At 40.4% G+C, this 53,927-nt stretch overlaps 3 protein-coding genes across 4 annotated transcripts; 2 read left to right on the top strand and 1 right to left on the bottom strand.

Moving 5' to 3' along the window:
• The first annotated feature begins 687 nt into the window (after positions 1-687).
• tmem168b (transmembrane protein 168b) lies at positions 688-5,166 on the top strand. Its single transcript, XM_081607821.1, has 4 exons — positions 688-2,188; positions 2,839-2,981; positions 3,069-3,343; positions 3,958-5,166. The coding sequence occupies exons 1-4, from the start codon at positions 1,052-1,054 to the stop codon at positions 4,503-4,505; spliced, it is 2,103 nt and encodes a 700-aa protein (XP_081463947.1). The 5' UTR covers positions 688-1,051; the 3' UTR covers positions 4,506-5,166.
• Positions 5,167-6,052: 886 nt separating this feature from the next.
• Positions 6,053-28,824, bottom strand: ptdss2 (phosphatidylserine synthase 2). 2 transcript variants are annotated; one of them, XM_081607825.1, is made up of 13 exons: positions 28,634-28,824; positions 27,745-28,155; positions 23,774-23,875; positions 20,732-20,814; positions 16,458-16,525; positions 15,380-15,514; positions 13,975-14,025; positions 12,678-12,791; positions 12,048-12,166; positions 11,676-11,790; positions 10,777-10,922; positions 10,513-10,698; positions 6,053-8,101 (listed from the first exon to the last, which is right to left on the bottom strand). In XM_081607825.1, exons 2-13 carry the CDS (start codon positions 27,963-27,965, stop codon positions 7,882-7,884), a joined length of 1,560 nt encoding a protein of 519 aa, XP_081463951.1. In that variant the 5' UTR covers positions 27,966-28,155; positions 28,634-28,824; the 3' UTR covers positions 6,053-7,881. The 2 variants fall into 2 exon arrangements, with proteins under 2 accessions (XP_081463951.1, XP_081463950.1); XM_081607824.1 differs by having other exon boundaries at positions 27,745-28,824.
• A 7,376-nt stretch (positions 28,825-36,200) lies between these two features.
• Positions 36,201-38,445, top strand: LOC103465931 (uncharacterized). The gene is made up of 3 exons (XM_008411162.3): positions 36,201-36,955; positions 37,067-37,157; positions 37,621-38,445. Exons 1-2 carry the CDS (start codon positions 36,391-36,393, stop codon positions 37,153-37,155), a joined length of 654 nt encoding a protein of 217 aa, XP_008409384.2. The 5' UTR covers positions 36,201-36,390; the 3' UTR covers positions 37,156-37,157; positions 37,621-38,445.
• The last annotated feature ends 15,482 nt before the right edge of the window (positions 38,446-53,927 follow it).

Genomic DNA, 53,927 nt, shown 5'->3' with positions numbered 1-53,927 from the left:
TAATGAGTTTAAGCTGTGCTGCAACAGAATGATGGGTAAAACACTTATTGTATTTGCAATGAAATGCCATAGTCACGTATTGAATCAAGTGACGTAATTATAAATTTACCTTTTTTTTTTTTAAACTTTGAACACATTTTAAAAACCAGGCATCATTTTGCTTGCACTACTAACTCATTCTGTACTTTGTGCAGGGTTGACATAGGTTCGTTTTTGTTATGTGACAAAAGTGTTAAAAACTATTTGGAGGAAACTGAATCTAATATGAAACTACTTAGTCAAAAATAATTTTAAGTCCAGTTAGTCAACCCAACTACATTTTTAATGTTTTTAAGGTTTTAATCGACATTTACCATCGTCAAATTACCGACAATAATGTTCAGCTAGAATTTTAACACTTGGATATCATCTTTTAAAATCAAACTCCAGTCATCAAGGGCCGCTGTCCTGCAGTTTTTAGATGTGCCACAGGTACAAAACACTGGAATGAAATGGCTTAATTACCTCCTTCTTGTGTAGATCAGTTCTCCAGAGCCTTGCTAATGACCTAATTATTCTATTCAGATGTGGTGCAGCAGAGGCAAATCTAAAAGTTGCAGGGCAGTGGCCCTCCAGGACTGGAGTTTGACACCTGTGTTTTAAATGAACTATTGGCGTATGCGCCTTTTTTTTACCCTCAGCGCTTGCCTTTTTTTTACCCTCAGCGCTTGCCGTACTGAGCAAACAATCATGGCGGTTGTCATCTGACTGAAGTTTAGATAGGACAAACTTTAAACTGCTATGCTTCTCGCACTTGTCTTGGCTTATTTTTCGGAGTTGTATCCGCTAGATCTTCTGACTTTACTGGATATCAGATGAAATGAAACATTAAGTTAGAAATGTAAACTCGTGAGCGTGACGGCTTTGCTTTAGCCGCTCTGCTACTGGTGTTTTACCTCAACAAGTCCTCCAGCTAATCTGGAGTCTGTGCTCTCGCGGGATTTTAGCAAAGTTTAAATCGTAAAATTTAAGGGGTTATTTTACGTTAAAAACGGGGGGAAATTATATCGAAATGCTTCGTTTCCTTCGGTACTGTTTAAGCCATTGCCTCCAAGCAGCCATGACCCGGCTGGAGGAGGTCAACGGGGAGGTGAGCATGTGGTCGTCGGTCCGGTGGCTCGGGTACCTGTCCGGTCTGAACCTGCTTCTGGGCCTGAGTTTGGGTCTCTACACGCGCTGGGTCGGAACAGCGGAGTACATCGTTCTTGTAGTACTTATCCTGGCCCTGCTGGTCCTCGTAGCAGCCTGCGTGCTGTACTATTTCTTCGACATGGAGCGGCTCAGCCTGAGTCTCCTGCACCTGTGGTTCGGCTTCCTGTTGGGTCTCCTGAGCTTCCACAACCCGCCCGGCCTGGAGGCCGACGTCAAGGAGCGCGCGGCCAACTACCTGCTGCTGGCCAGCGTGGTTCTGAGGACGTTGTGGTCGTTGCTGGAGCGGCTGCTGGGCTGCACCCGGTACCGACCCGCCTTCATCACCTCCGCGGAGCGCCTGGAGCTGACGGGCTTCGCGGCAGCCAGCACGGTGCTCCTCTTCAAGGAGTCCCTGAGCGTCATGGTGCTGGTCGTGGCTCTCGGTGCGGTCATGATCACCCTGCGGACCAAGGCTCTCCTGGCCTTCCCCAACTTCGCCTGCTTCACATGTATCACCGGGATTTTCTTCTTGAAGTGCCTGAGCATCGACGCCAACCCGTTCGCTCTCGCCTGCTTCTTCAGCCAGCTCATCTGCGACCCTCTGCTGGACTCCTACTTCAGCGGGCTTTCCGTCATAGAGCGCTGGCGGCCCATCCTGGTGTCCAGCGGTCTGAGGCGCCGTCTGACCCTCCTGCCTCTGCTGACGATCGAGGTGGCCTTCGTCGCCGTAGCGGCTCAGAAATTTCGGGACTCGGACCAGTGGTACCTGGTGATCCCGGGCTTTGTGGTGTGCGTGTTCTTCTGGGCCATCTGCCACATGGTGTTGGTGATCACTGTGTGGGGCTTTCACAACAAGCTCAGTGACTGCCAGAGACTGTGTTGGACGCAGGGCCCAGAGGACTCCAGCCTGGAGAAGATCATGGCCTCGAAGGGCATGAGGCACTTCTGCCTCATTTCCGCAGACCTGGTGTTCTTCGCGCTGGTGTCCACTGTTGCTGTGGCTGTTTTTAGCTGGCAGGTAGGAACAATAATTCATTAGACTATTAATAATAGTCGGTATCAGTATCAATCGATACTGTAAAGTATCGATGCGTGCTGATGCTCAGATCCATATTTTAGTTTCAGAATCCATCTTTAAATAAAATTTTCTGTATTGTAGATTCTCACCTCTACCTCAATTTTTTAAAATTGCTCTATAATGATAAATTGCATTCTTTAGTTAGAAAAAAATTGCATGATTAGGGATTCAAGTTTTATTGCGATATTTTGATACTATTATAACAAAAGTGACAATATTTATTGCTTCTTTTTAAGGTAACTGACGCATGACACAGCAGTGATGGGACCACAATCACAAATAATGCTATTGAAAAACATTCCCATTTCTAATACGCTTATTTAGGGTATCAGGCACAGAAAGAGTGACCTGTATCACTAAACTGCCCACATCAACTGCATTTCATCATATTTTCAAATTGAATTATTTAGCAATGCGCTCATTGAACGAACATTGGGGACAATAGTAAAAACATTCCAGTGGCATTACAATTTTTTTTCTAAACAAAAAACAAAACATTAATTGGAATTTATCGTGAGAATGATGAATCAAAATTCTTAACATAAGACCTTTGATAAGATTCACGTTTGCCTTGTGTGACCCGTCGGCAGGAGTCCAGCGGTATCTTCATGAGTACGTTTCTGCTCATCCTGCCCCTGGAGTGTCTGCTTCACGGACTCTTCTACGAGCTCGGGAACAGTCTGGGTGGGACCTGCGTGGGCTATGCTGTGGTCATCCCCACCAACTTCTGCAGGTAGGTGGGGCTGCAAAGAACCAAACCGCTTAGTTCTAACGGTAAGAGCCACTAAATTTATAATGCGTCTCCGTTTGGGTCCGTCAGTCCCGACGGCCAGCCCCTGCTGCTGCCGCCAGACCAGGTGCAGGAGCTGAACAAGCGCTCCACCGGCATGCTGAGCAGCGTGCAGCGCTTCTTCGCCTGCCACCTGATCGAAAACTACGGTTGCGACTACTCCACGAGCGGCATCACCCTGGAGACCCTGCAGGCGAAGATCAAGTCTTTCTTGGAGCTCCGCACAGCAGACGGGCCTCGCCACGACACATACGTGATCTTCTACAGCGGCCACACACATCGTAGCGGAGAGTGGGCCCTGGCAGGTGGGACGTCCGTCAAACTGAAACGGTCTCGATCTGCTTTTTGCCTTTTGTCTGCACATCCTTACAAAGTCATACACTCATTCATCTAAAATTAAGGCCTTAAAACGCCTTAAATTCAGACATCTTCACTGCGTTCTGACTTGAGGCAGTTGAGGCTACTGCTAACTAGCCTCAGCAGCTTGCTAATACACGCTTGCAAGCTAACTAGGTAGCTTTTTGTGCATCTATTATTTCAGTGTATTTTACAGAATGTTGGCTGGAATACTTTTGTGTCCATCACTGGCTCATTTCTGTTCCCAAAATGTACAATGCTAGTGAATTCTGGGCAAAAAGAAAAAAAAAAGCTTGACACTACTGAATAAAACACTTTTTCTTTTGTACATTTGTCATGATGCAGGTCTTAAACTTCATTCAAAATAGTCTTAAGATTTTAGGGGCTTAAATTTGAGTTGGTGAAACCAGCAGGATTGCCCAACCTATAGTTTTTTGGTCTTAAATTACATTCAAGGCGGCATTATTAAGGCCTTAAAAACTCTTCCGTTTGCCTTTCTGAAACCTGCAGATGCCCTGAGATGTCCGATGGATTTCTAATCTGGTTTTGTGCGTTTGCTCAGGTGGAGACGTCCTCCGCCTGGATCAGCTCTTGGAGTGGTGGAGGGAGAAGAACGGGGAGTTCTGCTCCCGCCTCATCGTCGTGCTGGACTGCGACCACTCGCTGCCCTGGGTGAAAGGGGTCCGGCGCGTGGAGGGGCTGCACGTGGCCGTGCAGGGTGCATTGCTCGAGTGGGCCGGCGACACGGAGCGGCGGGAACCCCCGCACCTCGGCGACTTTACCGCTCAGTGGGTGGACTACAACTGCAACCCCAACAGCGCCGTCCGCTGGTCCGAAAGGGGCCGGGCCATTTCAGCCGCCTACGGCGTCTCCAGGCACTGGAGCGACTACACGCTGCACCTGCCGACAGGAAGCGATGTCACCAACCACTGGAGCATGTACTTCCCCCGGGTGACCTACCCGGTGGTGCAGCTGGCGGTGTGGTGCGGCGGCCTCAACCTGATGGGGGTCTGCAGCTTCTGCCTGCGGTACCTGAGGAGAATCAAGCTGAACTGGTTCCCACCAGCTGTACTGGACACCCAGCAGGGCTTCAAACTGATCACATCATAGGGACCAATCAGCAGCTGCTGTTATTTATCTCACTAATGTGGCAGCTACTCAAACCAGCACCCTTTAGTTACTGAAAAATGAATGTTAGCCTTTTTTTTTATTCTTCTAAATGTCAGATGTGTGTATATATATATATTTTTTTTTTTTTTTGGGGGGAACAAAAGGTCGGTCAGTGAGATTGAACTCACCGTTTTGCACATTTTCTCCTGTTAAATCCGACTCCACCTTGGATTGTTCCGCTTCACATGTTGCCTTTTACCCCAAAAATGTAAAACATGCTCTTTTTTAATCTTGAACCAAAGTGACTTGGATACATGTTTTTAACCAAATGCTACGCTCAAAGAAATGATTCTTATTCTTTTTGTTTTCATACTTATAGCTTCTGAAATGCTCAGGTTGCTGCTTTGTGTCCTTAAGAATGTTTTCTACTATTTCTAAGAGGAATTTCCTAAACCCACTCCAGCTGCTTCAGGTAGCACTGTAAGGAGATGCAGTACTTCTAATAAACCAAAGGAATATGTGATATTCTTTCTGGATATTGCATAGCCTATTAAGGTTATGCAAGTTTTTTTTAGAATCAGTTAAATGTTTGAAAGTGATTAATGGTGAGGAAACGGTTGAAAGATCGTTTAAACTATGCAATAAAATAAGTGGAATTTAACTGCTTTAAAATTATTTCTTGCAGAAGAATTCATGGTTTTAATCACATTTTAATTGTAAACTTCAATGGATCTTATTTGGAACATATCAGCTGTTAAATGTTATTGTGGAAAGATGTACTTTATTAATCCTAATCAGTTCATTATACAGTGCATATTAACTACAGATATACATTAGTAAAAATTAATTGGGCCGAGCTCTAAACCCTGTGGCACTCCCCAAGTAACTGATGTGCTAAACAATGCAATGTTGCTCATTGCCTGGTACGCCCAATTTCCAAGATGAAACCTTTTCAGATCTTTTGACCTTTCATTTTTCAATTACATATTACCTTGTTAGTAAAAAAAAAAAAGTCCATTAAAGTTTTGGTTTTAACATGACAAAATGTGGAAGAGTAGTATTTAGCACATGTGACGACTCGATTTCCTGAGACAGACCCAAATGTTTCCTGGAACAAAAGAAGCTCAACAGGCTGCTCATCTAGTAGAGATCGTTCAGTTAAAATAAAAAAATTAAACCCTCAATATCTCACGTCATGCTGGGAGATGTAGCCATTTCATTGTAGTTCATAAAAGTATGATGAAACAATGATCTTAAAACGATTCATTCTTCTCCAAACTTAAGTGTTTGCTATAATCCGTTATTGGCAAACTTTTATGATGGCAACAAAAATGTTGCCATCATCATCACAATGAGGCCAACATTGTTGGCCTCATTGTGATGAAACCATGCATTGACCAAAACATACAGCATGATTGCAACAGGCTTGTCGCCTTGGCAACCGAATGACACAAGATGTACTTCTAATTTAAGTAAAAAAAAAAAAGTTCTTCCTTTTTGCAAAAAACCCCCAACTTCAATTATATTTAGAATATTAACCAGACACATTACAGTTCAGTTTTTATTGATTTTATAAAAAAACTTTATAAAATTACATTGAGCAGCAGCATAATCCTTTTAATAATCCCTAACATGTTCACATTTACTCAAAGTACATTGAAACATGGCTGCACGGAGCTCAAACGACAACATCTAGCGCCCCCGTGTGGCAAAAAGAGATGCTAACCAACCCGCAAACACCAACATGGAAAACAATCTTGTTTAGGCAAAGCTTATTCAATTTTCTGTTCCGATTTTTTTATTTTCACTTTTCAAGTGTAATTTGGAGACTTTCATTTAATATGGTAAAAATATTTAAATCAATTAAATGACAAAATACAATCTAAGGGGGGGAAACTTTAAAGGATGGGATGAAAAAATAAAGTAACGCATCAGATAAATAGAATATATGTTAAGAAATAACTGCACAGAAATCAGTATTCAGTAAAGACAAGAAATGGCATGTTTCTGTCTAGTGTTTGGCAAAAATGAAGTCAGTTTTCTAAATTCTCCTGCTTTTGAATCAATTACTTACACAAACTACTACAAGTGTCTCGACGCGCTAGATCCCACAGCAGGAAGGACAGAAGCCGTGATTCACAGGCACCGTCTACTTTTGTCAGCATCTTTGTCACAAAGGAGCACATAAAAAAAATAAAAAAACACTAAGTTTTGGTAACAGTTTCTTTCCTTTTAGCTTTTTTTCAGAGCGATCACAAATGACGTAAAGCCGTTTCCAAAAACAGTTTCTCTAAATGAACCCAGAGTCTACAGGTTTGGAACATGCACGTCTTAAATAATCCCAGCTTTAGATTCCTAGCTTTGGTTTTCGGTTCTAATCCTGAAATATTTTCGCTTGACCCCGAACGGAGACGCTCAAAAAGGCTTGGAGTTAGTTCTCTTACTGGACGACGAGGCGGCAAAGAAACCTTATTCAGGCTGAGAAAAATAAGCTTATATCAGGTTTGTGAATCTTGTAACAAAAAGACGGTGTTATTTTTGACAACTTGATTTTTTCTTCTATTTTTTTCCCCCTGCACCGACAACCTGATTTTCAACAATCGTTAACAAAACTCCAGCACAAGCCAGAGCTTAAAAATCAACCACCCAACCGCATATCCCTCCTCCCCAAACGATTACATCACCAGGCAAATAATTAGACAACATGAAGATTTTTCTTTAACTCAAAGTTAACGTTTTCAGGAGGTTCTTACTTTGTAGACCCATTTGAAAGTCTCATACATCCTGGAAACCAGCCTAAAATCTTATTAATAACTATAATAATAATAATAAAAGCCCTACCTAAACAGCACATAAACATCGTCTTGTGTACTTGGGACCAGCTTTAAACCGTCAAAAATGACTCGGACTTGCAGATCAAATTCCATTTTGTGATTGTTAAATGTATGAATAAATCCCAGACTCTCCGATTGCATAGCAGTGGCCGACAGGAAGTCGGCAACGTCTCTTACCTTCACAACGGAAAAGGGGAATATTTTCAGAGGAGGGAATGTTGCCGACGCTCGCGGCGTTTCGTCTGCAGTAAAAATGGAAACTGATCGGATTCAAAGAGTGCATTCAGTCCGTCAACCCTGAACATTCGAGACGGGAACAAAAACTTTTATAGAGCGTAGCTCCACGAATGTTTAAAAAAGAAAAAAAAGAAGCAGAATGAGGTAACTTCTTGTAGTGCGACTAACTACACCTTTCAGCAACTAAACCATCCGTTTCCATGGCAACCCCCATCCCCCCTTTGAGTTGTTGCTGTAGGCACAAGAGTAAGTCCACCTGGTTGCCTCTAAGTGTGTCTTTGCACAAACTTCCCCCTCAGTTCCTCTCAGGACTTCCTCTGTCGCAGCGAGTCGGAGCTGCCGTTCAGTTTGCTGCGGCCCGACGCCGCCGCCCCCGCTGCTCCTGCCGCCCCTGCTGCTCCTGCCGCCCCTGCTGCACTCGCCGCTCCCGCCGCTCCTGGGCTGCCGTTCCCCAGCTGGCGGTCCCAGTCCATGGGCGCTTCCTGTTTGCGCCGGCGCGTCTCTTTGTAACGGAGCGTGATGTCACTGTGAAGTTGGGAAAGACAGGAAACGAGGAGTTAGCCCTGCAGATTGTCTTAGGAGTGAATTTCCTTGACAAGAAGAAACAATGTGGTGGAGAAAATGTAAAAGCCTGGGGGGAAAAAAAGACATTATTTCTGTCAGATTTTACAATTTGAAACAAGAAAATGGCACCAAAAAAAAAAAGAACAAATTTGATGCATTCCTGAAAAGTAAAAGGCATTCTTATATCTGGCTCTCGTAAACGTTTCCCACAGGAAAGTCCAAGGACTTTTCAAACATTTTCAAGGCAAGTTTTCAAACTTTTTCAGCACCACACTTTGGAGATAAAACAAAAAGATACAAAGGAACTAAAAAGAAAATGGTTTCACTATTATGACAATTTATCATTACTATTAATTTCAACCACTTTTAAGTGGTCCAAGAACAAAACGGTTGATAAAATATAAGCTTTTATTCAATAACTCGTTGAGTCATGAGGAATAATAATAAATATTCATTACGTTGAAACTATCCAAGCAAATATGTAATGTGAGTAACATTCTGTCTCACACTGGTTGCTAAGACGCAATATGCAAATAAAGTTACAAAATAATCTCTAAAAAATGTTTTAGGTAGGTTTTCTGGTTTTTAGCAAACAGAAATAATTCTGGCATTTCTATCTGACAAACTAAGAAATGTTTGGTTTAACTTCAGACAGTGAGGGGAAAAATGTGTCTTTATATTATATGTATGAAAATACCTGGTTTCAACTGTAAATAATAGGCTTTTCTTATTTTTTAATCGAATGTTGAATTTCACTTTACTACAAACCGGTGCAGTTTGAACATAAAGCACTTTTTTTTCCCCCACAGAAATCAAACACTTTCCAAACCTTGAAAGCTTCATGTTCAAGGACATGAAGCTCCTGTACGGATAAGACCTGGTTCTTCAGTTGTTTAGTAATGGAGTTTGTGAAGAATGTTGTAGCTTTTGAACAAATCGCTCTGCAAAAACAGAAATAAACTGCTGAAGATGCGACAACATGATTTGGTTTCTCCCCACTGTCTATTCAAAAAACGCCATAGACTCCTAAATCCATCTAAATATGATCAATTCTATATTTATGATCTGTGAAGCAGCAATTACACCACTTGATGTAACCACTGCAGTGATGAATTGACTAAAAATGTAATTTGAGAGCTATGTGTGTTGGTGAGGCTCCATGTGTTCAGCTCGACTTGCAGACAGAATAAAATTTATAGTGTTGAATTCAGATGTACTTTTTTCCATCGCTTTTACAATCATGAGTACAAATCACACACAATATGATGAAGTCTTAAGTTCATGTCTCATCTAGCCCCGCCTTCCTCTGCTCTGGGTTCTTATTTATGTGAAGGAAAAGTAGAACTAGACTCAGACTGTTATTAATAACAGCAAATGTAGGCTAGTTATTTTAGACGCTGTTGGGACGAGCAGCTCGTTTTAAATTAGGAAGGTGGAAGCAGACAATATAAATAGGTGAAACAGTTTTTGCCATGTTGGATTTAAGATGCTTTGCTGCAAACTGTTTCAGTGGGAATCCATTTGGCTGCAAGTCATTAAAGTTTATCCATTTTATTTTCATTAAAACACACACACACACACACACACACACACACACACACACACACACACACACACACACACACACACACACACACACACACACACACACACACACACACACACACACACACACACACACACACGAATAGGCCTAGATCAGGAGTCTTCAATCTCTTGATATTCAATAACGGCTCTAATAAATGTCTAAAAATGATAAACTAATTTTGACATTTTAAATACATAAGAAAAAAAAAAGATTCCCATTTACAGCTTTTATTGGATTTGATTTCTACAACAAAATGACAGTAAACGTTTTAGGTTTAGCCTCAACATTTTTCATTTACAATTTCCACATTTATACAGAATTCTTAGTGCTGTAGAAATGTTAAGATATAATAGCTCACTAAGGAACATTGGCCGTGTTTCTTTTACTGAGGACAGAAGGATGGACGGATATATGGATGTGCATTTTATCTGAGTTTAAAGTGAAAAGACGTAAAGTTTTTCTGTTCTCCGTTCAGACTTTAAAAATATATAGACCAAGTTTCTCACTTTTCCAACACTCTCTAGGACCTTTTAAATAAAACTTTCAACTAAATAATTGATTGCCACTTCAACAGAAGTTTTCTAGAATATTTTTTAACAAAGAGTTAAAAATAATTTGCATAATTTTGAATTCAGATGCGTCATTTCATGTTGACGCGGTTTTATTCCTCTCAACATTTCTGGAAGTGCTTTGAGCATTCTTAAATGTATTTTTGGATAAAATGTCAAAACATATATTTTTCAAAAGTACTGCGAGACGAGAACAAACTCGACTCTCTTCTTACCGGATGAAGAACCTCCACAGGGTCCAGATGAGGATAAGGAAGATGCCCAAGAACCAGCACTGCATGATGGAGAAGGGGATGGGCAGCATGAGGGTGTGGGGGTCGTACTTGACCACGATGAGGAACTCCGTCACCGTTATGGCCGACACCAGCCACGCCTGCTGGCCCAGCTTCTTGTGGAACTTCCTGTTGGGAGAAGTCACACAATTAGCGCAAACCACTGCGACCTGGACGAACGTCTGCAGCGATAACTCCGGTACTGACGGGTCGTCCATGAAGTCGTAGATCTCCCTCATGGCCACGCCGCCCACGTTGACGAAGAAGACGAGGCGCAGCAGCACCAGGTAGTGTTCAGGAGGCATCCAGAGCACGAACTTCAGGTAGAAGGTGTTCAGCTCGGCCAGCAGGAACTATGAGGAGGTTCAAAAAAATAAACATATGAATCCAGGAGCAAACAAGTGAGAGAAAACTTAAAACCAAAGGAAAAATGTGCATGAAATTGATTTAAATATCTTCTAAAGCACAGGGTGTGTAACTTTTATAGTCCAAAGAGTTTTTTTTTTTTACTCTTAATGCTGCTTAAAATGAAATGCAAAGAAATGACAAAGATGATGACAGGAAGTGGCTGGAGGATGAAGATGCAACATGTTTTTTATCAAGTGAACAAACTTATTCACGTACGATTTTAATTGAGTTTCTTATTTAATGGAAACACTGCAATTTTTATTTATTTTTTATTTTTTTGACAGTGAAATATTAAAGTTCTGAACACATTTGCGATGGAGACGCAGCTCCAGTTACACAGCCCTGTTCTAAAGGTTCAGCTACTTTGCACAAATACTCGACCCTTAACCTTTTCACATTTGATCACACTACAACCAAAAGCTTCAGCGCTTTTTAACCAATCATGCGACTCCAAATGTGCGTAATCTAATCTAAGCATAAACACAGCTGCTCCTTGAGAGCCTCAGAAAGAAAAAAAAAAAAACACTAAGGGTATGAACTTTGGTTTGACAAAATCTTTAAAAAAGATCTAAAGGGTATAAATAGTTCTGTAAAACACTGTACACAAGCTGTTGTTGGAGCTTTGGAGTCGTTTCGCAATGTGGCGACTGCCCAAAATGACCCAAAGTCCTTCCAAATCGGCAGTGAGATCTCGTTACCATGAAGATAATCCCCAACACGGCGAGCCAGCGCCGAAGATCCGAAGCCGGCCTCCACTCGAACTTGGCCCAGCTGTACGGTGTGAACTGGAATGCTATGCGCTTTATCTTTCCCCTACGAGGAAAAGTGATTAGTAGATGGTTAGAAATGTGAATAAATACAAAAATACAACGGCTAAAAATAAGGATTTGATAAAATCCTGCCTTTTTTCCACAGTTTTATACGCATCTGATTTTTTCTTTCGTCATTTCAGCCGCTTTATTTAAAAAAAAACTCTCATACTAAAAGAAAGAACTACTTCTAGGTTATACTGGACTTGTGTCAGACTGAACTGAATCTCTTCAGAGGAAGCCGTCGTTTTGAAGCCTTACTTGTACGTAGGAATGTTCCAGAGGCCCTGCCACTGGTACGGCTTCATGGACAGCCAGGCCAGCGTCTTCATGCCGCAGTAGATCCCCAAACCGTTGCACACCAACACATCCATGATCCACTGGGGGGGGAGAGGACAGCTTTTGTTAAAAAGGTCAGTGAGGTCAAGCCGTATTCCACTCACACGTTGATGGATTACAACTTTTATTAGGACAAAGTGGGAAGCAAGAGACCAACATCCTGATGATTCCTCCGTTAGAGTCATTAAATAAAAGGGAAAATTGTCCTTTCAGAATTGTTTTATAGGAAAAACATTCCCTCATGTATTATTCATGTTTTTTCGAGGTTTCACCAACTCATAATGGACTTTTTAAGACCATTATGAGTTCCAAACAAACGCCCTTTGTTTGGAATCCATCACTTTTACTTGCATTTATTTTGCCAGACTGTGTAATTAAAACTAAGCAGCAAAATGACAGAGAGAAACAGGATTAAGATATTAAATTAGATAAAGAATGATGTTTTGCACTTTTACCAATCGTTATTTTACCGACATGTAGTCTGAATTAAAGCTCCGAGCGTCTCATCTCAAGTGTGTTGGGATAAAAAAAGTAAGCAGTGGCTGTACGCACATGGTCCCACCAGCACTCTGAGAAGTTCGGTAGTTGATGCTCCAGGCTGTATTCCAGGAACTCAAACATCACACTGATGATCATACACATCCACCAATCCCGAATCATCAGCGTCTGACAGGAAACACAAGACAAAAGACCTGTTAAAGGTGAGGCTGCTCAGAGCGACAGGGCGTCTTCATCTTCAAAATGTCAGGCTGGATCTTCACAGTAAGTAACTACAAAGAGGTTCTTTCATTAAAACAACATATCTAAGATTCTGATGTCATATACTCACATTATTTTATAAAGGAGGAACAACCCCGCCCCCAAAAAATCTTGCGAAGTATTTTTGGTCTAGTTTTTAGGGCAGGGGTGTCAAACTCATTTTCGTTTTGAGCCAAATCCAGATCATGAACGCTCTGGTTGTGCCAGAATGTGAACAGGTTTTATCAATATAAACTGTTAAAATATTAATTATTAAAGTTAATTATTGAACATCTTTTCAGTCCCTACAGGATTTTGTGATTCTTTTTGTGATTTTTTTTTTCAATAATAATCAAAGTGTTTGTGGTACTAATTTGGAAATATTTGTGCTTATTTTTGATGGTAAATGCCACTTTCTATTACTCGCTGTATAGATCAAGGACTACAATCTGACATCCTTTATGGTGGATGCAGCTGTTTAGTACAAGTAAAAGTTTTTGACAATTTGAGAAAAATCTGCAATAAACTCCAAATTATTAATGCAAAAAATGGGCAGGAATTTGTGAATTTTTTGGTGAATTTCCATGATAATCCTAAAAAAAACTGGAGGGACTGATTGATATAGTTTGGCAGTAAACAGATAAAAACTGCACTGATTTGATTAATAAGATAATACTTAAGCACATTTAGTGTTTAGTCTAGAATCTAGAGGGCCACATAAATAGCTGTGGCGGGCTGGATTTGGCCCACGGGCCTCGAGTTTGACACATGGCAAGTATCTGAGTACATTTGAAATAAAACAAAACTAAGTTACAAGTACATTTTCTGCAATAATTCCTTAATATTGCTTTTCTTAATTTACTAGTTCAATTGGTAGATTATTTCACTTATGGCAAAAAAAAAAAATTTAAGTAAAATAATCTGTCAAAGGAGGTAGTAATTAATTTTTTTAAAGGAATTATTGTCTTAAAACAAGAAGTTACTTGTCAGTTTTGTCTTATTTGAAGTGTGCCAAGATATTTGCACTAGAAACTAGATTAAAAATACTTGGCTGGACGTTGTGTTTCTGCAGTCTCTTAAGTTGATTGTTGGATAAAGTCTTGGTGTTTACCTTTATGTACCACCCCAGGAAGTGAGCTGGAACGAAGCCATCCATCTTATCCTGCAGAAACAAACAGGCCGATTTCCACCTTGTGCACAACCAGGATTAGAAGTCTGTGAATCTACAGCTGCTTTGGTAACAAATACAATCTTTGCACTTAATGATAACTTCTTAAAAAGCAAGAGACACATAAAGCAGCGCTGACAGACGAGTCAGTGGATATCCGTGTTTCCTTCAGCTTCTCCTCTGGGTCATCATCTCTCTGGAGGATCTGGAGCAGAAACTGCTGATGAACTACCTTTGACCCGATAGGTGCCACACCGCTGAACAGCGACGTAGTGCACCGGGTTCATCTCCAAGAAAAATCAACCACGAGGCTGCCAAAGCTAGCCTATTTATAAAAACAGGAGAAAATGCAGCAGCTGAGTGGATCATGAATGCTCAGTGCTACTTTCCCGTTCTTTCATTTTGTCTTGTAATTAGCAGTTGTTGGATTTTTCTGCCCAATTCAAGCAGGCAGAAGCTATATACGACGCTTCTCTTAAACATCTGATCCCATTCGACATGTTGGAAGTTGTGGACTGACCCACTCGGAGGCTGCAATAAATAGAGAAGGTTCTGGGTCACTGCAACAGATGCTGAGAGCAATCCCAAAGGAAAAACAGTCCCGGTTCTGGAGGTCCGGAAAAAACCCGGGCTTTTAGAGTCGGTCACATGAACGCAGTTGGAGGCGCCGTCTGTGATCCGTTTTAATATTAGTCATGCTACAAGTGGCTCTTTGGACCTTTCAGAATGGCTCTAAACAACAAACTCAAGTCGTTTTGTCCAGTTTTTCCTTTTTATTCTTGCAAAATTGTATTTCCACAAAAATAGACACTAAGAGTATGCATAGTATGCTTTTAGATCCGTTTGTCCTCTGTTGGGATCCATGTGCTTTATTATCATTAGTATTTTTTTTTTTACATAATTTGCCATTCAGTAGGAAGAAAAAAGATCCATCCTCTTTTCTCAATTGTATGTTTAGCTTTATTGTCAATCCTAAAAATAAAAATAAAATAGTGGATCTTTATATACAACACATTTCATTCAATAGATATTTTGTCTAAAATTATAAGTCATCCTTTTTTCAAAAGACGAGTTTCATTTTGCTGGCCTCAGAGTTAAGATCTCTTCTGGTTGTAAAAGCTTCAGACCCTTACTGCAGAAGCAGTCACATACTTCAGATTACCATCTCTCAGATCAAAACCAGTCTTAGAAAGGCCCAGTCAAAGTACAACTCTAAATCCAGTTGAGATTTTGTGCTTAGATTTGAAAATTACATTGAAGTTTAAGATTGGAAACATGACAAAAGCTTTCATGATTTATTTTAAAGGCATTCGAGCGCGAGATCGACTGAAACACATCAGACTCTCACCCAGAGGTTGTGAAAAGGATCCGTGGCGTTGCCCGGGTCGTAGATGAGGCAGTTTCCTCCATAGTCGCGCTCAGGCAGAGCGACCCCTAGTTTAGGGTCGATGTACTTCATGAACTGCCGCCCATCGTGCACCGTCTGTTTCATGACATTGTAATGAAGAAAAACACTGAGGTTATTTGAAAAGAAGCTCTTTTGCAGATCTATGGAGGACTGATACTGCCAAAATTGTCAACATAAAAAAAAAAGAAAAAGAATGGCTTGGTAAAGTTATTGTGCCAAATATTGTCAATTATTTAACATGTTTTATTTTTTTAATTTGTCACCTTATATCCATCAGATTTTTTATTTACTTGACTGTTTATAAAAAATTACACTTCTAGGTTCTTCTAGATTCACTTTCTAGAAGTTCTAGAAGTGAAGTTTTGCTACATTGGTATTAGCAAAACTATATCAACGTAGGATGAATAAGTGGCAGTAGATTTAATGATACAGAATATGAGAAACAAAAAAATGAGATTGGAAATAAAATTAAAAATTAAATAGTAATATTTAAAATGATAATGTCACACTGCATAATGCAATAATCTGGAGAAGTAATCCTTTTTGGCACATTAATTATTTTACTAAGCTATTTATATATGTATTCAAAATTTCGATAGGATCAGTCTTCCATACAGAGCATGATAATCTTATTAGGGCATCAAACATACATAAAACTTTCATCAAGTTTTAGGTTTACTGGAGCTGCTGGCCAGCTGGCTGACCTCTCTAAACTACAGATCAGGGTTGGCGTCTTGACATTTTAATTAAACTGGGAGAGAGAAAAGAGGCTTCCAGTGACCACTACATAGAAACACCAGGAACTTAAGCAAAAATCAGTTTAAAAAAATTAAAAAATCTGACATTTTGGCTGGTGTTTAGGATGTCTTAACGGCTTCCATCCAAGACATCGGTAAGCAGTCAAATTTAAAGGGAATGAAATCAAGTGTTTCAGTGGAGAAGTTCTGCTGCTTCACGGTCAGAAACAGCCAACAAAGAAGAGCCATTTGTGAAACACTTTACATGATTGGATACGCACCTGAAAGAGGATGAAGATGAGGAAGAGTTCATAGACGACACTAACGCAGAGCCAGAACCGCCAGTAAGCTGAAGAGAGAGAACAAACATGAGTCATTTAAAAATATTTGGTACCGTGTTTGTAGATTCAGCTCATTAAAGTCATCAATGGTGCGTTCACACCGGCCCCGTTTGATCCAACTCCAAAAAGTCTGGAAAGTCCGGTTTGTTTGGCGAGGTGTGGACGCGCAAACGAACTCTGATCATTCACACAGTGCAGTGTGAAAATTTAACAAATGCTGCAATATATAGATATTTATATATCACTTCTGCTACTTTTATGGAGCTGTCCAGACAAATCTAGACATCACTAAGCAGGTGTTGCTGCAACCTCAGCAAAGAAAAACTTCAATCTGTTGGTTCTCGAGCATCAACCTGCGTGCGGCTGAACGAGTTTCTCCGGCTGCTGATGACAGAGTCGATGATTGATGGGTGATTCTGCTCAAAGTTTTCTTCTCCGACAGTTTCCCTGAAGACTCCAGGTTCAAACCCAGTTCCCAGAACCGGCCCGGCAGCCTTCTTATCAGCTCCTCCGGTGGCTAAACCCGCTTCCTGTGCGACTGCATGTCTGTTACCGGTTGTACATGCAAATAAACGGGGAGCCACAGCACTCAGCGGGTTGTTGTTGAGGTTATTTTGTTGTGGGCGAAGTGTTTGAAGTGCTTTCACATCTGGACACGACGAGATCGCCCAGTCAGGTGTTGGGTTTCTTATGTGCTGCTGTTTTGTGGAGCTACTATTACATTTGACTAGACTCGTTTTCTAGACTGTGCAGTCTTAAAAAAAAAAAAAAAAGAAAAACTGGCGTACAAGTGGTGCTTCCATTAAACCAGCTCCTAAAGTCGTCTACCTGGCAGACTGTTCATGCAGAAGTCACCTCGTCTCACACAACAACTGAGTCCAGAGGGACGTGAAGGCAGGAAGGTACAGAAAAAAAACAGGCTTCAGAGGACGGATGTAGCTGTCGTCGGTTGTTGCCAGGCGTGTTGTTAGGTTACGATTGTTGCACGACTTCTTTGTGCTGCGCTGATGTTCAGGTGTGTTCAAGATCACGCCATGTTAAGCACACTCCCCGACCTGTTGAGCGAGTCCAGCCATTCCTGCTGCTAATCCTAATGTTGCATTTCTATTGTTACTCTGTATGATTTGTTTCCCCAAGGAAAAATGTTTTTAAGGATTTTCAGATTTGCAACCTGAAGCTCCTAATGGATCACCGTCTCAGGGAGTGGCAGAGTGACTGAGCTTCTAGTAACAGCAACAGCTGAACAAATGCAAAGAAATCTTTCACTGAAATTTGATTTTCTGTGGCATCTTAACGGATTTGCTTTTTGTGTTCTGCTTCCGACAGAATGCACGACAAGAGACGTCTGGACATGTTGTAAAGAAAAAAAATCCTAATCGTGTTTATACTGCGGTATATTTTATCGTTTCAAGTTTGAATGAATGACTTCAGAAAAAATAAGGAAACACTGAATATCAAATATCAGTTTTTGATCCGTTTTGTCGAAAGCGTTGACCTGCCGACAAATTTTAGCTCATTCCAAATTCTCTGCCAGAGCTGGAAAAAAAATAACTTAAGAATAATTATCTTTCACAGCTGATCTGATTCCCAACTACATTTAAAGCAGAGGTGACATCACAGCTGCTGTAAAACAGGTTTTACTATTATAAACAAAAGTCTTTGGCATATTATAACAGATTAGCACTGATAGGCACTCTAAAGGAGAAGTTTGTTTCCTGTAGAGCTCACTCTAACTCCTAAGAGTCAAACGTTTTCAAATTCAGGATGAAAACTCAAGAAAGCAACTTGAATGATAATGTTGTAAATAAAATAACCATTCCTCGACTTTTGCATCTTCACACTTCACTGACAATGAAAGTAGTTTGTATTTAGGCTTCAGGGTAACACTTTACTTGACGGCATGTGCATAAAACTGACATGACGCTGTCATGAACATGACATAACACCTGTTATGAACATGAATAAGTCTTTATGAATGTTTGACTGCTGTCATGAAGTGTCATTCGGTAAATTATGACACTTTTTTTTAAAAGGTTTTGTTGGCTCTAGTGTCCTTTATTTGAAAGTAGTTCAACAGGAAAGAGAATTATGAGAGAGGGGGACGACATGCGGCAAATGTCACCAGGCCGAGAATCGAACCTGTGACCACCAGCACGAGGACTAAAACCTCCAATATGTGGGTTGTGCTTTGTCCCTGCGCCACCACAGCACCCCAAAGTTGACCATTTTAATGGACTTTTAATACAGGTTTTAGTGCAAACTATGCATTAAAAGTGTCGTTATTTACTGAATGACACTTCATGTCAGCAGTCATAAACTCCTTCACATTTATGACAGTGTCATGTCACGTTTATGTGCACCCCGTCAAAAGGTGTTACCAACTTCAGTAACGACGTCCAAACTGAAGAGTGGTGTTGCTACAGTAACAGTGTTTCAATATGTTGAGTTTACCATTCAGAAAAAAAATTTAAGTTTGAATAATTATTTTTTTTCTTCTCCAAGCCAAACATTTTCGGATCGAGGTTGTTGTCTGATGTCTTGGGGCATCTCAGATGTTGAGCTCTGCCTAGTGAACCAGATTAGGCTTTCTGGATTTCTAGTAATATTCAGTTTCCATCTGCACTATGAAAGGCTTGGTGAATGAAAACCACAGTTATGAAAACACCATAAGACACCTTCTATAGAAGCTGTGAAGGAAAACAGGTAAAGAAAAAAAATAATATGCGTCATTTTCCCTGAGAGGAGCTGAGCTCATTTATAGAATGACGTGGAGCTCAATACGGATCTGGATGAAATGGTCCAGAAACCAGCAGGTTTTGACTCAATAATTGTAAAAATGACTAAAATAAAAGAGTAAAAAACCAACAAATTATTAATTTCTAAAAGGACTTGAAATTGAAGTCATCTCATCACCAACATTTAACTAAAATGTCAAACAAGGATATTTTAGCCATTTCTAATGAATACTCTGCCTTTTCAAGACCATATATTTGTAATTAAACAAACATCAAAGTTACAGAGAGCTGGCAGCTAATTTTGTTTGCAGCCACTGCAGGTTTGCAGGTTTGATTTGAAGGGAGGAGCCTATTTATCAGGCCAATTCCTCTGACCAATCAGAGCAAAGGAGGCTGTGTGGCGAGGGGCAGCCGGTCTTGACCTTTCACAACACAATGAAGGTCAGAGTAACCGTTACTTAATGACATGATGTCAGTGTCAACAGAAGAGGTTTGGACACTAACAGACTACAGTAGTTTTTCTACAGTAGTCTGAAGAAGAACTATTTCTTCTTGAACTACTGAGGAAGAACATAGAGATGTTTTAATAGTAGTTTTCATAGTAATCTGATAAATATGGTTGTGTGTTTGGATTAGTTTATTGTTAGTGTTTTAATGTAAAGAAATATTTTATTTCAAAGTCATTAATATAAAATAAATGTCTTCATGTTGGGCTAGAGAACTTTGTCTAAATATAAAACCTGAGTTTTTCCTACCAGATCTGATTTTAATCGATTTTTTTCTCGCTTTCCTCTTTAAAAAAATGAATTACAATGACAAAGTATTTTCAAAAGAAGGCTAGTCTTTCAGTCTTCCCTTTATTACAAAATAAAAAAATTATTTTACCAGAAAATAAACAAAAAATTACAAGAAAAAAATTTGTTTCAATGAGAAAGAAAAAGCTTGGATAAAGTTATCAGGATCTGATGTGAGCAGCTCAGTTTGCACAATTTGAAAGATCTGCTACCGATAATTTGATGCTGATGTGTTAACAGATAAAATATTTCCATTAAATATTAGCAAGACTTGTACCAAAGTTTTATTTTACTATTTTTTGTGTTGACATCTCAGAAAATTTATACTTTATTCTCCTAATACCATGACTGTATTCTTGTATTATTACTTTAGTATATTAATTAAAAAATATTAATAAGTAGGGCCTGATATTCCGTCATACAGATGACCTGAATTCAATATCCAAATAAATAGAAGCTGTAAAACAGTCTTGTCAAACAAATGGTGGGATGTGTCCATACTGACGTCAACCTGAACCAGCGCTCAGTTATTTTTCCCCAATAACTGAGCGCATTGGTGAAAAACAATAAAAAAATAAAAAAATACTGGGTTTCCAAAAAACCCAGTACTACATCTTTAAAAACCAAAAATTTTATAATTATTTTTTTGACCAGAGAACAGATGTGATCAAATTGTTGGTCCTACCTGGATGGGGTCGGGTGAAGGGTCCATCTTTGGCCTGTGTTACCCCAAAACAGAGGAAAACCAGGATGCTGGCCACAATGCCCCTGCAACGATCAGAGAGATGGAGAGGATTCCTTTGGTTTATTTTAATTCATATATAATGAAAAAAAAAGTTAAAGGGGTTCCAATTCTTTTTCTCTCTCATTTGAATAGACGGAGTTTAGATCTTATGACTGGAATCGACCAGGAACCCGAAGCCAAGACTAATTACAGGGTTTATGCAGCTTCACCAACTCAAATTTAAGACCTGCTGAAGATAAAAGGGCAGAGCTGTAGAAAAGAAACTGACATTTCTGGAGAATTTCTGTGGGTTTGTCATAAAATTTGTGCTTCTTGAATGACGTATTGCTCTCTAGCTAGCAAAGAAGTTAGCTAGAGAGCAATATGCTACCTGTTTTGTTCATTCACTTGCTAGCTAGCAAGTAAGCAAACACACCAGCTAGCTAGTATTAGCTAATAGTAGTATTAGTAGTACTACTAGTATCAACTCATACTAGCAGTATGAAGCAGTTATTAGCTCGAACTGTCAGTACGAGCTAATACTTGTAGTATTAGCTAGTACCAGCTAGCTAGTATTAGCAGCTAGTTGCATGTACCCTCAAAAACGCAGTGAGTGAAGAAGTCTGTTCACAACTCAAACTTTTGCCTGATAAACGTCCTGCAAGAAAAAAACCTGCATAGTATGAGATAAATTGTGCTGCTATGACAAAATTTAAAACCTGTGATTAACATTTTATTTTCCTAAAATAACAGCCCAAGTCATTTTTTGTTAAAAGCAATTTTTTGTTAAGCTGTTATTTTCATAAGGTGACGGTATTTAAGGCGGCAACTTTCATTTTCTTTAATGAATTTAAGACCTTAACTTTAGATTAATGAACTAAAGACTTTTTAAGGATGCACAGACACCCTGAATCAGAGCCATGTTATGTCAGATGATGGTACCAGTCTGAACTTGCAGTGTAGGTAGGGATAAGTAGCCAGACGTCGGCTAAAATTAAAGCCAGAGCTGCTTTGCCAGCAAGTCTAGTCACATGAGTGTGACTGATTGTGCAAGTGTGTGTGGGAGGAGAATTAAGTGTGTGAGTTTGAGAGAGGAGTGTTGCATGTAAACGTTAAAGGTGGGTGCAAACTAGTTGGAGGCAGAAAAAGCAATGTCCTATAGAATGAGAGTGTGTGTACATATAAGAGTGGATCTTTATCCCGACGAGCCGGACTCTGCTGATGGCAGCAAATCCCTTTAAGAGCCTTCCTGCAATCTCTCACAGACGCATCAACAAACAAAATGCATCACCGGCTGCAGCTTGAGCCCAACTTCCTGGGAATCTTTCTATCAGACTCGTTAAACACACAAACATCCTCTTACAGAAGCAAACAAAGCTAAAAATAATAATAAAAACAAACGTATAAGAAGCTACGGTCCCCTGTGAAATCCAAATCAAACACAGAGCAGAACTAGATGCGATTCGGTCTGCCTTTTGGGTCTGAACCGTGAGAAAAGGTTTCAGACAGCTTACACGTTCAGCCTCTTATCCACCTGGTAATGCTGTCAGAGGAAGGCCTAATGCAATTTAACAGGCAACAAACAGACCCAAGAACAGAAGAGGGACTATAAATGCTGCTGCTGCCGTCCAAGTCTGATGAGCTGCAGGCTGTTTTTTTTTTTTGCCTCCGGTTTTCCAAGACAAACGTCACAAAATTTTAGTGGTTCTGGCACAAACGGAGAAAAGTGAATCACATGGCAGCCGCTTGGCATTCCTCCCAGTTTCTGAGGTTTCAGAGTTCTATAAAACCCAGAGATGCTTGTCTTGAGTTACATTTGAGGGATAAGTTCACAACATAATGAGTTAGTCACCTGCAGCAGGCAGATTTACGATGTGATTAATATAAAGAACGGCAAATTTACCATTAATTTGTTGCATCTCTAGTGAATTTCTGGCTACCTGAAACATGCTTCAGATAATTCAATTTAATATCTCACTTTGTTTTGACTAATCATAATTCTGAGTAAAGATGCCATAATTCAAAACATCTAAAATGTATTTTTAGATAGGAGATGCATAGATTCGACTACTTAAATCACAGATATCTTGAAAGCAAATAATGACGAGGCAAAATTAGAGTATCACATGTCTCTAAATTAGATTTTACCAGTCAGAAGTCCTTTAAAGATATCTCCGAATAAAGTAGAGATGTAAATAACATTCTGAAATTTCAATAAAATAATAAATAGGAAATTCTTTGCAGATTTTTGAAGCACAAATTAAGTTCTTCATTCACTACTGCTGAGATCTTTCCATGTTGCAGCATTTTCTGACAGTTTTGTGTGGGACTCTAAAAATTCTGCAGGCAGCTGTAAGGACACCTACAGTAAATGCCAGAACAAGGGGGGCTTAAGCTCAAATGTACTTTTAACTATTCATAATTACGTTTGTGTTGTCTTGTAATTACGGATGAGTGGTGCTTCAAATGACCAATCCGGTGACATGAGGTGTGACATCTGGGAAGGAATTTTGACTCGTCAAATTAAAATCTTGAATTATTATTCTGACTGGTCAGAATGTCAATGCAGGTGTCGTAAATTACCATTCAGGGTGGTCAGAGTGTAGTTGACTCTAGTCAAAACTCATTTTTAAATATCTACGGATAGTCAGACGAAAGTGATTTTATGTTAAAACAGCCTCCCATAAGTCACCAGTTATAACACTTTTCCTCTTTGTGGTTCTCACTTTGCTATTTTCAAAGCTGCATCTCCGAGGCATCTTTACGTTTGCACCATCAGCCCGACTAATTAAAAACGCACTCGCAGAAAATTACTTAAAGACAAACTGGATGGAAACAAATGGAGTGAGTTAATAGTTTTCCTCCTCTGATGAAGTGCTTCCAGCCACATGGCGGGAAGAATAATCCAATCAAGCAGCTCCAGCCGTTTAGTGGAAAATTTCCTGTCCTTCTCTCAGGGGTTATTCAAAGAGGGGGAGGACGTGACGGAGGAGGCGCGCTGACCTTTTAGTGTTGTAGGCTGTGTCATGAGGCGTCTCTTCCAGCAGCGTGACGTAGACCAGGGCGCAGGTCAGAATGAACAGCACCGTCAGCGTGTGGGCTCGCCTGCAGGGGCAGAGAGAGAGAGAGAGACGGCAAAAATAAGATTAGTACCATTTATAGACAAAAACCTGTTTTGATGCTTACATCCTGGAGGGACGGCAGCCATGTCTGCAAAAGGTGCTGCCAGCAGAGATCTTATAAAAGTCGGCCGAGGGGAACGATTGGGAGAAAAGTCCGGAGCGAAAGCTGCAGAACTTCATTTCTCAGGAGTGTTTTGCGAGAACATTTAGACCTTTTTTGATCGTATTATAACAGCCAGATTCATGTCATTTTATGACAGACCAACAGCAGTTTGATGCATAAGCGCCAATACATTTTCTCAGTCGTTTACCACTCTCAGTTGGTGGAAATGCACCCCAAGTAGAGACCTAAACCTGTAGATCATCTGTGGCAGGACTTAATACTTCAAGACCAACTTTGAAACGCAAAACGGGTTGCCTGCATGTATGAAGAGAGAACAGACAGACCCCAGAAGAAGTACAGAGGTAATTGTAGCAAACCATGGTTCAACAAAGTGTTGACTACAATATACACACCAAATATACATCATTCTTACTTGAATTTTACAATTATGAGCTGCTTTGTGTTGCTCTAACAAAAAAAATTTCACGTTTTTAAGGCAGAGATTTCTGTCTGGAAACTAATAAATTAAGTTTAGCTACAAATAAACTACAGATGGTTAAACTCTCCGTCTAGGTTGTTGCATAAACATCGTTTCTATGATGTGGACCATCGACTTTCCTCATGAACCCACAACCAATGACCAAACTTTGGCCTTTATCATGCAATAGTGGCGTCACTCTGATATCTGTGCATTGTTACAATCTATAGATAGATTTACTGCGAGGGCAAAGTTTTATTTGACCACTTATTGATAATAACAGGGTTGATTGCCTCTAAAGTAAGAAATGAAGAAGCGTTCCAACTGGAGCGATGAGCTGAATGCTGGGTAAAGAGAGAGTCGGGTTTAAATTAAGCTTTTCAGCTTCACTTTCTGCTTTTTTCTTTTTAATATATGCAACTGAAGAACTAACTTCAAACATGTGTTGCATAAAGAATATTTTTTCTTCTTAAGGCACAAAACCAAGTGGTAATGTGAAACTGATTACATTTTTGACACTTTAATTCATCCGAGCAGAAATCAAATTAGAAAATAAAAGGTAAATTTCACATTTTGACCTGGAGATGCATAAACTGTAATATTGGAGATTTAATGGTGATTTTTAGAGCCAAGAACCACCAGATAGAATTATATTACTGTCAAAACTAAAATCAAATTTACAAGACAAAAATAAAAGCTGTATGTGCTCTTATCGTCTGAACTAAATATTAACGTTGAAACATTCCAATACCAGCAAGTCACAAAAATTAAAAGTTTAATTTAACGAACTGCCATATATCGGCACTGACATTGGTATCGGCTGATATTAAAATTTTTATTTAACAGACCAGCACCTGTTATTAGGACAGGTTTTACTTTCTGCCGGGTGAATTCTAACGGCTGCATTTCGTGCTGCACAGCCTCCATCAGTCAACCTGTAGAACAAGAGCTGCTCTCCAAGTCCTCAAAGTGAGTCATGGCGGCCTGAGAGTTTTCTCCTGGTTCCACCTCCTTATCCAACCTGTTCAGCAGGAGGGAGGAAGAGGGGAGGGCCCTTGTTTGCCTCCAGGCTGACAACCACACAGCAACAACGGAGGAGAACAAATACCGGTTCTGTGTAGCTCAGAGAGAGTCTGAGATTAGAAAGGAGCCTGTCGGTAAACTGGAGACACAACCAGCAGTTTTAAATGGGTAGAAAAGTTACAGCAACAGAAACATTTACTGCAAATCAGAGTGACGTCCATTCTAATCCTCTTATTTTCCCCCCTCCTTCTTAAAATAAAACCACTTTCCAGTCTGCCCCTACAAGGCGGACTGCCTATAATTTTCATCTCCTCACCAACTCGAGACGGGTTTCCTCGTCCTCAAATTATTTTGGGACATTTCTCCACAACCCTTGGTAAACTAAACTTAGTCAGATCTGCTCGTTTGCAAAAATAAAACAAGAAGCAGCTGCTCTTTTAACCGCTTTCTGCATTTCCAGACTGACCTGTGATCCGGATAATCACTAAATCCTTCACTCTTATCACTGGCCAGCTGTCACCAATTTTCCACACATGTCTGAGGTGGAGATTACCAGCAGTGTCGCTTCCAAAGATGCATCGGATCAATGAACGACTCGCTGTGCATGTCATGTGGGAAGGATTTTGCCGTTTTATTTTCACTAAACGTGGCTCGTCAAACCTCTGTTTTATTGACGTGTCATGTGACAGAATGAAATGGCAATAAAAGGCCGTCTTGCTGTAAAAGGAAGCCAAAATTAAACAACACTTGGTTTTCAAAGTTCAGCCTCATTCATCTTTCGTCAGATCCTGAACCGTTTATATCATTTAGGGCCATCAGAGTACGTGGGAGTTGAATACTAACACAAAGCACGGTTTAAAGATTTTCATTTGCAACTTTTCTGAAATTTGTCGTTACAGCGTGATAAAATGTGGTAAAAAGCCTGGAACAGAGATCAAAAAGATCGAGATAAAACAAAGCGTAAAAATAAACATAATAATCAGACATATTGTAGTTTAACTGCATTAGTTTTTACATTCAAGCGGATTTTCTAGTTAGTTGAATAAACTCTAGATGCTCAATAAAATTAACCAGCAAAGATTTGCACCGTCAGTCTGGAAGACACTTGTTTTTATGAGAGAAGAGGCTGAATTTATACAAAACAGGACTGCAGCTGACAATTATTTTGTAATCGATTATTCTGATGATTAATCGGATTTTTTTTTTTTAAATGGCATATTCTAAAGATTTTTCATTTATATACTTAAACAGGATATCTACAGGTTGTAGACAGTCAAATGTAAGACTTTTAAGATCTTTTTTTAAATGCTAGCTGGGACAAAATGCAAGACCAAAAAAAAATAAATTATTATTATTTTTTTAAACCCTTTAAATATAGGAAACGATTGTGGGATCCTGCTGGATCTTATGGGCAAAAACAATCGTCCAGCCAACTAGTGATGTATTTTCCTTAAAAGAAATAAAAAAAGCTAGCTAAGAAGAGTAGATTAGCAGCAAGTTAGTAACCACTGAGTCATAACTTTTTAAGGTTGCCCAGGCACCTTGTTAGGTTTATTTTGTACACATAAAGTAAAATGTAAATAAACATAATTGAGTTCCTTTTTGTGATAAGTAAACGAACATTTTATTGGCTAAAATACAAAAACAGAATTTCTTTAGTGTATGCATTTGCAGCTGGAAAAAAAAATACTTTTAACATTAACGTGTGAAAAGCTCACAGTCTTTTATTGCTTGACTTATTATCAGTACAGTGTAGGGCTAATCTGGTAGGTTTTTTAAAATGAATAAAAGGTTATATTTTTCACAGAATTTGAATTTGGGCAGAACATATTTACAGATGAAGAAGGCCATTTCTTGATCTGTGACTTACCTCTGCCACCAAAGACACTAAACCTTTACACTGAAGAGCCAAGACAGCTAGGAAAAACTGCTGCAGGGAGGGAATGACACATTCCCAGACACACGCACAACCTGCACAGGACCTCAGGTTTATTCATCTGTAAGAAGTCTGCCATCTTCATCTTGTGTTGAGTAAGCAGCAGGGTGGGACATTATAGTAGGTGAGCTTGGATGGAAAATGTGAGTCTGTGTGAGGAAACCCACTAATTCACCTCTAGCTGTGCTGGAATAAACGGATGTCACTTGGGGCTGACTTTCAGACAACCTTGCTGCATTAGAAAACTAAACTCGCCACCTACCCGCTCCCCTGTGGGTAGGTGGTCGTGACACCCTCAGGTCCCCCACTCACCAGAAAAAGGTGTTGGTCCCGTCGTCGTACACCTCGCACTCCGCGATTCTCCGGTGGAGGCTCTCCTTGGACGTCTGCTTCAGCACCTTGGCTTTTCCTGCGGGGCTCGGCTCCGGGAAGCCCACATCAAACGAGCCGTTGTTGACCTGCTCGGCGGCGGATGCGGCGCTGGCGCTCTTGCCGGCGGACGCGCCGCTTCTCTTCGACTCGGACTTGGTCATGGCTGATTGGGTGACTGCTTTCACCCTTTTGAAAGCCGCCCGCTGTGCTTTCAAAGAAACGAAAAAGGGGGGCGTGGGGGGGGGGGGGGGGGGGGTGGCAGTAGCGATCCGGCTCGGTTTGGCTTATCCCCGAGATCAGCTCCTGGTCTCTGTGGTCCGCGTCAGCCCCACCCAGGTGGCTGCCAGCATCCTGAGGTGGCCGGAGAAAAATCGACGCAACTTGAACAACAGGGAGGGGGGAAAAAATTACCTGAAAATCACGTCCCGTTCGGTTGTGCTCAGCGGCGAACCTGTCAAACAGGCACACCGACGCCGCCTACTTATATCCAACTATTTAAATGTCATCTGTTCCTGGACCGTCAGCAACGACGACTTCCTCCAAAACACGCTGGGAGGATTTTAAACTGAAGGATAGAAGCTAATAAACAAATCAAAGCTCTGCTCTGCTTTAGTGTCACACAAATTGGTTAGCTATTGGTAGCTATTTTTAAATGTTTGACCTTGTCTAGGAGGCTAGTCAACTAAAAGGTTCGTTATTAATTAACCAGCCGGTATAAACAGACTTTTTTAAGACAGCGTTTCGCATTTTATGTCTCTTTTTTGAAGGAGTCAGGACATTTATTAGCTAGCCTCTCGTGTGCGTTTGAAATGTAGCTACCATTACTCACCAGCTGGGTTAATTTGTGTGCTTACGGGCTGTTTTACGGGTAAGCTGAGAAGCTGCTACCGCTCGATACATTATAGCAAATGTAGAAAACAGCTTTGCTGCTAATGAAAAAAGTTGTTTAAAGCCTGGCTGTACCCACACAGACCGACAGAACCACTGCTGAGCCGCTTAAGCATTGACAATCAACTGCATGCTCCGCACACAATCACATGCTCTGAAACACAAAGGCGTTTCCGGTAATTGCTCTTCAAAGTAAAAGCCCCTACATCTCCGGTTATAAGTGATACGTCGGTGCGGGCGCCATATTGTGATAGGTAGTTTCGCGCGGTAAGAGTAATGTTATTCCAGTATGCCGTTTTTATATCTGATGTAATTTGAATAAAATGATGTGCAAATTCTGATATTTTGAATTTAAAATAACAACAATGAATAGAAGTACATGAGGTCATTACACAACAAATACAGGGGAAAAAAAACATTTGTTTGGTTACAATACCCTTCTTATTCATTCAGGGACGCAGTTAGAGGGGGTAGCCTAGCCAGAAATTGTACTACGATATTGTAACAATAAAATAACATTAATAACTTAAATTGTGTAAATTAGCCTTCCAGAAGCTTGCCATGATATCATCTGGGCTTTCCCAAATTATTCAAAGGTGTGGTAAATGTTGTGTGTATAAGCTTCCAAACGTAAAGAAAGCAATGATATATATATATTTTTTAACAAAAAACTCCTTGGCATTTAGAAAGTATAAACTTTTGAGAAACCCAGCTGACCTACAACAGGAAACATCTACTCTTATTTAATGTCAAACACAAATATGTATTTTCAATACAGCGTAAACAATAAAAACCTCAGCTACGGTTTTCCACAACTTTTCTTTTAAAGCGTCTCGTAAAAATGCCACTCACAAAATGGCCGTGACTTGCTAGGCATTCGGAAGCTCGTCTGCCCTTTCTGTGCGTCTAATGACGAACTGAAATTGTTTTATTATGAAAATAAAAACATTCGACTCGGAAGTCCAGCTTCGCCTACTTGCCGGTGCAGTCTAACCACGCTTTACTGAGGAACCTTTACTTTTCAGTATTATGGGTCTGTAACTAACATTCAGTAACAGTACAAAAGAGTTGAGCAGGACTGTAGTTAGTCTGGGCTTTCAGTTTGAAAAGAGGCGCTTTAAGCTGGCGTTTTGCTACAAGTTGTTAGCATGGCTTTAATTGGATAATTTGCATCGCGTCATATCCGCCTCCTCTAGAAATAAACACAACAAAAAAGATGAATCTACTTATTTACTTGAGCTGTTATTAAAACAAATACTGAATATATTTATTACGAAAACGTATCTGTATTCAACTGTCGTGATTTTGTTATAACTTCACAGTTAATGTATAAAATTGTCTCTCTTCATTTGTGTCCATGAAAAATAAATAAATAAATAAATAAATATATATATATATATATATATATATATATATATATATATATATATATATATATATATATATATATATATAAATTATGTGTCGAGCACATTAAGTAAAAGTTTGACTTTCAGTCAGGACAACAAATATGCTATTTGGCAAAGAACAAAAAAATTCATGAAAATTCCTGGCATATCTTTTCAGATTTTTGTCTTTACAAAACGAAAGCGCAACTAAAATATCAATAAAATACATTGGTGATTGTGGTAGTAAACTGACAAAATGTATTCAGTCGAGGTGAATGATTAGTTTTTAAAAAGTGTTTTAAATTTGGTCACTTTCTGACCTTTTTATTTGATGTTTTTACTTCTTCCCTGCTTTGATAAGCTTATAAGTTTGTTAAGAGAACAAAAGTTAAAGATTAAAAAGAAAAGCATTTATGCGGTTGGTTGCCAAATCTCCTTTCAGGCAAAGAAGAACACTGGGTAGACATTTTCTAGTAAACCACTGTAGATTAAATATTTTTATTCACAAAACCTCAGTTGCTAAAGGTAAATGAATGACTAAATAGTTTGAGGATTTTCTCATACAGTTTGCCTTCAAAAACAACAGTAATCTTCCTATTGAGATTGACATTTATTGTTTCTCTGGCAAAATAAATTTAAACCAGAGATATACAACATAGAACTTTGTTCCATTATAGTACTGCATTTATAATTAAGACAGACCTTCAAATCAAACGGAGTAAAAGGTATTCAAAGTAACAGAGAGCGTAATGCCTTTTATAAAAGACTTCCATCGCCTGAGCTTTGAATCTCTGCAGCTCCTCCAGAGTTATAGTGGGCCTCATGGCTGCTTTTCTGGCCAACAGACCTACAGTACATGTGTCAAACTCAAGGTCCAGGGGTCACATCTGGCTCGCTGTAGCTTCTTATGTGGCCCCTTCGACTCCAAATTACATCAATAAGTCCTTCTAGTTTTTCCACAAATCTGCAAAATTCACACAAAATCAACAAATCTCCTAATTTTTTTTCTGATTTTACTGCAAATTTTCTCAAAATTGGTCAAAAACATTGAGTTTAAGTGACTGCTGTCTTAGCCTTACTGGATGTCAAGTTAGTCCGTTATTGACTAGAACTTGACATCCATGAGTAATAAAAAGTAACATTTGACATCACACATTAGCACAAATATTGTAAAAAATAAAACAAATCCTTACAAACATTTCTAAATTGGCATCACAAAATATGTAATTTTGAATAAAAAAAAACCACTAAAGCAATCACAAAACCCCCGAAGAAAAGCTATTTATTAATATTTTAACAATTTAATGGATTTTATCAGTGTATTCTGGCACAGCCGGCCCTTTAAGAGCATTCAGATTTTTGATATGGCCCAAAATGAAATGCCGTTCCACTTTCAGATATGAACAATGCTCTCAGGCCAGGCCTCCATAGCACAAACTGAAGGATTGTGTGGACTCTGAAAAGGAATTACAGTGTAACAACATTCAAGAGCTAACACTTGACCATGTTTCTGGAGTTTTATGCAGCCTACTGAAATTAATAATGCTGAGATTGCCTAAATAAGGGTTGTTTGTGTACACGATTTGGAGGAATGCAATGATTTGGCTACTGGTTTTTCTGGGTATGTCACATGCCTACTTTAAACCCATAAGCATCATGCAGAACGTGCAGGGTGTTTTAAGTTGGTTTCACAATAGGCTGCAGGCTTTTTGTGAGCAATTTTCCATTTGTTTACCTCCTGCAACACTCAGCAGTCCTGCCTGCAGAGCGTCTGAAACATCAAAGGGCCCAGTTTGTTCAGGTGAATGGTCTATGTCTAGGGCGGCGATGGCAAACATCACCCAAGAAATGACCTGCTACGTGTTCACAAGCCTGAAACGGCAGCACCCAAGCCAGGCGAAAGAGGACAGCTCACGTGAAACGCAAAGAAGACTACAAATCCCAAAATAAGCAATGACCTGATTTATAGGTGTAGACTTTATAAAACTACAGAGCTTTACACCAAGATTACAATGCCTTTAAACAATTGGGAAAACCAAGATGATGTTGCCATGTAAATGACTGAAAACAAAGACACGAATCATGGACTGGCACAACGCTGGTTCATCTTTGGGAAGAGTTCACAGATGCATGGAGGTGCCACACTTCAAACATCACATGCAAGTATCACTCAGAAAGGAAGAAGCCATGACTTTAAAACCAACACAAAAAGCCTTGAAAGATGCACTCGGGGACAAAGACCTTCAATTTTGAAGACATGTCATGTGTTCTGATCAAACTAAAATTGGAAGTGTTTTGCCTTACGCACCACTCCTACTAACTCTACCCTCCAAATTGTGTGCACATTATCTTTTGTTTTCCTTTAGCAAATCTAAAACACTGGTTTTAGGCCTCACATTAATTCATCAGACACACAGGGTTCACATGAACACAACCCAACCTGTTGCTGGTCACTGCCCACCTCATCCATCAGCATTCTGCCTGAAACTTGCTCTGGCTCCAGGCTGTTTTCAGCCAGAACCCAGACCTCTGGTTGTTTCCACTTATTTCAAAAGAGCCAGTTAAGCAACCTTAAGTTCATGCATGTGTGTGCTTTCAAGATGAAAGAATCACAGCCGGCCTAAAGAAGTCAGTGATCACAGCAGAACTCCAGACCGACCGCACCTGCTGCTTTGGTGAAAACACCAAAATCATCCCCCAGCCCCCACTCTCTTTGAGACATAATGAGTGCAGACTTTCTCCTTGCATTTTTACGGCTGATGGTATCTCTTTTAGACAGCCTTGCCTGGGGAACCTAGGTGTTATCCTCCCACCTCATTAAGCCAATCAGTAACCAACTTAAAACCAAAGAAGCTGTGAGAAACAAAGATTAGCTTAAGTTATCCAAGATCCCCTTGCTAAGACATAGCTTATGCTGCCTACTTTGTTGATAAAAACCTAAAGATGAAGTTACCACATTGGATGGGTGATACACTGGTCTCAGTAGGCAAAGATGTAGCTGTTGTTGTTTGAAATAATTGCCATCAGGTGGAGCACTTGAGCCACAATGTGACGGTTCAGGATGTTTGAATTTACGTTTAGATTTTTGACTTGGCCGTTCTATTCTAACATTTGATTTGCTTTAAAGAAAAGCATCCTTGCAGCATGATGCAGCCACTGCCATGTTTTACTGTGTGGGTGCTTTCAGTGTGTTGCCTTTGGTTTCCATTAAACACAACAATTTGCATGCAAGCCAAAAAGTTCAATATTGCCAAGCCAAGCAAATTATTTGTAAGTACTTTTAAACCAGCAAAACTGACCAAAGCAATACTGTTGTATTCTGACCAGAGAATTACCCTTCATTTGTTTGGTGTGTATCCTAGGTCATACAGCTTCTTTCAACAATGGATACATTCTTGCCACACTTTTGTAAGCACCAACATTTGGTGCTTACAAAGAGCAGTGGTCTCAAACGGTATTCATCAAGAGCCAGAGTCCTGCAACTTTGATATGTGTCACACTTGAATTAAATGGAGAAACTGTCTCGCTAGCAGAGAAAGGTGTATTGATGCAGAGACGCATCTAAAAGTTGCAGGACATCGGACCCTGACGACTGGAGTTTGACACCACTGGGTCAGACTAATAGTTGTGCCGTTTCCATTTTAAGATGATGGCTTGAACAGTGCTCTGTGAGATGTTTCTTTTGGTGTGGGATACATACAAATGCACATTTACCTTTTAAGAATTATATTTGTAAAAAAAAGAAAATGCTAAATACATGCATAATGTTCCTTCTACTTCACAATTATATATTACTTTGTACTGATCTGTCAACTAAAAGTAGAAGAAAACACATTGAGATTTATGGTGGCAACATCAAAAAACATCACGAGGTACTAAGATTTTTGCAAGGCACTACGTTTTACAATAAATTATTTACAGGGGCTCATTAGTTCTCTTAACCACGACAATTGGAGTGTTGTGGCATTGAGAAAATGTCTCAAACTGCATCACCTGCCCTCAGTCATAAACCATCACATGATGACGACTCAGCTGAGCTATTGTTGAGCAGTGAGCGCTGTGTCCTCACAAGGAGATTCCTCTCTACGGTGCTCGTCTCCGTGCATGTGACTCTGATGGCACTCACATGGAAGCCATAACGCGTTCTGACAAGCTGGAAGTCTTGTCATATGACGTCACCATGTGATGCGAGCGACCCACTGTTGTGTTTCTCAACAAAACAGAAAATAAAGCACGACTCCTGCCATTTATCTTCTCACTCATACCTGCAGTAAAAGTCTTAAAATCAGATTTATAAACTGGTTAATCCACTTTATTTAAAAATGAAGGCCTGTCCGCATGTTTAAGGTCACACCATAACATCTCATTGGGATTTAACTTTGAACGTACCAACTAGTCTCTGGATCAGGCCACTAAAAAATTTTACCCTTTAGTCATTTTGAGGCGGACTAAGTTCAGTTCATTAAGTTTACGATCATTGTCCTGAGCTATAGCATATATATTTTTCTCCATGATTATCTGTAAGAGACAATAATTCAACTATCTCAAGTTGTTCAGATCCTAAAGCAGACTTAATCGTCATGTCATCGTGTTAGACTGTTGATATGATATTCTTTTGTTGGAATGTAAGACTTGTCTTTGTGTTGCTTTATTGGCTTTTGCCACAAACGTTTCTCCTGGGCCACATTCTTTCATATTCTCTTTCTTAGTATTGCATTATAAAACTGAAGGCAAGTGAGGTCTGCAGTTCTTTAGATGCTTACTTTGGTTCTGTTGTGACCTCTGGGATGCACACTTAGTTTTGGTAAGATGGCCACTCTCTCTCCATATTTGGATGACTCTTTACAATGTGGTTGACTTGATTGCCAAAACCCCCCAAAATGACTTTGTAATCCTTTCCAGACTTTTAGATGTCAGTGACTTACCTTTTCTAGAATTATTTTTAGATCAGGGGCTGTCTCTATGGTACCGGACAAGGTCTATTCAAGTTATTTGTTGGTTTTGTGAGAATGGCAATAATCAGGCTTAGGTGACATAGAACTCAACTTCTCAAAAGATTTGTTCAATCATAATTAAATAATGATTATTCTACTTTTTGCATGATTGGTAACTTGTTTCAGCTAATAAATTAAATTATTGCTTGACAATGGCCTTTTGTGTTAAATCTCATACTGTCTTTGAAAAGGTATGATGTTCTGGAAAGTATAGGTGTGACAAAAAAGAAGGAAGAAATATACACGAGAAAAAGTGTCTACAAATCCTTATTCAGAGTTGCTTTATTTGCTCAATCTGCAGTACCACTTGCTTACCACTAAGGGTCGCTGTGCATCCGTCATTCCTTGCAAAGGCGTTGTCCGTTTTCTCTGCTCGGACCTGAGGAGAGACTGCTATGTGAAGGCAGAGTTAACACAAGCTGTTTTTGTTAAAATAAGACAAAAAACAAAACAATAATAATAATAATAATAATACAGCATCTTCACATATGCGTAAAACAGCAGCTGTAGAGATTTTAGACTTTCAACCTTTTATTGATATGATTAGAATCTTCACTCCCCCGATATTGCATTGTTTGACCTGGTGTATTAGAGCTGCGGCAAAGGTTGCATCTATGTGCAACATCTCTGCAGACTGGACAGGGAAACATGATCCAAAGCCCTCATTGTTTGCTGAAGGACTGAAAGATAAGGGGCCCTTGTGTGTGGACGCTGGCATGGGTTATAACCTGCAGGTGTGTTTGAGACTGTCCAGAAGCAAACAATTCATAAGATAGTTGTAACCTACAGTTGTATCTAAGATCTTCGGGTCGATTGAGATTAAATTATTAAACAGGAATTGTATTGGCCATTTTTTTGAACTCTTGAAATGTCAAAAATTCGGACACACGAGTCACTGATGCGTGAAAAGAAATGGAGATTTAAGTCCTTTACGCAGCTCCATTCATAGAACAACCAGGGAAGCTCCGCTTAGTTTTAACACCTTGCGTGCAGCAGAGAAATCATAACGCTGAGCTCCACTCGGCACTCAGCCGAAAGGGTAGAAGAGTAAAAGGGGGGCGGGAGAGTCGGCGGGAGGGCATCATGGTGAGGGTTGTGTGCGTATTTGGGGAGGGTTGGAGTTTCAGTCAGCCAATGAAGGAACTCCTGGATCTACGCGACACGTTGAGAGGTTATAAATTGTGAGGCGTACGGTATCGAGGTACATTTAAACTGAGCTGCGAGGGGGCAGGGAGACACGCACTTACAGCGCAACGAAACAACAACTAAACCAACACCTGGGTCTCTGTCGTGAGGAATTATTCCTCTTTTCTGAGATGTCTCACGTCCAGTTATCGAGCAGCGCGCTGGAGAGGCTGGTGGCCCGCAGGACCTTCCCTCTCCAGAGGCGCACCGGCGTGTGCCGCAGTCTTTTCGGGCCGGTGGATCACGACGAGCTGAGTCGGGATGTGAAAGCCAAGCTGCGGGAGATTTCCGAGCGGGACCAGCAGAGATGGAACTTTAATTTCGAGGACAACACCCCGCTGGAAGGGGACTACGAGTGGGAAGAGATGCCCGCGGAGAGGACGGCGGCGTTTTATCGGGAATCGATGCAGAGCGGCAGGACGCGCGTCCCGGAGACGCCCGTAAAGCAGACGCCCTCCTCGGAATCCGTTATGTCGGAGAGCTCCGACGGGGATGTAATGGAGCGCTTAGCGGTACCGGAGAGCGACCGCAGCGTCGTCGGCGGCGACGGGGAAAGCAGCTCCCCGACCCCGGTGGAGGTGAACCAGGAGAACCGGCCGGTCACAGGGATCTCCTCAGGGTCTCGCAGACAGGCTCCCTGTGTTCGGCGCAAGAGGTCGGCGACTGCTGCTGATGACAACAACACGCACATCACAGGTAGTTACAGGGGCTTATTAATCTACTAGAAAAACAAAACAGAGAAGCCGCTTTAATTTCAGATAAATCTATTTACTGTGACTTATGTATATTATAATCTCTTTCATGCAGACTTCTTCGTGAAACGAAAAAAGGCTGCCGACAGACTTCCCAAGTCTCCCATCTCGGTGAAACAAACTCCGCGAAAGAGGATCCGTTGAACGTAAGAAGAACATTCATTTAATTCTCCACATTATTAATAGCAATTACGCCTTTTTTCCCCTTCTTCTTCTTCTTCGTCTACAAATTGTAACAGTGTAGCACATAGCTAGTCATTTGTAATAAATACTGTAATAATGCGGTTGCAAGTGATTGAGCCAGACAGCGTTATCTCGGCTGGCTGAGTGGACGTGGGGGATGGGGAGGGAGAGAGCTGGTGGTGAAATCACAGGAGCAGCTATAGTGATAGTAGTAGCTGTAGTAACACCAGCGAGCTGGGAGGGGGGATGCGTACGTCACAATGTGGCGGGAAAACGCTGGGCTAAGAAGGGGTGACGCCTCGCTGCTGCTGTCGTCATTCTTCTTCTTTCCGTGGAAAGCTGACTCGCCGCTTTTCTTGTGAAACAAATGCTTTTTATTTCGTCGAAAAACTGAACCATATCTCTTTTTTTTTATTTCATCCTTAGGTGGCGTTTCTTCTTCTTCTTCTTTTACACTTTTTTTTTTGTTGTTGCACTACTTCCCTACGTGTTTTTGAGGATTCCTACGGACCGAGAGCCGCTTTTAAGGCCGCCGGAGGAGGGGAGGAAGAGAAACGGGGACAAAGAAGGGGGGAGTCCCGCTATTCTGCCGACTCGAACCTCCGTGAATCCCGGCGGAGCGAAGCCTCGACACCGCCCGCAGCTCCTCTCAGGACTGAACGGTTTGGGAACTCAAAGGGGCGGGTGGGTGGAAGAAGGAAAAAAAAAAAAAAAAAACTAAAGCGAGAAGAAAGAAAAGGAAAATAAAAGGGAGCAAATTTCGCTTGGATGACTTCTATCCAGTACAAATGTAGCATTCATTGTTGCTTTTGCATACAGCCACTCGACAGTGTTAAATGTTTTAACATCTGTGCAATCCTAGAGAAAAAAAAATCTTTTACACTGGCCAAAAGTGTACAGCTTTATAGAAAGTAGAGTTTGTTTAATTCTAGTCCTTGTGTTTTTTTCCCTGTAAATGTATATATGTTAAGTTTATTCTAACTTATAAGTTATTTATGTTTCTCTTTATTTGTCAAATGCCTTGCTGATTTTAGTCTGTTGCCAATTTTCTATTTTATTTTATTATTTGCTGTTTTTAAAGACATTGTGGTGTTTTGCAATCTTGTAGCTTCCCAATAGTTAAGCCTTAAAAAAAACCTAAATTTCTTTGTGTCTGAGCCGTTATATGGTGTGTGTTTTATTTTTTCATACAAGTGCCCTAAGTAATTTTTTTTGAAAGAAAAAAGAGAAATAAAACATCTTCAAATTAAACCTTTAAGAGCATTTGTGTTTTGTGCCTGGTTGGCTCTGGATCAATTCAGGCTTCCCTGTAGACAAAGCATGTGGTAGTTTGTTGGGAGAAAAACGCATATGTATTTATGTTCTGCTTCGTGTTTCAATATGAAAACTACAGTCTAATTAAATTGAGTAAATTCTATAAATTAATAATGTATTTTCTGAACATGTTGGCGTTTTATACCAATCTAAACCAGTGTGTGGTAATGTATTGTCTTTGTCATGAAGTACTTCAATGATTTGAGACAATTAGCCTTGAAAAACTTCCTAATGTAACTATATTTTCTGAATGCCTGTTCAGAAAATATAGTACTAACAATGTATTAGTACAATTTTTTAAAATAAATTATGAAGGTAAGTGCTCATTTTTCGTTTTTTTAAGTCTCTGCAGGGGTTTTTACATGTCCTAAACATGTCACCATTTACTGCTCATCTACTTAAAAAAATTACTTTAATCATTTTTCTATGTTCTTGGGTATTTTAATTAATTTTGCCACTAAATAGCTATTAAATGCTAAATTCATATGCCTGTTAATTAGTAGCTATTTTCTGAGGACTTTGTATACATCAACCATACTTATAGGGTTATAGCCAGAAAACTGTAATGAAACAGCAGACTCTGAAACCCGGTCACTCTAAAATAACACTCTGGATATTCTTGCATATTTTATGTATTTCATTCATAAAACCACATTTCCTCAGTGACTTCAAATCTTTGGTTGCCAAAACCAGAACAGGACAAACCCCTGCAGGTACAAATTGACGACACTGTCTGGGTGTGGAAAAAGTCCACACGATCCAAACCGCCAGACAGTTTGTGAAGGAGTGAAACGACCAGCATCTCAACCTGAAACGTGCGTGGAAAGTGCGACCGCTCCATGTTTTATTGGCTCCTTCGGCTCGCCGTCACCATTACTGATATAGATATCAAATGCCTCCATAGTGACGCAGCCACTTTCTGTCTGCGTGGATCCGCTTCACACGAACCCAAAGACCCTTTGCGGGGGGAAACCCGCATTCAGACGCAGCAACCCCTAATGGCAGCTGCGGGATATAGGCTCAGATTTAAAGGCCCTTTCGCCCCTTGTAAAGAAGCAGCAGCTGCCTTTGGATCCCCGCTTTGTCCGCCGCAAAGACCCACCCACCGCCCCCATCCCCAAACACACACTCACACACCCATCCAACCCGCACTCGACAAGGCCCTCCAAAGGACCCACTCACACACACACGCACTCTGTTTACCCCGCCGTGGATACACCGGGCGTGGAGGCCACCTGCCAGAAAGTGCAAAAAGAAAACTACTAGTCTTTGTAATGGTGCTCGTCTATTGAAACAAACCATTCAACAGGTCATACTTGCAAGTTTACCCTTAATTGAAAGAAGCCAAATGTGGGGCCCTTGCATGCATGCATCCATCCATGGCTGCATCCATGCATGGCCGCCTGTCAATGCCCACAAAGCGAATATGGGGCTATATTTCATAATTTTGCTCAAGTCCACCCCCACTCCCCACCCGGCCCTCCCATGACTGTATGACACGAATGTTTGGATGGAAACGGAGACTTTTTGATGGTGACTTTGTCAGCCGTAAGCTGTGACGGGGAGCTTGTTCTGATTTCCAACACAAAGCGCTCTCTGGCTCCATTCTTTCCTTTTTGTTGCCATATGGCAAATCCATGTAGACATAGCCAAGACCCATTCAGTCCAGCCACAGAATGTCCTGCGTCAGAGAACAAAGGACACTTTGTCTGGCTCCTCCATTGATACCAAAGTGCAAAGAAAAAATATTATAATTAATCTATGGCTATATCCAGCTAATTAACGCCCATATGCCTGTGGGGGAGCCCAGGCCGCATTCAGCTCAGTTTTAGATCCCCAATAGTTTACATGTTAAAGACAACAGCTGTTTATGTGTTACTTTAATGAAGTCTCCGCTGTGTCGAAGACTGGACACATTCAGGCGGATTCAGTTCCCCGCACAGTCCCACCCGGCTCCTCCCTTCATGCCCCCTCCATGGTGCTAAACAGGTCATCTTCCCCTATTTGTCCCTGCAGCTGTGTAACTATATAAAATTTGTCCCAGTAAATAGGACCTTTAAGTCGCTCTCGTTTGCTGAGAAGGGTTCGAGTTTGAGCCATTCTGGGAAGGTTCACAGGTTAAGGCCTGAAAAACAACTCGCTAAGCTCTTCTTTAAGCTGAACAGAAATAAATTTGTAGAGCCCGGGCCCGTCTTTCAGACGACCGGTCGAGACCGTCGTTTGTTTTCAGACTGCTTCACACGCACGGAGCCTCGTGGTTCTAAATTAGCTCCACAAAGGCCCGTCGGACCATTATAACTTCATTCAGCGAGCGCATGATGAGAGTATGATGGACATAAAGGAAAGAGATGACAGCAAACATGCAGAGCTCATTAAACATGTCTTCGACAATGGGTCATCATTGTACAAGCAGCTGCTGACGGGGAGAATCAGTCTCATGGGCCCCGCAGGGCCCCCTGTGTGACCTTTGGCTTACATCACAGTGTCATCAGCAAAATTATGATCTTTTTACGCACTTATTTAAATGATTTCTCCTTCTCTCCTGTAAGAATATACGTTAAGTGGAAAAGGTTTTTCAGGAAGAGCAGGAACAGCTTAATTAGGCATTTATATTTGCACAATCATACACAGGAAGGGTTACTTTTTGATTATTTGAGCTTGGAATAAATATGATGCTGTGACAATAGAGCAGGACAGAAGAGAGTTTTGAGCTTTTGTTTTTAAATTTTGAGATCAAACACCTATTTGACATATTTGTAAAAAAAAAAGTCAAACTTTCCTTCAGATCAATGCATTTTTTTCCCGACATAAAAAAAAAAAAAAGCTGACATAAACATGCTAAAACGCATTTTGTTTGAACACAGGTGAAAGTCCTGACCGTACACGCAAAATCAAGTGGAGCTGACCGACGGCTTCAAATATTAAAAGCCACGCTGCAACGCTGCACGGGACATTTGAGCGTTCGGGTTTTGTGTAAATGTAGCGACTTAAAAAAAAAAAAACAAGATTTCAGGGATGCGTTTTCCACTCGAAACACGTAATTACCGGGGCGGTCTGCAGAAGACTGCAATTAAATGTAGAGAGGAGGAAAATCGGCCAGAGGAGGGGTAAGGGGCTAGGGTGTGTGTGTGTGTGTGTGTGTGTGTGTGTGTGTGTGTGTGTGGGTGTGTGGGGGTGTGTGTGTGTGTGTGTGTGTGTGTGTGTGTGTGTGTGAGAATTAGCATTTTCCATGACCATCTGGCATCGGCGCAGGCGACTGGGAACAAAGGAGAGCTGGATGGAGAGGAGAGGCGAGTGTGCCATCGCATTGACCTGCAAATGAGGCTTTGTCACCGAGTTAAAGCTCCCTGACCCCCCTCCTTACCCCTTCCAGCTCTTAAAAAAATAACCAAAAAAATAAATAAATCCACATTTAATTTTGAGTACTTGAGTGGCGCACGGGAACCTGAATAACACACACCTGGCTGTGCTTTGGGGCTTCAGGCCGAAACAGGTGGAGAAAGAGGGACTTGTAAAGTTCAAGCGACGTGCTGCAGGTTATTCAGGGCTAAATATGCTTTAAAGTTTAGACGTAGAACTGAGTTCAATGATTAAACAGGTGTGCAGCTGTAAAAGAGTAAAAATCAGAAATTAGTCGAGTTAAATGAGTTTCTATGGAGAAAACCAGGGATTTGTTGTGTTGCACGCTGCAGGGGAACCTGAAAAAGAAAAAAGTCTGCTTAACATCTGCAAGGCTTGTTTGATGCTTGTTCAAGCAGATACTTATTTATTAAAACTACAAAGTAAGGACTAAACAGTGCAATTAATTCAGAATATTGGATGACATTCCAAAATAATCCCAAAAATAATCCTTATTTAATCCTGCTGGAAGTTTACATCCTCCTACGTGAGTGTGTGTGAGCATTGTGCATGTGCGCGTGTGTGTGTATTTTGGTGGTGGTGGGGGTTCGTCAGCTTGTTGGACACCTGTCTCCTTGTGAATGCGAATGAATAGAGTTTGCAAAGGAGCGAGAGACGACATATTTGCATGCTCATCAAAAATAATGACTCAAACAAATCATGAAATTGAGGAATTATGTACGGAACCACAGGCTTACCTCTCTTATAAACATTTGGTTACAATAACAAGTTTAGTGCATGAAAACAGACAAACAGCAGCCATTAGACAGTTCACTAAATGAACAGAGAAAAGAAAAACAAAGTCATTAACATCCACCGGCAACATTTAGCTCAAAATCCCAGAGTATTTTTAATTCATTTCAGAGGGAAATGATCTCGTACCACATCACCTTGGTGTACGGCGCGAATTAACGCAAATTAGTCCAAACAGAGCAATCAACCGTGTGTGCAAAGTTTAATGTTTTCCCACAATGAGGGGAATTACTGCAGAGAATCTGCAGGTCAAGTTACTTCTAGTTTGACCACCAGATGCAGACGCGAGGCCAGTGTTTTCTCTTTTCTTTCCTCTCTCTCTCTCTCTTTGGCTTTTTTTCCTCTCTTTACATCCACTCAGTATTCATGCCTGTGGATAACAAAGAGCACGGCTCAATCCACGCAGGAGGCGGTGTGACAGGGAACTCGTGGCAGCTTTTCAAATATCTTCTTTCTGCATCTCCAACCCCTCCCTGTTTCGCCCCCCTCCCGCACCCCGCATCTCGACTTTGGTCTCGGTTGGAGTAGGAAGGAGGTAAAGAAAGGAAGGAGGGGGGTGAATCAAGCCGCCGCTTCGATCTCTAAATCGCTTTGCGCTCCCCACGCATCAAGGGGATCAGATTTAATGTTGCACGGGGAGAAAGAAAGAAAAAAAAAAACTGAGATCGTTTAGAGATGTTTTATAAAGTTTGGTCGAGGTGATGAAGCGAGTGGCAACACTGTGGGGTTTAGAGACGGGCCTACTTTAATAAAACAAAACTTTTACTAGTGAAATTGGTGCAAGAATTTGAATGCATTTATTTTGGATCAATTTTATTAAATACATAGTAGCAGAAATGATTTGCATTCCCAATCTCTTTATAAAAGTACTAAGATCATTATGATGAATCAAACCATTTCATAAACAACAGGGTATTTAAATGTTCAAAACTACAGGATCATCTTCCTTAATACACATTCAAAACCTACAGGCTCAGATCACTCAACAACAAAACCACCTCATTAATAACGTGCAGTTTTACCCTATTTTACAAAGCACTAGAATCATATCAGACAAGCATCTTCACTGTTTCTTTCATCCATTTCCTCATGCCCCAAAGTTAGAAATAAACAAAAACTGCATCTAAAGCGTATAACTATCTTGAAGCAGTAGTAAACCTTTTGACTTAACCTTTCTTTGAACATTTCACATCACTGCCCGTTCTTTATGTCTCACTCAGGGTTAAGAACAACTAGCTCTTCTAGCTAGCTAGAAATCATTAGCATTGTTGCTGAATGGCTAAAAGCTAGACACAAACGTTTTAAATCTTCTCCCAAGTTGGTATGCAAACGTTTCCCCTGACAACCACAGATAAGATGCACTTAAAACGGCATGACTAAGAAGCTCAATTTGCTAGCAGGTTTGACTTTTTAGCATTAGCGGTGTTGCTAAACTTAAGCTGGATAAACAATTACATTTCTCAAAATCTTTCATAATCATCTTAAAACATTTCTTTATTCTTCGTTTAGTTAAAATAGCACAAATTTAGAGAAATAAGCCTAAACACAATTTGGTGTGAGCCACACACGACCAAAGAGGACAGCTAATGGCTGACCAAACCAATATTAGTTGCCATTGTTGAATTTAGAAATTAATAACTTAAATAACTTTAATGCCTAATGCTTCATAGGCAAGATAATTCTTTTTTATAATACATATAAAAATCAACCTATCAGTAGCCTGCAGCGTTTACCTGCCAGAGTTATGAAATGAATCCAGGATCAATATCTCGGGATGAGAAACTCTCAGTGTCTTGTTACGAGATACATAACTCATTAAGATGAGAAAGTTTCTCATTATAACGAGATACTAAAATAAGTTCCTGTGACAGACTGCCACTTCTTAAAAATGCTCCTCTGACTTTCCGTCTTTTTACTCTCCTAGTTCTTAGATGATCAGAAATCCCATGGCGTTTTGCCGTTTTATTTTTACAACCCTTCTTGTTTAAACAAGAACATATTTTGGTTTTAACTTCATATAAATCTCATTACAACAAGAAAATACAGCTAAAGTTATTCCCTCTGGCAGTTGAACACTTCAATGTGTCTTAATATGAAGCAATATTTATTTTTACCCCTAATTTTGTAGTATATTAAAATTCTCAAAATTTTTAATATAGCATACTGGTTTCTAAATATAACAATACATAATTATTAAATTCTTATAATTCTAGCCACTTTTTTTGGTAACAAATTCTAACAAAATGATTTGAATATAAATGAAAATGTTGGTTTATATAACGGTTAGCTCGATTCATTGTGTCCAGCACTAAGGGCTAATGTATGTAAGTCAGAACGACGTCACATTTGTGGTTAAGAAAGTTTTTGTGTCTCTCTGTAGTTGGATTAGCAAAGTCAGTCCTGAAGAAAAACTTGCTAACTTTAGGCAATTGTTGCCAACAAGCAACAAATTTTTCAGGGAACATTTTTAAACTTATTAAACTGGCACAGATCCTTAGAGTCATTTTACAAGTCAATACAAACTAAATCTTTCTAACTTTTAATTTAAACATTCAGGTTATACGCAAAATCTCTCTTTTGTTTTATGATTATTATTATTATTTTACCCAGTGGACAAACCAGATCAAACAAAATGATCTTAATAACTTGGCATTTAACAAAATATGTTGATTTCTTTTTATTATTTAATAATACATTTTTCAGTTTTTATTCATTTTTGATGTCAATGTGGATGTTTTCAGTTTTTCTGAAACTACAAAAACACTGCAAAAACAGCAGAGACGTGTTTTCAGCGTAAAGTAACTTAAAATGACTTTGGAGATTTCCATTATGCTTCTGAAACTGTTTCGTAAAAGTATTGTCATCTATGTTTGTGCAGTTGAAAAAAAGGTTTAATATTAAATGAGGATATAAATGATTTAAGTGTCTCAGTTCAGCATCAGCATTTTTTCCCCCCAAAAAAGAAATTCCCTTTGACATTTTTCTCTTCTTTCAACTTTTTCCCCCATATACATCATAATAACACGGACTACAATAAGAACGCTTTCATTTCTCTTGTTATTAAGCCAAAATAACATTTGACAGCCCGCTGACTTAAAGTGAAACATTTCTAAGTACTGCCAATCAAGAGATTTCCATTCTCTTATTTTCACCCCCTCCAAAAAGGTGACAAGGTCAACACCGCCTGGCGCCAAAAAGGAGAAGACCTCCATTATCTTCATTCCTCAGGGGCAAGCCCCCGAAATATCCAGAAGCGGCGCAGATATTCATAGGGGTTCTGTTCGCGTGACTTTGTGGAAGTTGCTTTTTGTAATGGGGCTCCCCGGCAGACTTGCACCTCTTTGTTCCGTCGAGCTGAAAAACGTAACTTTTTTTTTTTTTGAGGGAAAAGCAGGTGTAACTAATAACATTACCAACGGCTCATTCATTTCCCCTGTAGAGTCTCGCTGTAAGCCATGACAGAGATTCAGCTGGCACAATGCAACACCGGCTCTCCTGCCAGACACACTGTTAATGATATTAGCTACGTCTTTGTCATATTAGCTTAATGCTGGGCTTTAGATACAGGATGTCACAGAAAGTCTAATTGTCCAGCCACACCTGGCAAACCGTTTATATAACAAAACAGCAAGAATAAAGTTTGCATAGCTGGATGTTTTAAATTTGAAATCAAACTTAATCGGTAAACTTTGTGGATTTCTGAGCTCACAGCCACGTGAGCGTCACATTTTTTCCTTTAGACTGGACCTAAAAAATCCAACTTGACCCAGCTGAGCCCATAGACGTTGTGTCTGAGCCCAATCCGACATGACTATTTAACTTTATTAATAAGTCCAAAGTAAACCTGACATGATTTTAAATAAAATTTTACTGCTTTTGTATCACAATTTGAGTAAACAGTGGAACTTCTCGAGTTTTTAGCCTTTTTTAGCGTATTCCAGCTCAATTTTGTCGCTTGTTGAAACGGCAGGGTGAGTCAGGTGCAAATCCTCTGGGATGTGTGATTGATAGGAGCGGAGCAGGGTGGGGCTGAAAGTGCTGTGTCTATTGCGCTGCACTTTTTATAGTTTAATGAACTTCTCTCTCTACTTTATTTCTTTCCTCAACAGGGTAAGATGCGAACTCCTTTATTTAGATTAACTCAACTTTATGTTGTGCCACTTTACGTGGTGTATGCATTGTAGGTTCCTCAAATGCGTCACAGAAGCCTGAGCTCAGCCCAAACCCAATCAGAAATTCATAAATCTAAAGTCAAGTTCGCTTCTGATCAAGACATCAACCCTGCAGATACAAGCAGGGAGTAGATTGAGTGTTTTAAGGTGATGAGAATTCATGGAAGTCAAAGTACATACCTGAATCTATCTGAGAATCTGTAGTAACATTGAGAAATTGCTGTTCATAGATGCTCTCCATTCAGCCTGTCTAACCTTGACCTACTCTACAAGGAATTATGAGAAAAACATCAGTTTCCAGATGTGTAAAAGAAACCGATGTCCTTTGTATTTCCCAAAGGACGTAAAGCGGTAATTGCATCCGTAGGTTCTACAAAACATTGACCATTTGAAACAATGCATAGGTTGCTTTTGAATTCATATCTTGTGGTTGTGGCATGACAAATTGCACATTGAGTGGTTACTGAAGGCGTTGAGGAGGCTGACAGAAGATGATTTAGTGTTGACTATGGACTGCGATCGATGAGGTTCCAGGTTCAGACCAGCACAATGAGAAACACCTACAGTGGTTTCACACATACTGTAGCTATCAAAAACTGCAGCGAGCGCTGTGGCTTCACAACCGGAGGAACATATGCGGCTCCCCAGGAAGAGGTCTGTCCCATTGTGGCCGTGCAATTGTTCGTAGAAAAGAGCGGAGGAGACGTAGATAGCGCGATGACACGATGAGAAATGAGATCTAACTCCGTCCCAGCGCCAGTCCTGACAGCCCGAGTCCTCCACCACCATTCTTCCACCCTCCCTCCTTTTGTTCAGATCCTTTTCAGCTCCTCTGCCGCAAACCTGTTCCCCTTCGCGTCAATTCTTCCGCCGGACGAGAGTCTTCTGGTGAGCGGCTGCTATCTCCGCTTTATCCGTCCATCCATCCATCCGTCTCGGTGACGCCTCTCCATCCCCGCCGCTCTCCTCCATTGGCAGGAAAGTTTTTCTTCTCCCTCAATCGTCTTGGCTCATAAAACTTGAGGGAGGAGGGCCAGCAGGCCGAGCTTTCAGGGCTGGCTACACCGCTATGTGTGCACTGACTCGGACTAATGCTATTCATGCCTTGCACTTGCTCTCCTGGTCGGGATGAAAAGGGTCGGCCACGGCAGCCTCCACAAAGGGGCATCATTCATCAGGCCGCAGCCAGGAGAGGCAGATTTTGGAGTCATCCTTCTTGCAATCGGAAGCACCAAGTTCATTCAACTGGACTGTCTTCCAGTAAGCTGTGCGGGTCGGTGATGGCGTCCTGGACTTAACGACGTCAGATCATTCGTGACGGGACATGATGGCAATATAGATTTATAACCGTACTCCAATGTCATCAGGCAGCTATTAATCTTCACCTTTTCTGTGGCTTCTCTTTTGAAAACCTGTTGGCAGTCAACAACAATACCCAGAATGCCTCAGGGTCTCGTCAGCTCTTCCTAATTTGTGGTTGCGGTCCGGGGGGTTAAATTCGCTCACTGTTGGCTGCTTGACCCGGCGGATTAGCAACATCTTTCATTTTTTTTCACGCAGGGCAGTGCCAGTGGGCCGATTCACCAGGGGCAATTACACAGCAGGGAAAAGCCCGCTCAGGCACGTACCAGCGCTAATTCCTACAGAAGCATTCGCACGTGTGCATGCACACTCAAAACATGCTTGTAAAAGTTTATGTAAGGATATCGGAGTAGAAGAGTTGTTGGATGAGAACGGTGAAGAAATAGAGACATTACTATTCTCTGTCAGATGTGACTCAAATACGAGTCAGACGGTTTGTTTTCAAGACTGCTAGCATGCAGTTGTGATTACATAAAAAGGGACTTTTGAAGAGACACAGAAGATTTGATTGTTTGGGATGAAAAGTTACATAATTATTAATTGTCTTATTTAAGTTCAGTTTGGAAAATGTTATTTTGCCAGGCAAAATGAAAAAAAGTCACTTTTGTGAAAAGAACTTGTGAAAAGTTTGTTTGTAAAACTTAAAGTGAAAACATGACTCGAATTCAGATGTTAAAATACTCTAGAAAACAATCTACTTGAAACTACATTTTTCTGTTTTTCGTTAGCTACAATATTATTTCTATTAGCTAAATAACAGAACAATAACAGAGATTTTTCTCTCTTTTTTACTATAATAGTTTTCCTCACGTTCAGAAGTTAACCCTTTGAGCTGAGCTGCACTACCTTCAAATTGAATGAATTGGATCAACTCTTTTGGATATCCCTCCATATTCTTCTAGCAGTACTTTGCTGGAAGTTTAAACCTTCTGACAAAACTAAGAGGCATTAAAGCAGCAGTATGTGACTTTTAAAAGAAAATGTTTTTTTTTTTTAAATATTTGGTAAAACTACGTTTACGTTGTGACAGTATGGTATGAGAAAAATAATCTGTGGAAAAAAAATCAAGTTAGTCTGCCTTCTCCCTACAGACCTCCTGTCATCTAAAATATGACGCTCTGTCAGAAACAACCAATCAGAGGAAGGAGGAGGGTCTAGGCGCTGTCAATCACTCTTGTCCCCTTGCTTCCAGCTAAACTACAGCTTCTTCCTGTTAGCAGAGGCTGTCATAAATGCTCAGGCTAGTTGGCATTGCCATCAATGGCAACGGATAAACAATTTTCCTGGACCGTTAAGTTGTTTGTCCACCATTAGCACATTTAGCATCGCATACACATTGATTGATTCACCCGGCTCTGAGTGGTTGCTTGTGACCAGTTGCATTTCTGCAGACGACAGTAGTAGGTCGGGAGGAAATGGAGGAGCTCAATTTTTTTCACAGACTATCATCAGTCTCATACTGTCATGACATAGTGTCAGTTTTAATAAAAATGTAAGAAAACGCATTTTTGTAAAAGTTACATATTGCAGCTTTAACTGTGAACACAAAAACATTCACAACATTATTTTATTATTGGGAGGGCTAAATGTGGCGCAACTTGCCAGAAGTGCAATCAAAAATGTAGCTGTTGAACTAACAATAATAACAATAATAATACTAATAAAACAAATCCATTAACACGGTTAATGAATCTTCCATCTGCGCACACAATTGCATTTGAACAATGTTGTTTTTGTGCTTAAGTGAAGAATCAAGAGTCAGACCACCACACGCAGACACACTATAGGTCAAGCAAAGAGCAGACCTGGCAGAGCGACACCGCGGGCAACAATGCGCACAAAGGCCTAAACGATGGGAAGGGGAGAAACTGGCAGACCTAACGAGGTGTCCTGCCATCTTCTCCTGCTCCTTCCCTCCTGCTCAACAACAACAGATGCTGTGTCCCATGAAGGCGCCGTCAGCTGCACGAGGATGGGCTGAAACGTGTCCACAATGACGAGGAACAAAAAAAGGCATTCCCAAAAGTTAGCATCCCTGGTTAACAATACCGACTTAGGAGGAGGAGGAGGAGGAGGTGAGAGCGCTCTCTCCAGGAACGGCTCCGACCCCTCCCTTTTTACTACCATGCTACGCCCGTGCATGCACGCACTTGTCAGCTGCAGGCCAGGCGCTGTCTGAGTCCAGATGGTGGCGAAACGCGTAACTCACTTATCTGTCTTTGGCCTCTAAAGGAATGCTTAAAGGCCTCTCCAATTCCCAGCGGACGTCACCGAAAAGGAGACGCAGGGAGAGGAAGGCCATCTGCTCCCAGATACCACGGACGCCTCCCATTCCTGTCCGTCCCCGTCCCCCAAGAAAAAAATAAATAAATCCGCCCCCTCTCCCCACCGACCTCAGAGAGATCTGTGATTCCTGCTCTCATCCCAGAAAGATTACGCTTGAAGTGTCATCCCAGGGCAATTAAAGCACCGCCAACTGCAGGTGTGCAACCTGGCTAATGATATTCGGAAATACATACATAAATCGATGTGAAGGATAATTTACTGCAAGCAAGTGTTGCTCTGTGCATTCCCAAACTTACAAAGAGAAGTCCAAAATGATGGCATTCCACCACAATTTTCACACTGAGCAAGCACTATAACATAAACAGAACCTAAATGTTTTTACTGGTTTGTGCAGCAAAAATTTTTCTTTGTGCCACTATCTTTTGAAATATATTAATAAATGTTTCCAGAGGTCATTAAAGGTCAACTAGCCTTCCTCTTACGTTCACTAAAAATCAAACAAAGTTTGAGTCAATCAACTGTGCAGCAAACATTTCAGCTGCACAAACTGGAACATAAAAACAAAAGTATACAAACTGTGTTTGATTTCGTTAATGTTGGGGGTCAGGTTGACCTTTGATGACCTCTGGAAACTTTATTTTTTTTAATCTTTAAAATGATAGTGGTACAAATGCTGCACAAACCAGCACAAATCTAGGACTTTAAATTGACACCGTATTTTGTTTGATTTTGTAAGTGTAGAGGTTGACATTAGCTTATAGCTAATGTCATTTCTTCTAGCTTACAATAAGAAATACTGAAGGCTAATGTTTAAGCTACAAGCTAAGTGTTAGCTTACAGCATTTCTTGCTCTATTGCCGTTTTAAAGCTTTTGTTAATAGAAATAAAAGAGTTCAAAACATCTCTCTGGAGAATTATAAATACAATAACTGTAATGTGTTTTTCTTGTGAGCTATACTATTCTACTTTATTGAATTTGACTATTAATAGCCGTGGAAGTGTTTACCTGTATTTAATCCTGACCACTTTTGACTCGATCTTTGACTCTGTTCAGTTTTTAAAAGTTGTCCAAGTTTTTGATCCCAGTCTGAAAAATGACCCCTTCATATGTGATAAATTAGAATAGAATTTTTGTAAATATTGTGTACCCGTTCCAGATAAAACTCTTTAATGCCTTTGACGTCAGGACTCTGCTCGGGCCTCCATCCTGTGGCCCTCACAAAACGCATCCAGGCCCCGGCAGCTCCCCATGAAGCCAGCAACAAAACCTTTGCACAAAGTGGCACCAGCCAAACGGAGAGCCAATAAGCCGAGGGGGGGTGGGGTTTGTTGGGGAGGCTGCTCAAGTGCTCGTTTGTGTGCAGGCGAAAGAGTGCGTGCGTGTGTTGGAAGCGTGTGTGTGTTGATAAAGCGCGCCCATCCAGACGGGGACGCGGTGTGTGTGGGTTTTTTGCCGAGTGAATGGCGATTGTGTACATTTAAAAAAGAGGGGGTGTCGCCCTTGCGTGACAGTGGATGTCAAAGTCTGGAGTGAGCGGCGAAGTGTGTGTCTGTGTGCGGCGGGTGAAAAGGAAGCGTCAGTCGGTCAAAGTATGCCCCCATGTGATGGATGCGAGAAATAAAAGTTGGGCTCATGAGGAAAAACTGCGTCTGTATGATCTAATAGAGATTCTTTCCATCACTGTGCTGATCTTACTAGACTTTCTTGAAGTAATTCCTTACCTGTTATGATACGTTCAATAGCAGAATTACATTCACTGGCATTTCTTTTGGTTTAACTTCTGCTGCAAGCGGAAATGTGTTAAATACGATCATCAGGTTCTTTCCCCACCTGCTGAAAAGCTCCTGCTGAGTTTCACTTTTACTTAAGCTTTCAACATCCAGATTGGGCCACACAAACAACAAAATATAAGAAGATTTCAACTTGAGCTTCAAAGAAAATGAAAATTGTAGGTACATTTTACAGTTTTTGGGCTCCATGTGATTATTGTAGCAAGCTGCACACACATCATTAAAGGTGCATTTTGTAGTTTTTAACAAATGTTAACTTGCCCTGAAACTAGACTTTTGTTACACTTAGAGGATATGTACGCTTTACTATTTGAGTTTGTACAAAAAGTTGCCAGTAAAAGTATTCAGCGTTACCATCACAAGTTTAATTGTAACTTATTTGGAATTTTTCTGATAGACCAACACAAAGCGGTGTTTAATTGTAAAGGGAAGATAAAAAAATATTCTACTAGTTTGAAGTTTATTACATATCAGGATTTGAAAAGTCTGTTTCGTAGAGCCACATGTCACTGCAGTTACAGGGTGAGTCTTAATCTGCTTTTCACATATCGACACCGATTTTTCATCCATTCTTTGGAAAATAACTCAAGCTCAGTCAGGTTGGATGGAAATTTGAACATTTTTTTCTAATTTTCCCATTGATTCTCTACAGGATTTTGGCCTCTTAACTTTACACATACTTTGATCAGAACTATTTCTCTCTACCTTCAGCTGTATGTCTACAGTATTTTGTCCTGTTTTTATTTATGAATATCAGATCCAAATGCCCTAAAAAAACAAATGTATGCCACTTTTTCTGCCAACTTCACAATTACAACTATGTGTTACATTTTGAAGGTAACATACCAATAAAATATGTTAATACTGTAATAAAACAAACAAAGCAAAAAAATGTAAGAAATATGAATACTGAGGTGGAATAAAAATCATTCTTTAGTTAATTTAATTATGTAGTTTACATTGTTTATTTAGCCACAAATCACAGAAAAGTGTCACTTTGAGGAACTTTATATACAGAAAGCAGGTCTATTTCAAATAGGCCAAACGTAAGTCCCACAAAAAATGTTTTAGAGAATTAACAGAGCTGAAGTACTTTAACCAGATGATCAAATATGTTGTCAAAACTTTTTTTTCCAGGTGAGTAAATAGTTCGTCAACAACAGCCTTACCGTTAGGATATCAGCCTTACAGGAAATGACCTCTTGTTTAAGTCTAACATATAAAAAATATAATCTAGTAAAAGTTAATCTGAATCTTCTAATGTTTAATGAAGATTCATATTAACTCATATTAATTCATATTTACCACGTCCCACTGGGAGGAGGCCTCGGGGAAGACCCAGGACAAGCTGGAGGGACTATGTAACTCAGCTGGCCTGGGAATGCCTTGGGGTTCCCCTGGAGGAGCTGGAAGAAGTGGCTGGTCAGAGGGAAGTCTGGGCCTCCCTTCTGAAGCTGCTGCCCCCGCGACCCGACCCCGGATAAGCGGAAGAAAACGGATGGATGGATGGATGGATGGATGGATGGATGGATGGATGGATGGATGGATGGATGGATGGATGGATGGATGGATGGATGGATGGATAATGTTTAATGTACTTTAACATTCTCCTGTCATCAGCCCGAACTACATTTCTGGTTGCGATTTGATCTGAAA

The sequence above is a fragment of the Poecilia reticulata genome, chromosome 6, assembly GCF_904066995.2.
Source record: "Poecilia reticulata chromosome 6, P_reticulata-male-v2, whole genome shotgun sequence".
In the NCBI taxonomy this organism is placed as follows: Eukaryota; Metazoa; Chordata; class Actinopteri; order Cyprinodontiformes; family Poeciliidae; genus Poecilia; species Poecilia reticulata.
Note: the sequence above shows the minus strand (reverse complement) of the source record. Positions and strands in the feature narration are given on the sequence as shown.

What these genes read in the sequence shown, in the direction of transcription:
- tmem168b (XM_081607821.1), top strand. Translation starts at nt 1,052, where the DNA reads ATGCTTCGTTTCCTTCGGTACTGTTTAAGCCATTGCCTCCAAGCAGCC. An exon ending in TGGCTGTTTTTAGCTGGCAG is followed by an intron (nt 2,189 to 2,838) that starts GTAGGAACAATA and finishes ACCCGTCGGCAG; the next exon opens with GAGTCCAGCGGTATCTTCAT. An exon ending in CGGAGAGTGGGCCCTGGCAG is followed by an intron (nt 3,344 to 3,957) that starts GTGGGACGTCCG and finishes GCGTTTGCTCAG; the next exon opens with GTGGAGACGTCCTCCGCCTG.
- ptdss2 (XM_081607824.1), bottom strand. Translation starts at nt 27,965, where the DNA reads ATGACCAAGTCCGAGTCGAAGAGAAGCGGCGCGTCCGCCGGCAAGAGC. An exon ending in TCATCTTCATCCTCTTTCAG is followed by an intron (nt 15,515 to 16,457) that starts GTGCGTATCCAA and finishes GTCATGAAACAG; the next exon opens with ACGGTGCACGATGGGCGGCA. An exon ending in TACGACTTCATGGACGACCC is followed by an intron (nt 10,699 to 10,776) that starts GTCAGTACCGGA and finishes TTCTCCCAACAG; the next exon opens with GAAGTTCCACAAGAAGCTGG.
- LOC103465931 (XM_008411162.3), top strand. Translation starts at nt 36,391, where the DNA reads ATGTCTCACGTCCAGTTATCGAGCAGCGCGCTGGAGAGGCTGGTGGCC. An exon ending in CAACAACACGCACATCACAG is followed by an intron (nt 36,956 to 37,066) that starts GTAGTTACAGGG and finishes TCTTTCATGCAG; the next exon opens with ACTTCTTCGTGAAACGAAAA.